The sequence below is a fragment of the Lynx canadensis genome, chromosome B2, assembly GCF_007474595.2.
Source record: "Lynx canadensis isolate LIC74 chromosome B2, mLynCan4.pri.v2, whole genome shotgun sequence".
Taxonomy (NCBI): Eukaryota; Metazoa; Chordata; class Mammalia; order Carnivora; family Felidae; genus Lynx; species Lynx canadensis.
Window position 1 is genome coordinate 3332180 of NC_044307.1, and position 61086 is coordinate 3393265.

At 48.8% G+C, this 61086-nt stretch overlaps 8 non-coding genes across 8 annotated transcripts; 5 read left to right on the forward strand and 3 right to left on the reverse strand.

The window, feature by feature from the left end:
• Positions 1-3270: 3270 nt before the first annotated feature.
• Positions 3271-3364, reverse strand: TRNAI-UAU. The gene is made up of 2 exons: positions 3327-3364; positions 3271-3306 (listed from the first exon to the last, which is right to left on the reverse strand). It is a non-coding gene; the product is annotated as a tRNA-Ile (tRNA).
• A 9016-nt stretch (positions 3365-12380) lies between these two features.
• On the forward strand, positions 12381-12453 carry TRNAR-ACG. The gene has a single exon. It is a non-coding gene; the product is annotated as a tRNA-Arg (tRNA).
• A 4657-nt stretch (positions 12454-17110) lies between these two features.
• TRNAV-CAC lies at positions 17111-17183 on the forward strand. Its single transcript has one exon. It is a non-coding gene; the product is annotated as a tRNA-Val (tRNA).
• Positions 17184-17571: 388 nt separating this feature from the next.
• Positions 17572-17644, forward strand: TRNAA-AGC. Its single transcript has one exon. It is a non-coding gene; the product is annotated as a tRNA-Ala (tRNA).
• Positions 17645-20522: 2878 nt separating this feature from the next.
• TRNAM-CAU lies at positions 20523-20595 on the forward strand. Its single transcript has one exon. It is a non-coding gene; the product is annotated as a tRNA-Met (tRNA).
• A 3498-nt stretch (positions 20596-24093) lies between these two features.
• On the forward strand, positions 24094-24166 carry TRNAV-AAC. The gene has a single exon. It is a non-coding gene; the product is annotated as a tRNA-Val (tRNA).
• Positions 24167-28950: 4784 nt separating this feature from the next.
• On the reverse strand, positions 28951-29024 carry TRNAI-AAU. The gene has a single exon. It is a non-coding gene; the product is annotated as a tRNA-Ile (tRNA).
• A 23953-nt stretch (positions 29025-52977) lies between these two features.
• On the reverse strand, positions 52978-53050 carry TRNAM-CAU. Its single transcript has one exon. It is a non-coding gene; the product is annotated as a tRNA-Met (tRNA).
• Between the last annotated feature and the right edge of the window lie 8036 nt (positions 53051-61086).

Below are 61086 nucleotides of genomic sequence, written 5' to 3' on the forward strand. Positions count from 1 at the left end.
CATGGTTTGTGGGATCGAGCTCCTGGATGGGCTCTGCACCGAGAGCTCGAAGCCTGCTTGGGATTCCCTCTCCCGCTCTCTCTCACTGCCCCTCCCCTTCCTACGATCCTGCTCTCTCTCTCTCTCTCTCTCTCTCTCTCAAAACAAATAAATAAGCTAAAGAAAAAAATGTTTTTAATGATTTTAAATGATTCTAGGGTCAGGCCACTGCCCAGATATCACACTCCGGAGGATGGCGAGCTGGCATCATAAACAGAAACCTACGGTACAGAAGTGGCCGCTAAAAATACTTGTCTTATCTGTGACAAACGCCAGAGGCTCTGCTGATTAACATACTAAAAATTGGTTTTCTTTAGTGAAATTTGCCCTTGTTAATTAATTAGGATATCAAATGTGGTCTTAGTAGGTAAATTAGTTGTGCCCAAGAACTGTGAATTAGATATTTAAGAGATAGCATCCAAAGATAATAAGAGTTAAAGGAGCCCTGTAGTCTGCTCTGGTTTTCCTGACTCTGATAGAAGTTTGGCTGAATTCTGCCTCTGAAAAATTATTGCATATGCCTCAGGCTAACCTTTCATGAAAAGTAGTTTTGGGGGGGCGGGCTGGGGATCAGGTTGGTGGTTGACAGAGGTGGAAGGTGGGGGTGGGCAAAATGGGTTAAGGAAGTTCAAAGGTACAAATTTCCAGCTATAAAATAAATGAGTCATGGGGATGTAATGTACAGAATAGCGACTATAGTTAATTCTTCATTGCATATATGGAAGTTGCTAAGAGAGGGAATCATCAAAGTACTTATCAAAGGAAAAACACTGCACCTATGTATGGTAATGGATGTTCACTAGACTTATTGGGGTGGTCATTTTGCAACGTACACAACTATTGAATCATTATGTTGCACATCTGAAATGAACTCACTGTTGTATGTCAATTATACCTCAGTTTTTTAAAGGTAGTTTTGGAGCTACACAAACAAGGAAACAACAACAAAAACACAGGAACTTCGCTGAACTTACAGAACAGATCTGATGACTCTTTCCTGCTTGCTTCCCAATAAATGATCATACACGTGCAGAATTTCGTCGCAGGTCTGCTATCATGACAGCTTAGCGCGTTGGGGAGAGTAGCTAACCACTCTCTCCTTTCTTCTGTAGCTGCCTACCAACATCTAGCAAAACATTCCAGGTTGAGTATCACCAGAGTGGTTTCGATAGCATCACAACAGTTCTTTATGGAAATAACCGCTTACCATGGAGGACACAACTCACTTTTCAAAACATACTTATTGGGCAGATGTTCAATAAGATCTGATGAGGAAAGCAAAGGCCGGCAGAAAGTAACCAAAAATGAATTATCTGACAACACGTGGCCCACTGATGCGCATTAGAGACAACCAGAGCATGACATGCCTACAGCTTCTCATGACTCATGCTTTACTAGACAATAAAGGGTAACCCTATCTTGACAACGGCCACCCCTCCAAGATCCTGTAAATCTCACTGTCAACACACACCAAGTCCTTGGAGACTTACTTATCCCTCACCCCCACTAACTAAAAAGTATATAATCAGTCACTCCTCACAACCCCTGCGCAGCTCTTTCTGCCCACGGGTCCTGTCCCTGTGCTTTAATAAAAAGCAACTTTTTGCACCATGAGACGTCTTGACCATCATGCGGCCGACTGAATGGAGGCAGAGACCAAAGAATTGAATTAGGATGCTAGACCTGGGAAGAAAAATGATCCAAATCTTGAAAATAAGGCGAAAAGATTACAGAATATCCTTTCAAAATTATATTAGAGCATGTTCAACATGCCCACCTAAGGGGCAACCGATTTTCTCGGATATTGCTACTCTAGGGCTTAGACTCGGTAAAGTTAAATGTTATCCTGCAGAAGACTGATTAATTTCAAATGATTCTTGTCCAGCAGAAATGCAGCCAGTTTCTGTCTTTTGGAAAATAACCCCAAAGATTATACTTTTTGCTGTTCTGTGGGACATTCGCTAGTTTTTCACTCAATTTTGCAATATTATTTGAGCATTCTTTTTTTTCCCCCACTGATAATGCATTTACCAGTCTCTTCTCCTGTCACTTGAACTAGTTTACTATACTGTCCATTTCCTCATCAACAACCTAAATAAATCTCTGCCATTTAATCTCCATTGATACTTGAAGATTAGACTTTGACAGTCTCCAAGGTACTCCGGTGGCTGAGCAAAAGCTATGAAGTGTGAAAGTGTCCATTTTTATTATTATCTGGTGCTTTCCTGGATGGGACTTCCCTACGCTTCCCCAGGAAGACCACTCTGTGACTGCACAATGTCCAGACGCATGCAGGACACGTTTAGGAATCCAGATCTCAAGGGAGAGTTCTCTGGGCTCCGTTTCATTCCATGTACTACTTTCTGCAACCTGTTGTGGGTGGGACATACATGCGCTCAGGTTGGGGATAATCTTTACAGCCGGGAAAAGTACTCCAAATTACCTAGTTCAATTTACCCTTTGGGGCAGAGTGAGGAGGTGTGATGAGATCCATGACCAGGTGGGCTTCTTGTTTCATGGGGGCGGGGGGCGGGGGGGGGGGAGCCGCATATTTCTAAGTCAAAATCACTACCTACTTCCTACCAACCTCGTGCACAGCCATCTGCTTATTCCTGCAATGTTGGTCTGCAGATTTCTGGTTTCTGGATGTCATCGTCGCTCGTCCCGTTCCAGGCCCAGACAGCTGGATAATATGGGGATGCCAGGTTCTGTTTCTCAGGTGACCAGAGCTGCTCAACCTGCCATGGTTGTTGGTTCATCAGGGTAAAGTGGGCGCGGGGGGATACTAGAGGTGATGCTGTCTTCAGAAATCAGAAATCAGCGTCTCATTGTTCCCCGAAGCTGGAATTTTCATCCGGCAGGAAATGTCTCACTTCTGAGTTCCCTCTAATGGAGTTCAGGGCTCGTCACAGCAGGCAAGTTGCTCAGCACTTTCTAAGTATGTGCCGGGGGCTCCCCAGGAAGCCATCGTCTTTAGAGCAAAGTGGGAAGGGGGGTGCAGGAAGGTCAGGGTGGGGCTAAAGAGAGAAGCTAAGTCACCGCAGCACAACAGACTCGGTCTGTAAACCCTTCTTCACATTGTTCTGTCTCAAAAGCGCGAAGGAGAACCGGGAGGATACTTGCTATCGAACAAATTCAAACACATCGAAGATGGTGGGATGTGGTCCCCAAGGGCCTAGGGAGGCAGGAAAGGGTCTCTCCGGAGGGAGGCCGCCTCTGGGCGGAAAACGATGCTCCAGGTGAGGATCGAACTCACAACCTCGGCATCACCCGCACACATACTGCTGTATAAGTACCGCGCGCTAACCGATTGCGCCACTGGAGCACCTGCTCCCCACTTCCGGTCGCTAGCTACACGGCCTACGCAGGGGCGTCCGCCGGCGGGAAGAGAGCCCAGCCCGCGCGTCCCCCGCTGTCCCCGCGCGCCCAGGCGGAGCGGGTTCCTCTGCCACCCCGCCCGGGGCCCGAAGGCGCGGAGGGCGCTCTGCTCGCGGAAACGGCGGCGGCTGCTTCCAGGGACACACAGGTGCACGCGCTCGGGCGACCCCGACGGGCCCCCCCAGGACCGCGCTCCACGCGCAGGGCTGGCCGGTGGCGGGGGGGGGTGCGCACGGAGGCCGCTCCCCGCCTCTCCTCCCCCCCCCCGCCCCGCGGTGTCCCAGCACCTGGTGGACACCCGAGGATGTTCGCGGCCGCCAGAGGGCGCGTGCGGGGCTGCCCGCTGCAGCCGAGTGACCCGCGCCCGCGGCTCCTCCCACCCCCGGCATCCCTCCCCGGGACAGGACATGGGAACTGCCCGGGACAAACAGCCGGAACAGGTCCGAGACTGGCTCCCCCAAGTTCCCGGTGTCCCAATGCCACGTTCAACTAGGTTTTCAAAGTATCTAACTGCGTTAAAGACCTGAGAGCTAGGAGAGTTGTGAGAAGGTGTGTGTGTGTGTGTGTGTGTGTGTGTGTGTCTTTACGTTTACCCGGAGTGCGGGGACTTTCTTGGGGGTGGGTGACGTGGGAGACAGATTATGTAGAGTTAGCTGGCCGTTTCTATCCCCGACACTTTCTTCTTCTTCTTTTTTTTTAAATTACCACTTGTCATGTACATGCGTATATGATATGTCAAAACAAACAAAAACTGTACTGTAAGATAGAAAAATGTTGAGTCATATGTGAAAGGTACTATGTGTTTAAAGTGTAAAGGAGGCAAAAGAGCCCCTGAAGTCTTCTGGAAGCTTATAAATACCATTTGCCCCTAAAGGTGTCTTCCAACTCAGATAAAAGATTACCACGGAACTTAAGAGCACTAAGTAATGTCCCACTGTCTTCCGCAAGACGGATAAAGGGGATCTGGACACCCGAGGAAAAGTCTAGTGTACTGAAGCTACTAACTCAAAGAATTGTTTTTTAGAGCTACATAGACCCTGAGAAAATCCTAAGCTTTTCTCACATGGGCAATGTGTAGGAGGCTCTCAGCCTTGGTCCGTCTTTTCTCAGACTAACCTAAGTCAGCCTCGTGCACTAAGGTGTCCACTGGAGGTCATGAATTAACCTCTCCTAAGGCATCTAGAATGGAACTATTCGGGTGCCACCCTTTGAGAAAATGGTGACTGGTGGTCATCTGTTTTCTATAGATTAGATCAGCTCAGGTATAGATCTCTGGTTGGGAAAGGTTTGGAATCTGTGTGTGGACCCCACCCCATCGTACTGAACTGCACTCAAGAATCACACTCCCTGGGGCCACTGAGCCAAGAAAATATGTTGCCCTTTCCAATGGAGCTCCCGCCAACCTTGAAACTTAAAGACCTTGCCATGTCTACTCTCCCTAAGTCTCAGGATTGGGTCTCCAAGTGCACGTGGTTGTCAAAAGCGATCTTTACCTTGTCAAATTACATCTGATTTCCCGCCACAAATATCCCTTCTTTCCCCGGCCACTGGCATGAGCAGACTATCCTCTTAATTGTACAACAGACTCATACAAAAACCTATAGTTCTGAGCTAGAAATGTATTCCACACTCGACAAAATTCCTACTGAATTTTTAAACATTTTGGTATAGTGTATACCTAACAGGAAAGGTCAGCTGAGTGAACGTGACGAATCCCTCCACCCCGAGGAGGAGTCTTGTGTTCCTGGATCGTTCATTTGTTCCAAAAATATTTATGTAGCACCTGCCTCTGACAGACAGTACATCAGGGCTCAGAACACTGAAATGAATAGAATGGACAAGATAGTCCTGGCCTTTCCAGAATTTGCATTTTAAAAGCTTCCAGAGAGGTTCTTAGCAGCCCTCTGCGTCGTCCTCTCCTTATTCTTTATATTTACTTACTCATTAATTCCTTCATCAACAAACTTGCCGAGTGTCCACCATTGGCCAAGCAGCGTGCTAGTCAGTAGGGGCAGGGGCCAAAGGTGTCACGTGGGCTAACAGTATTCTGATGAAGGATGGAAGTGGGCAGCCTGACCAGTGCACCCTTAACACAAAACTGTTTTCCACTTTTATCTCCCCAGGTATCTCCCTGATTGTCCTGTAATCTCTCTCACGTCCCCTTCAGTCTTGTACAGGAACCTTCAGTCTTGTACAGGAATGCAGTGTTCCTGCCTCGTCAGTATTAGAAGCTAGAACGAAGGACACAAGCCGTAACTTTTGAGGTACACGAGTGCCAAGGAAAACAAAGACATGGCTGGGTGGAGAGGTGTGGGAAATGGGTTTTTTTTAAATAACCTCTATACTCAAGATGGGGCTCAAACTCACAACCGCAAGATCAAGAGCCACATGCTCTACAACGGAGCCAACCAGGCGCCCTGGGAAATGATATAGGTTTGTGGGTTTTTTAATGTTTTATTGATTTGGGGGAGAGAAAGCATGGGCAGGGGAGGGGCAGAGAGAGGGGGACAGAGGATCTGAAGCGAGCTCTGTGGATGCGGGGCTCAAATTCACAAACTGTGAGATCGTGACCAGAGTCAGAGTCGGATGCTTAACCGACTGAGCCAACCGGGGGCCCCTGCTATGTTTTTTGTTTTTTGTTTTTTTAAACAGAGACAGCAGGGAGGAAGGTAGAGTTCACATACTTAGGATGTCACCGAGTGTCCCTACCAAGGGGGACACAGGCGAGGACCGCAAGCTTCTACTCTTGAAGAGGTTAGGCTGTCACAGGATTAAAGCTGAAACAGAACGATTAAAAGAAGAAATAAGAGAAAAGGTAAGCCGGGACCGTCAGCAGGAAGACAGGGGACAAGAGGCGACGACCGCGCCAGGGAAAGCTGAGCATCAGAAAAAAACTTGACTTCTCTCGACATCACCGAGGAACGGATTTGGCGTTTGCTATTTTTTTCCCCCCTTTCTGTCAACAGGTATTGGCTGAGATATTCTTGCACGTAAAGCACTGGGCCGAGTGTGATGGGAGGTTAAGTCGGGGCTCTTGTCCTCCAGGGACTTCCAGCCCAGGGACACCCAGAAAAAGAGTAGTAACAACGCAAGGCTGCGAGGGCCCGTGCAGGGTTCCAGCGAGGGGAAGGCTCTCGGCCCTGACGGCCAGGGCACAGAGCCAGGAGGGGACAGGGCCGGGAGGGAGGAGGCAGAACTCTGCAAGCCGAGAGGAGATGGGACTTGGATGGCGGTTTAAGGATGGGGAGAAACCCCAAAGGAAGTGAGAAAATCGAACTCGTGTGCCTTCCCCTCACGTTTTTCCAGTCAGCACCCTTTTGTGTGAAGTGTGGGATAGGCCGTACCCGCGTCCTCATCCTGGTGGGCACCTTCGCGGGCTCGGCCCTGCTGTGGTGGGCCTTCAACCTCTCCACCTGGGTGAGGGTAGAGGTCCCGGGCACTGCCCCCGCCCGCTCAGTGCCCTCTTGGCCATCTGCAGCGGTGACGTCACGGGCTGGATTCCTTCATCAAGATCCAGTAAGTTCTGTGCGCGAAAGGGAGGGGCCCACACCGATCCCATCCTTCCCAGGAATTGTCGGCCCCTCTTTCCACCCCATGGGGGCCCGGTGGGGCGTCAGGCCTCTGGGGGGGACACCAGCCCAGCTGGAATCACCATTCTGGAATCACCATTCTAGAATCGCTATTCTAGATCTTTTTGCGGCTCCCTCCGCTTCCCACCAGTTGGCCTTGGCTCCCACCTTGAAGTCTGTGCCCTGCTTCTTTAGCATTCTAGGGACTCAGACCCAGGAAGGAAGGGGACCCTAGAGGGAGCTGCTGGCCTTTCTCCCCTCTCCCTTCCTAATTCAGACCACTTCACATTTGGTCGGATTTTCGTGATCGTCGCCCTTCTTCTGTCCTTCTTCCTGAGCTTTATCCTCCTGGCCTTCCCTCAGCCCCTTCCTGGCACCAGAAACACTGCTTTCTCTTCACAGTCACCTTCTTCCTCCTATGTAGGGGATAGGAGGGCGAGGACCCCCTGATGCACCTGGTACCGGGCCAGGGTGGTGGTCCTCTGGGCAGAGCCCCTCGGAAGCGGGTCGGGGACGACTGAGGAGAAAGCGAATCCAATGCAAATGAACCGGAGGAAACAGGGTCGGGGAGGTAGGGTGACGTAGCCCCTAAGGGACTGAGCCCTCAGGCCATAAACTAAGCTGACCGCACAGGTCGTCGTTGCCTTTCTTTCCTCGCAGGGACCCGTGTGTTCCTTGGGTTATTGCTGCACAGTCTATACATCCGGAAACCAAGGAGCTCACACGAGGAAGCGAACATCACCTTTCTCTACCTCTCCTTGATCCTTTCGCTCAGGGCCACACTGTTTTTCTTATCTGGTGAACATTCTCGGGGCTCTGCATGTCCTGGGGGTAGATCCTGAATGCAGGGCAATCACCTGTGGGACTCAGCCCTTCCCCTCAAGTGCTGCTGCTTCTGGGCGGGGATTGGAGCAGTGGTTCTGGGCCCGGATTGGGTGCCGCGAGTGGTTGTGGGCCTGGATTGGGCACAGTGGCATGTCGCCCGCCCACCGCGGCTGCTCCTACTCTATAAAGTCAGAGTTTTGCCTTCACCGAAGCCACAGAATCCACTCTCCTGAATCTTCGGTGAGAACCGTGTCTTGGAGATCAGAGAAGATCTGGAAGACGGATTCTAGCAGGACGAGGGGCAGGTGGGGGGGAGACGGGATGGACAGAGTAGTCCGCTCCCTGCACCACGCTCCCATTGGTCAAACCTGCTTTGAAAAATGGTTCATCGTTAAACTTCCTGACATGTATCAAGTAGCGTAGCGTTCCAGCTTCAAAACCGTCGTTCTTTCCTCGGGAATTCCCTGTTTCTGCAGCTTCCGCCACTTGTTGGCTCCGGTGTGTTTTACGGAAGCCAATCCAAATGGAACCCAAGCAAACACCAGTGGCCGATGAGGCCCGGCAACAGTCGTAGAGGAAACTGGGTAAACTGGGCTGGCCTGACCTCGGTGGCGGCAAGAAGGCTAACTGTAAGAGACACATCGCGTCCAACCTGTAACTCAAGGCTTCCCGGCGACACACACTCGTGTTCCATTACCGCGTGAGACCAGAAGGAGTTGGCCTGTGACCAACCCGTGTTCAGATACGGGCTAGGATTCCAGGAGTTTAAGTTTTCACAAGAGGGAAGACCCAGGTGGGGTCCCGGGAGGGATGAGTGTGCTTTGGCTCTTAGGGATTTGAAATGAAAACCTTGTCCTCACCCTGAAGATTCCTGAGGCCCAGCCACCCGCACACGCCGTTCCCGGTCTCCCGGAAGCCGTCTCCTAAAGGTAACAAAGCTCGTTCCCCATCTGTGAGGCCCAAGTGTTGGCAAAAACTTCTCTGCCCTCTGGAGATTTCACGAGTGGAATCTCTTCACCGTTGTATTATTCAGGACTCTTTCTGGTGCCGGGAACGAAACCAGATCTAAACTACCTTAAACAATGAAAATCATTGGAAACACGCATGAGTAGCTCCTAGACTCAAAGAAAGCTTTGGTAGAATCCAGGCTACACAAGAGATTTGGGCGGGGGTGGGGGGAGGACAGCTAGAATCCGAAGCAGGCTCCAGGCTCCCAGCTGTCAGCACAGAGCCCGACGCCGGGCTTGAACCCATGAACAGCAGGGTCATGACCTGAGCTGAAGTCAGACACTTAACCAACGGAGCCACCCAGGTGCCCTTAATTTTTTATTTTTATTTTTTTGATGTTTATTTATTTATTTTGAGAGAGAGAGTGCACGCACGCACTTGTGCCGGGGAGGGGCAGAGAGAGGGAGAGAGAGAGAATCCCAAGCAGGCTCCGCACTTTCAGCCCAGAGCCCGATGCGGGGCTCGATCCCGCAAACCGTGAGACCCCGACCTGAGCCCCTGAGCCGGAAACCAAGAGTCTGACATTGGACGTTTAACCGGCTGAGCCTCCCGGGCGCCCCTTAATTTTTTTTTTTTTATCGTGTGCATGTCATACATGCAAACAACAACAAAAAGAATATTAAAACGTGTAAGAAATGAACCAGCAAATCTGGAAAAAAACATCATCAGTGTATCTGCAGCCTCCGGCGCCCTGCCAGCGGCCTTTCTAGCTCTTTTCCTGCTGCTTGCCTCCCGTTCTCCAGCCGACTCAAACCACAGTTCCACCTGGTGAAACTTCCCTCAGCTGTGCCAGGCACCTTCTGGAACGCCCAGGCGTGCGCGCCCGGAACCCCCTGGCCCCTTCCTTCCTTCTTCACAAGGTCAGATGTGTTTCTCCTTCAAGACAAAGTCGGCTGTGACCCGGTCAGGCAGAGCTCCCGCCGACTTCCCCTCCGGAGTTCGGTGCCTCGTTTCCATGCTGGTAACAACACATTTTCTTCTTTGTTTCTGGGATGACCGGTCTCCTGTCTTACTGTGCTGATGAGTTTCGATTTGTCTCTCTCTGGCTGAATCCAGCCAGAGAGAGACAAATGGGGATTCAGAGAAGATTGGAGAACCAGAGAAAATGGGGATTCAGCTTCATCTGCGAATCCTTAGTGTTTCACACGTTGCTTGGTAAATACCTATGCAGTTATTGAGTTTTGAGTTATTGAGTTATTTTGGGTTTTTGACATGAAGTTGGGGGCCGGCGGGGGGAGGGGACCGGACGTGGCTGTCAATGGAGACGACGTCTTACAGCCGAGATCCGCCAGGACCTTCCCTGCCCCGCGTTATTTAATCTCCCAACAAACCTGCAAAGTGACGGTCGCCCTCACACCGCAGATAGGACATGCGGAGGCTGAAAAATTACGTGATTTGGCCATCGCATAGCTGATAAAAGGCAGGGTCCGGGTGTGAAGCTGGGTCTCTGTCCCAGCCCGCTCTCCCTTTCCCTAGCAGCGCCTTCTCCTGGACGGCGACGAGAAGAGAGGGTCCGCCTCACGTCGGAAAACGTTAAACTGCGGCGATGCCCGAAAGGAGACGCTCACGAGGACGAAATCAATTAATGCCGACAGCCGTTGAAGATGCCGCAAAACTACGTGTGGGAACCAGTGAGGGTTGTGTGTTTTGCAAACTTGGTGGCATAAATTACTGAGAGAGTTAAGAGTTGAAGGCCCCCGCTCCGTCCCGGGGGAGCAGACGGCTGAGTCCCAGCGCCGTGCTCTGTGTGGCACACGTTGGCCGCGGACACTCCAGACCTAGACACTGCGGTATCGTCTCACTCTGGGGTCGTGAAGATCCGTGACACGCGGCATCATTAACAGCCCAAATTACATGCTTCCGATACCTAGGTCAACACGTTGTCAGGTGCAATGAACGTCCGGCTACTGTACCTGCATCGAATACAAACTGCAGGTCACGTTACTTCCCTGAGGGTTAGATCCGGAAATGGGGTCGTGATCTGATGTAGGTGAACGTAAGGAATAGAGCTCTCAGCTCTCAAAAATGCCTTAAAGGCTATTGATTTCATTTTATGTCAAACCCAGGGACAGAGCGGACTCCCGCGTGGGTACCCCGCCGCCAATCCCACGGCCCCCACGCTTCCTTTCCAACAGAAACATGTTTTCCTTCACATGACAAAATCCCCTCCACCTCCTCGGCTTTGGAGGAGATAGACCCCCACTCCCGGCTCCAGAAGAAGAATTAGGATTGACCTAATCAACCACAGTGGGCCTGCTCCGGGGAATAATTCCTGCCAGTTATGCACATCTAGCCGGAAATCTACGGGGAGCAGACAGGAGACGTCGTCCTCCACAAGAGACAGAGGAAAGAGGCCTGTCTGGGTTTTTGTCTTGTTTTGTTTTGTTTTCCTTCTGGACTTTAAAGCTCGTGAGAGTTTGAGGAACTGCAGGGAAACCGGCTGGAGCGTGAGATCCATCTGTTGAGACGGGACGGGGCACAACGATCTTTTAAAAGTCTGGGTCCCGAGGACATCGTGGAGCCGCTGAATTAACCACGCACTGGGCTTCCTCACCCTCTGGGCTTGTTGCGTGTGGCAAAGAATCCACTTCGCTTGGGCCGTTGAATGTTGTGGTTTCACCGGCTGTGGATCCATTGCCGAAGGTTTCCTGTTACTGGGGCGGCATCTTTAGAGGTCGGTGTCATGGACGCTGTGTGTCAGCATTCAGTTCTAAGCCCTCCTGGTCGCCGGCATCGGGACAAACGCCAAAGCAACCACACAGGTGCCACGAAAACTGCCAGGCCCACGTGCCTTTGGTTCGCTCAGCTTTCTCTTCCGTCCCATCAGGCTAGACACTCTCTTCGCTTAGGAAGCTTCTGGGCCACTGGCTCCAGCCCAGCCCTACTGTGCGTCACGAGCTTTAGACCTGCTGGGCCTGCCCAGCCCCGGCAGCCTCACAGCCGAACTCAGGAAACCAGACCCGCAGCTCTGTGCCCAGAACTCCTCGGGGCTTCCACCGAAACCTCCGGGTTAGGAGAGCGTGGATTCACACGCCTGCACGCAGGCCTTGCTCTCCCTCAATCCTTCAGGCACAGACGTTCGCTGGGGAGCTCAGTTATTGCTGACCCTGAGGGTGCTGCCCTCAAGGGACACGCAATTCAGTGAGCGACACCCCCGGGGCAAATGGCCCGTGGGCAACACAGCGCCATCTAGGGGAGGCCCGGGCGCTCTGCGCCGACGACAGCGGGAAGGCACAAAGCCCAAACTGGGTAAGAAGGAGTCTGACCCGGTTGGCGGTGTTTCTCACCGCCTGCGGTCACGCTGGTCCCCGACCCCCGGCTTCCGGCAGCTCTCCAACAGCTAGGCCGCAACACCTCCATCATTTGGGGTTGGTAGGGGCTCGGCCACGAGGTCAGTGCCCTGAGCCGGCCGGACACCGAACTAATGAGTCCTCGAGGTAGACCGCGAATCCGGAAAGGGGCCGAGTGCACGCGAGCGACACCCAGAAACCGGGGGACGGAGGAATGCGAGTACCTGGGGAAGACTAATTACTGATGCTTGAACGGCCGCCTCCACCGGCGGGGCCAGTGGCGCAATGGATAACGCGTCTGACTACGGATCAGAAGATTCCAGGTTCGACTCCTGGCTGGCTCGGCGGCCCCCGTTCTTTTGGGGGCAGAGGGGGCGGTGGGGCTTACCACCTGCAGGGGCTGTTTTATTTTGAGGAGTTGCATTAGAACTCTGGTTCCGTCCCCACACCCCTGAGGACGGAGGCAAGACGTACGAAGCAGGCCAGAGTCTGGCACAAATGCACTAATGACATCTTCGACACCAGCCCATTTTGCATGAAACCGTCTCCGGTTTGGGGACGCTCGCCCCTTTGTTACCGCTCCGAATCCTCTGACAATCCTGCTCCGTTTCCTCCGGTGCGGGGCCGTCGGAATCCACACCGCAACAATCCACAGCGACTTCATCCCGGACGGAGGAGAGAAGCTGGAGGGCGAGGACAGAACGCACGGGAATCATCCCCCCCCCCCCTCCACCCCGAGAGAGAAGCAGCTGGGAGACGATGAGCCCTTCTCATGGTGACAGGGACGACCTGGACCTTGTGGCTACCCAGTGGCAGGGTGCGGGGCTGGGCTCAGCTGGGCGGCATGGGGGCCCAGACGCAGCGGGGCTCCCCCCGCCCCCGCAGGTGCAGAGCAGCCGCCCCACGTGGCGCAGTGCGCGCCCTGCGCATCGCGCCCCTCCAGCCCCGGGCCTCCAAAGTGACAGGTCCCTGTGGCCGCTGCTGCTGCAGGGCTCGTCCCCACTGCGGGGGCGGGGGGGGGGTCACCGACGCACACGCGAGCGGGCCAGCCGACAGAATGGCAGAGAGAGGATCCCGGCCAGGAAAGGGACGGACTTTCTATCCTACTTTGAGACCAACGCTGGACGAGCGCAGGGGGCAGCGGAGAGAATTCAGGAGACAGAAAAGAGAACAGAAGGGCCTGGGCTGAGCGGCTCCTTCCATCCTGGAGGCCCAAACTTTGTCTTTAAACTTTTGGGAGTGGAGATACGTTCCTGGAGTCCAAACTCAGGTGCCACCAGCACTGGTTGCCGCTCCAGTGACAACCACTATTAACAGCGCCGATGTGTCTCCCACGGGCAAGTGTGTAGGGATTTGCACCCGCATTGGCTTCCTACTCGCAAACCCCGCGGTCCCAGACCTCCCTCTGTACGTCCGCTTCGCTCTGCGCTGGAAATCCGTCACGAGGTCATCGCTCTCCAGATGACCCAGATCACCAGCGAGGAACCGACGTGAGCGGCTCGTGTGACTCGAAGAAAATAGGACTTGAAGGACTTGAAGAAAACGAACCTGAATCAGACCTCTCCAGGTAGGGGACCCTGCAGTGGGAAAGTTCCCATGTCCTCTGCCTCCCGCGATGACCCCACTTACAACTCAACCCACCCTGTCCCCCCCCCCCAGCCTGGCCTGTGTCTAGACCCACTTCCTGCTGTGACGCGGTACCCGGGTGACCCTCCCAGACCCGCCGAAAACAAAACTTCTTCCTCTCCCAGACTGTCAGGTTGACCAATGGCAAACAGGTACCTCCGGCCCCTTTGCTGCTGGATTCCTGCCCTGTTCCCGGGGTGCACCCCACCTTTGTGTCCAAAATGGAAGCATTTTCATTCTCCTGAAATTGGCTTCAGCCTCTGATTGCAGTCCCAAACCTGCTCTTTGTGAAGGGGACCGTGGGGGTAACACGTCTTCCTAACGTCTCTGTTGACTGGATTCATTTTGTTCTTAAAACAGCGATGTCGATTGACATCTTGCACACGGGAAAATAAAGTCACGTTGAACCCCCACGTTGGGGTCTTCCGATGGGGAGAGGAAAGTCCCACCGATCACCCTGCTGGACCAATTCCTTGCCTCGGACCTCAAAACTGAGACCCAATTCCTCCTCCGATGTCTGCATTACGGAATGCCTTTTCTCCACGCACAGGGCAGTGGTTCCTTGGGACCTCTCCATAGAATTCCATATGAGATCAGATTCGAAAGAGTTTCACACCCAAGGGCCTTGGGGTCAATGCCATCTAGCATCTAGGGACGCACTCTGAACCCCCCCCCCCGCCCCGCCCCGCCCGACAGCATGCAGTAGGCCCTTAAATGAAGATTTGTCGGATGAGTAAAGGTGTCCAACTCCAACAGTTACTGGAGAGTACCTCTGGCTGGACCCTCACAACAATGCCCTGACCGACCTCCTGGCCTTGACGGACCTCCCAGCCTTCGCGCTCAGCTTAGTGCTGCCCCCTGTTGGAATGTTACTGAAATGCAAATTCAGATACAGCCCAGACTAAATTCATTTACCAGCAAACTTAGCTACAGAGACTGTCCAAATGCTTTATCCTGACATCCAAAGCCATTCGTGAGGAGGGCTGGCCCGTCGAACACCTTCACTCCTGGAATTTTTTCCCGTGCATGCTCGAGCAAAAGTAAGTCCTTCCTAATTTGCCTTCAAACCCTGTTGTTTCATTCTTCAGGGACTTGGCAGATTCTCTTGGGTTAAAGCAGATGAACGGCTTCTCATCCTCAAAACAGTTGTGAGCACCGCCCTGAGTGGAGGTGCACAGAGAAAGAGAACAACGAATTGAGAAAGCTCAGATTTTTCTTCCCCTTCTGGCCTGATTTGACAGGCAGTGCCCGGAAAGAAGCACAGATTTTCTTCCGAAGGGAAGAAAACCCAGCTTCCGATCAAAGCCTTAGATCCAGTTTCGGGGGTGGAGGCAATTGAAAGCGGTAGATCCCAGACCGCCACACTCAGATTCCCACTGAGGGCGCCACAGTCACAACCTGAGTAGTAACCGCTACATGATCACGGCCGGCCACTAGCAAAAGCCGATCACTTCCGTTTCTTACAAATTAATCGTGGCAACTGCCTCTTCCTTAAGCCACTAAGAGCTCCAAAAGGGGTGCTGTGTGACTGCCCAGCAGAAACGAGTATTCAAAAACGCCACGGGTGACGCGTTCTTGCCTCCTTTCGGCTGTGCGCAATTATCTCGTCCGTTCCAGGAAACCAGAGGGCCCCCCAGCGAGCATGTGGCCTCAATTTAAGAATGGTTCCTCCTTGAATTGACCCTAGGAAAGAGTACAAGACAGAGGGAAACTGTCCCCTCCATGTCACTAATGTCTGAACAGGCGATAGCTGGGACCAGCATCGTCCTAGACAGGATCTAGACCGTCAACCTTTCAAGAAGCCTTTATTCTAGAGGAAGTATGGAAAATGTAACAGCAATTTCACATACTTTCCGGTACAGAATTAAAAAAAAAAAGATGAAGAGAGAGACAGGTGGGGCACTGATGTAGCTGGAGAGGTCGGGGAAGGGCTCTCTAAGGCTGTGACATTTGAGTAATGGTCTCCGTGATGCAAAAGAGTCAAGTCTGGACACAGAAGAATTGAGAGGCTGACAGCTGGGGTGGGGACCTCTCTGGCCCTTGTTGCCAGAACCTCATACTGGGCTCTTGGTGTGTCTAAGGCTTCGGTTCAAGGTGAAGAAGAGGAAAGGCCGTCAGCGTGGGATGAGATGCAGGGACGTCCCACGGGCCAGCCCCCTAGGAGTCATGACCTTCCCGAACTCGCCCTTGCTGGAACTCTCACTAGATCTGACACCTGCTGGGGAAGCAATTACCCTACAGCATTTTCTGCTGGGCATTTACTGTGTGACTGGGTCAACCTGCCGCTGACTGGGTCCCCTGACAGCTGTCTTGGGGCACAGAGGTGGCCTTGGAAAAGGTTCTCATTGGTTCTGTTTGTGACCTAGCAGGCGATCCCCAGGAATTCGCCCTGGGTGTCATTAAAACGTGGGAGCACGACGGTAGGGGTGAGGCCCAGGCACCTTTAACCGCCTGCCGCCACGCACCGCCTGTTCCCGACGTGCCTGCGGGCGTTTTCTCTGACAACTCTGGGTCACAGCCTTGGTTTCCCTCACTCTGATCTCAGGGCCGCCCCGTGCAGAGGCCTCCGATCCACACTTGCCTCCATCTGACATCGGGCGTCATCCTTCTCCCTTTCCTTCCCGGGCTAAATAAACCTTCACGCAAATCTCAATCGCGGGGAGCAGGGGGCCCTTCCCGCCACCCCCAAAATCCGCTTATTCGGGCCCGGAGAACCGGGAGTGGCCGTCGGCGCATCCCCGGGCTCGGACGCCCCTCGCGGCCTGCCTGCGACCGCCTTCCGTCCCGCGGATCGCGGCCTGTAGGGCTTCTTCCCCTCCCCGTCCCGTCTGCGCCGAGAAAGAAGAAACAAAAAATCCAAAGTCCGTTATTACCTTCGTTTGAACTTGCCGTGCAGGTCAGAAGACCCGCGGTTGCCCCGGGGCGTGGAGGTCGCCGCCGCCGGCAGGGGGAGGACGGCGCGGGAGGGGGGAGAGGGCGGGCTCGCGTCCCCCCAACCCCGTCTCGGGCGCAGTGCGACTGCGGGGACCCCGCTGTCCCCGCCCGGCCGCCCCGAGGCACTTCGTCGTTCACTCCAGTAATTAAACAGGCCTCGCCCTCCCCCCAGGGCGTTCCTACGGTCGCGCCTGCGCTCCCCTCCCCCATTCCCTCCACCTCCCCCACCTCCCCCACCTCCCCCCGGTACCCTCCGCTCCCGCATCCCCCCAGGAGCAGTGTGGTGCCTACGCTCCGCGGCGGTCGTGCTTCTCCGCCCTTCCGTGGGGCACATTCGGGGTCTGGCTGTTCGTCTGCAGTACCGACCGGGACCGCCAGGCGGCGCACGTTTACCCGGGCGAAGGCGCATCCCGGAACAGAGGAGAGGCGCCCCCACGCGGGGTTTCCGTGGTGTAGCGGTCATCACGCTCGCCTCACACGCGAGAGGTCCCCGGTTCGAGACCGGGCGGGAACAGCCTGCGTCTTTTTGCCTCCGCGACCCGGGGCCGTCCCGCCGCCCCCTCCGGAGGCCGCCCCGGCGCGGGGGTGTGGGGGTCCCGTCCCGGGGGACTCCCTCCCGACCCGAAAGGGCGCGCTTCTGTCCCGGAGAGCGCGCGCGACGGGAGGCTCTGGCGGCACCAGATCTTTTGGCGACTCTGTCCCCCTCCGCCCCCCGCGGAGGGACCGGTGACCGCCGCGCCCCGGGCCTGGCGGGTCTCGAGAAGATGCGCGCTCAGCTGAATCCACGTTCCGCGTCCATGAACTTGACCCGCCCGGTACTCTGGGTCCCCAAGGACGGGGGATAATGGAGACCACGCATCTCCTTATTAAAGAAAATTTGGAGGGATCCATAGCACATGTCCGGGGAATTAGCTCAGGTGGTAGAGCGCTCGCTTAGCATGCGAGAGGTGGTGGGATCGATGCCCACATTCTCCACTTTTGGCCTCGGCCCCACAAACCCCTAGCACCTAGACTGTTAGGTTGTAAAATCTGTGACCCCGAAGGACGAGGCACAGTCAGCTGCTGTTTTTCTCCGTTGTCCCTTGCAGCCCGACCCTAAGTGCAACACGGCTCAGGGACGTGCAACGCGCGTAAACCAGATTCAGAGAGTCCAGTAAACCCAAGAGGGATAAATCCAAAGAAAATCACACCCGAGCACATCACAGTCAAACCGCTGAAGATGAAAGAAAAGCACGTGAAAGCTGCCAGGGGAAAACGAAACCACAATCTGCATGTTTGTGGAATTCTTATCAGAGACCATAGAAGCTAGAAAGACAGGGATGTTTTTCTAAATGCTAAAAGAAAATAATTGTTAAGCTGAAATTTTATCTGTAACAAAAATATCCTTCAGACATGAAGGTGAGATAAATACATTTCTCACTTGAAAGAGGACCGAGAAAATCCACTGGTATCAGAACAGCTTAAAAAAAAAAAAAACTGGACTGAAGAGAATTGACAGGGATTTTGGAGCATCGGCGGCAAAGGAAGGGGTGCCGGAGTGGCCCAGTCGGTAGAGCATCTGGCCCTTGATCTCAGGATCGTGAGTTCAAGCTCCATATTAGACACAGGACCCACCTAAAAAATAGGTGAAGGGATAATTTCTCAGCAGAAAAGCGAGTATGATGGACTGATATTCTCTGGAGCTCTTCAAAGTCCTTTTTATAATTTTTTAAGTAAGCTCCTGATAACTGAAAGCAAAAATTATAACACTGATTAATTTTCATTTCATCTAAATATACTATATTCACGACACAAATGGGTTAGAGTTAAGGGATCTAAAAGGTGATAAGGTTTCTAGGTTCGACTTGAATGGTATGACATTGATTCTAAAATAGACTGCAAAATGTTAAGTATGTATAGCGTAATACATGTGCGAATTGCTATTATTAATAACCTAGATAACGGCTACATACCTATACAAATAGGTAGTAAAAAAAACACACACACACAAACACAAAAGACAAATTAATAGTGTGTTTCTAAAAGTCAAAAGGAAGTAAGAAGACAGAAAAAGAATGAAACACAGAATGAACAAAGTAAAAATCATAGACCTATACACAAACATATCCTTAATAACATCAAACGTAACTGGTCTAAACACAGCAGTTACATACTAGAGATGGTCAGAATGTATGAAAAATAAACCATGGCCCAAACATGTGCTGATTATAAGAAACTCACCTCAAATATAATGGCTTCGGTAGAGTAAAAGAATGGGGAAAATTAAGCCACTAAGGAAAAAAAAGTGAATTGGATATGTTTATATCCGACAAAGTAGATTTCAAAGCAAAGAAACTTTCCACATATAAAGAGAGAGGTGGTGTAATTATTTGGTGTCTGTTCACCCAAGAGATGGAACTTCTAAAGGTGCATGCATCTGGCCACAGATCTCCCAAACTCAAACAAAAGTTAATAAACCTGAAAAGAAAATCAAAACAAAAACTCCACACTTCTGGCCGCAGGTGTTAACACTTGTCTCTATCAGTTGATACATCTAGTAGGTAACAAATCAGCAAATACGTTGAAGAACTGAACACCAGCATCCACCGATTGACCTTATAGAGCAAAGTTACAACGTAGGTAAGGAAGAAGCAGCAAAGATTGGGAGAAGAGGAAGATCGTACCAAAACTAGAAAACCAAGAACGGTCAGTGTGCAGAAGAGTGATGTTACTAAAATTGATACTTTAGGAGTTTACAGAGTTATCTATCTGTAAACGCCCGGGGGGTTGGGGGGAGTGGTGAAACTGGGAATTGGATAATTTCCTTCCCATCTCTTGTGGGCTGGGGTCGCCAGGTTCCTTCTGGAGCTCCTGAGCTGAGTACCATGCCCAGCCAAGAGCATCTCCCCAGCAAATAAGTCCTGAATTAATGGAAGAGAAGTGATAGATGCAAAAGAATTGCACAAGAACAAAGTTCAGTAATTATCAAGTCCCCGGATGTGGGAGTTGAAGGAGGAGAATGAGTGAAAACTGACTTGGAAGTCTAAGCCCAAAGGACGGCACGCAGAGGGCTAGACGGGCTACTTCGGACAACAGAGGCGTCTTGAGTTGGAGCAGAGAAAGAGCTCCCACGGTGCAGTCTAACAAATCTGCTTCTCAATTTGGGTTTTGCCACTGAGCAGCTCTGGGAAATTAGGAGCAATACTGAATTTATCTGAACCTCCATTATATCTGGGAAGTGCAGATTTTGATAAATAGTTGTGTTGCCCGAATCCTACTGGACTCTGTGAGATAAGCTCCACAAATCTCTCTATAATTACTGGTGGGTCACAAAGCAAAGCAAAGGGCAAGGCTTTTACTACGTTTGGTTTGTGCTTTTCGCAGGGAGGATGCCTCCAGTCAGGTAGATGTCAGGGGAGGTAAAACAGAGGAAGACAGAGAAGTACGGGCTGTAGACAAATGTGAGGATTATTTACTCACTTATATTCATTTAGTCCTCCAGGCTGTGAACTCCTCTTAAATAAGCACCTCGTATGTTGGTTTCCAACAAAGGAGACCTTGGAAGGCGTAAGATCGCCTGAGATCTCCGAGGGCAGGAACAACCAACCACATCACTGGAACCCCGGAGCAGCAAAAGCCAGGCATTACTGTCCCCAGTCCTGCAGCCCCGATGGACCTAGCCTTGGGCAGATTCCCGGAAAAGCCTGGACTTCACGGATCTTGGGCGTAAATTCCTTCGGGTGCGGCATTGGCTTATACGGAGTGATTTTCAAGTAGCACCGATTGTATTTCTTGAAAGCTGGAAACCAATAAAGCAGCGGTGCTTGGAAAATGTTTGATATTTTACTTTAAATGTGAGCAGCCCCTGCAAGTTGCCCTCTTAGCGCAGCCGGCAGCGCGTCAGTCTCATAATCTGAAGGTCCTGAGTTCGAGCCTCAGAGAGGGCAAGCTGAGTATTTTCTTTCTTCACGGTTGGCCAGAACCTAAAATTACTTTGATTTAAAAAAAAAGAAGAAAGAAAGAACACAAAGTAAAATTATCAAGTGGCTCCTGATAAGGATTTTTTTTTCAAGACTGACTCAGTACTTGCTGAGGACAGTGAAATCAGTTTTGTAGTTCGTTGGGCTTCCCAGTGGTTTCAGGAAAATGAACGCTGGAGAAACTCAGATTGTGCCAGAAACTACAAGCTATACTGTGTTGTTGGTCTTCTTGTCTGTCCTATGCAAGAAGCAGGAGAAATTTCTCTTCCAACTCCCCGCTCTGAAGGTCCCCCAAGCGCAATTAAGGGGTGAGAGAAGTGTAAAATCCCTTTTGACTCTTTATCCTTCAATAAATATTTCTAGAGCACATCTAGCTGATCAATGGGCAGTTCTGGGGGCAGTAATTAAAGAGTGTAACAATGCAAAAACTCCCTCCCTCCCGGAGCTGCATCCCTGTGCAGGGGGGGGGGGGGTGTGTGAGAGGAACAGACAAGAAGGAAATAGGAAAAATGAAGGATGACCCAGTGACAACGTTTACTGTGGGGGGATCGGTCGACAGTAAAGGGGGGCGGGAGCGTGGGTTCGTTCAGCTTTCCGGGAAAGAGTCAGAAGAGTTAGCACCTTGAAGATACTTTTCAGTCTCTCCTTCCTTCTTGCTTGTTGAGATCCTTGTGCCTTAGTTCTTCTAACACTGTCACTAGCGTAATTTTTAGCCATGAAGGCGACTGGGTGGGGTGGGGGGGAGTAGGAGAGCTATTTGCAGGTTGAGGTTAGAATTCACCACCAGGGTTCTCGTCTTGGACAGAACAGCCTTTCTTCTACGTGGCAAACGTAGCTCCCGGGGAAGGGAAGAGCCCATGAGGGCTTGAGAAATGGATTGTTCTCTGGGCAAAGCAGGAAGCCGGGCTGCGGGACGTAACGTGCGCAGGTAGCAGGGTCCCGGTCTCCGGATGAGTCCGGGACGTCGGGATGGTGAAGCAGCGGACCTGACTCAAATGTCCGTGGTGGAGAGAAACATTCTCGATTTCATTCCGCGCTTTGCCGGGCACGTGCATCGGAACCTACTGAGTTCGGGCGAGGAAGGGAGAAAAGAAACACGTGGTTTCTTTCACGATGGAGAAAAGCCTTTTCCCATGATTTCTGACTCCACGTCTCGAACATCCCTGACAGATAATTAGGATGGAAAGAGATTCTGACGCCTGGAGCATCGGTGTTGATCTTTCCTGACCATTTCTTGACTTCTCTAAAATTAAATGCTGAGTAAAAGCCAGTTTCGATGTCCTCTTACAAATTCTTCCTCCTCCCCTTCGCCCTCCCTTATCCTTGTCCCGGGATCCTAGTGTCTCCTTATGCCAATCCTATCTTTCTCTGGGAGTTAGGGAGAGGGATCAAGCCCGACCCAGTGACCGGGGCCACGCTGGGAGGGGCTGGAGGTGCAGATGTGAGGCCCAGGGGTCCCCCACGTTCTCCTCCTGAGTGGCCATATCTCCAAATCGGGTGCCAATCGCAGCCCTGCTTTTACAGGGAGATACACAACTTCTGGGACAGCCCTGTCATTTCAACGGGGCACCCCACCAGCTGGGACCTTTCATTTGCCTTCTGGCTGCCGTTCAAGATAGTGAAAGCGTTTCGGAGCTAGATCACTGTCATGGCGACCAACGGTAGGTCTCCCTTTCCCCCACACTCCCCGACAGAAACAGCAGTTTCGGTGCTTTTGCTGAAGTCATATTTGAGACGCTCTGCCCTCGGTCGGGTCGTCTTCAATGGGTAGTGACGTAACCCCACGTACCCGGTGAGATCCACACAATGGGCTGGGGCACGTGCCCAGAAGGACCACAGGTCAAAAAGAGGCTTCGAGCATGAGAATTGGGTCAGATGTTAGAATGCCCTTCTTTGCAGTGAGAGTCGCGGGAAAGACCCCTGTTTTCTCCAGCAACGATTCTTCCTTCTTTCTTAATAGGCTCCTGCGGTCCCTAGGGTTTCTCTCCTGAACTCAATCCCAGGAAACGTCGGGCCTTTTGTAAAAAAAAAAAAAAATGGCAATGTATGCATTTCTGGTGCTTTTCTGATTTCATGCCCAAGGCAGCTCAGGCTTAGCCTTTGACCCACACTCTCTGTCACCGGGCTGTAGACAAAGAAGACAATCCTGAGAAAGAGCTGGGGGGAGGGCGACCGTCATCTGCACCGGGCTGTGCTGGGCGTTTCCGACTCAAGATTCCCAGCTTTAGGCTAGTGAGAAGGTGGGCCTCCTGCCCTATTTTCTGGACAGAGAGGCCCTGGTGAGAAGAAGGCCTCCCCGCTTAGCCTCGGGAAGCAAAGAAGGCCGGCGAGGGGCACCTAGAGACACAGGGTGAAAAGGGAACCTGTGGGTCTGCGGTGTCTGTGCCCCATGTGTCTGGAGGGGAACACAAAGGCCCAGACTGTCAGGGGCAAGAAGATGGGGAAACTAGGGGGATTCTCAGAGAAAGGCCATGAAAGGAGAGTAGAAGTACGATCTTCCTTAGGGAGATTCATGACCCATCTGCCAGGACCCATTCATGCTCTTATTCACATGACAGATGAGTGGATCTGTCCACTGTGGACATGAGTGGATCTGGGCTTCCATTCACGAGACATTAATTAAAAATCTCTTCCGTATCCGCCGCTTGGGCTCAAGCCTTCTCCGTGCCCGTGATTCCTTCTTCTCCCTCCGATGTCTACACCCGGTGTCTCGACGACTGCTGTACATCCGTCCTCCCCAACCTCTGCAGAATCCTTCTCTCTCTTCCCACTCGTGTATCCCTTCACCCATTCTATGATGTTTACAGAGGATGTGTTTATTCTATGCGGGCAGCGCCCTGGGCCCTGAGGATACAGACTCATGGTACTTGGAGGCGCGAGAGTTAACAGGACAAACCCCGACCCTTGGACATCTCCCCAGTGTCTTTCCGTTCTCGTCAGTTTCGGTGTCCCCATTGCCAACCTCCCTGGCATTCCACATTAAAAACCGTTCCTACAATGTTACTTTGGTTACGTAAACCATCTGCCTGGAGTTTTCTGAAAGGTTCTGGAGCTCCACACTATCTCCCCAACATAGAGCCTCCCTATGCAGGTTTCCTAACCACTGCCTCCCTCCGTGTCTATTTCACACACACACACACACACGCACACACGCACACACGCACACACCCCACCCTAACTGAACAGGTATATTTCTTAACAGGAATTCCTACATACGTGCCTGTTCTTTCTCCCTGTTGACGCCTCCTCGGGACTCCTCAACGTCCATTTTTTATCTCTTCATGCTGATACGATCTCTCCTCTTAGTTCCTATAGCTCTGCCTGTTTGGGATTTTCTGTTTTGTATTACTTTGTATTTTTTTTTTTTTTCCGGCTCTTCTCCTGGTCGTGGATCTGTAACTGCCACACGACTTGCTTTACGTAGTAAGACTCGAACACCCATCTCGGAACACTCTCAGGGCGTGGGTTTCCGTAGTGTAGTGGTTATCACGCTCGCCTAACACGCGAGAGGTCCCCGGTTCGAAACCGGGCGGAAACAGTCAGTTTCTTTTGCCTTCCCGGAGAAATCACCGCTTCCTATTCTAGGCAGCCCCACCTGAGAGGAACGAGTGATCATCTCCCTTTTCTTGTTGGGTTTTTGTTTTTGTCTTTAGGACACAGAGAACCATCCTGAGATAGCTGGGCCATTTTAGCCGATGTATTCTGGATGAGCCGTTTCCCTGAGATGTGTCTTCTTCTAGTCCCGGAGAATCTGAAACGTGCAAGTTTGGGGACTCCGGAGTTTTCCCGTGGCTGCTTTCTCCTCCTTCCCCTGGCAGAGGAAAAGGTACCCGTCGCTCTCTGGCCCTGGGTCATCTCGGAGAAGACACGCCCTTAGTGGCTCCTGATTTCATACTAAAGGCTCTGACATTTTCTGTGCTGGGGGCCGCCCAGGACAGTGAGCACTGACTGAGGGGAGGACCAGTAAGGTCAAAGACTGGAGAAGAAGGTGGGTGAGGTGGGGAATTAGCTCAGGCGGTAGAGCGCTCGCTTAGCATGTGAGAGGTAGTGGGATCGACGCCCACATTCTCCAGACTCTGCTGTTTTGACCCAATGCTTGAGCTCACAACTCCACACCTTCCAACCCATTGAATTCACTGAGAAAATATTAGCCACTTTGAACCCACTAATTTGGATGCTTTTTCGTACCTTGCCTCTGAGCAAGTTCAAGACCAGCCTTCTTTGGCTCTACCTGTGCCGGGTAAGGAGATCTACAATCAATTAATGACTTGTTTTGTTTCTACAGAGGAGCTGTGATCCCAAGGGACACATTCAGTTGCTCTTTTTCTCCATTTCTCCTGCAGCTTGGCCCTCCTGACAAGCACAGGGCAGAGCAGAGTGAGGAAAGATCCAACTTCCTTCTCAGTGGATTGAGATGGTGAACCCCAAGTGACCAGAAAATACTGGGGAAGACACGTGGAAAGCAAACACATCAAGTTGTTTATGAACTCTTGAATACACCAGGTGAGCTGTGGACAAGGGGCTCTGACCCTAAACAACACGGCATAGACTTGAGAACCGCACTGAGCGGTAGCCCGCTGCCCCGGTCCACACTGGCCACTGGGGTGCACACACTCCAGAGATCTCCAAAGAGTATTATAAAGGCTTTGAAAACGGAAGGGACCTTGAAACCATAGCACGTCGAGGGCTGGTTGGTACTTGGAACTTGAACACAAGGCAAAATACCCACAAAAACAAAGCTTCTCTGTAAGATTTGAGTGAGACACAAAGCCTTATAACATAGTATTTAAGTGGCCAGGTTCTCATCCAAAATGATTCAGCATATAAAGAACCAAGAAAGTCTTCAATCACTTGGAGGAGAGAATCAACAGATACCAATATTGAGGTGATACACGTTTTGGAATCATCTGACAAGTACTTTACAGCAGTAATGATTAAATGCTCCAAGAACCAGGGCAAAGAGTTCTTTGAAATGAACGGAATGTTGGAAAATCTTAGCAAATAATCTGAAGATGTAAATCCAAGTTGAAACTTCAGAACTGAAAAGGGTATGAACCAAAATTATGAATGAAAACACTGGATTGTCTCAATAGCAGAAGGAGATGGATGAGAAACTTTCGGTCAGTATGAAGGCAGAACAATATTAAGTACCCAATCTAAATGGCAGAGAGAAAAGTGCATTTTAAAAGCTGGACAGAGCCTCAGGGGCAAATAGGAAAATCACAAAGAAATTATATTTCCATCATTGCAGAAGAAGAGGAGAAAGAGGTGATTGAATAAAGAAAAATAATTGAATTATTAATGGCTGAAGATTCCCCCAAACTTGGCAAAAGACATAAATCAGATTCAAGAAGTTCAGCAAACCTCAAGCAGGATAATGTGGGTAAATCCACACACAGACATGTCACAATTAGCCTGCTGGAAACAAAAGGGGAAAAAATCCTGACAGCATCAAGACAAAAACCAAAAGGAAACTACAATCTGGATGATGAGATGTATTTCTCATCAGAAACCACAAGGACCGGAAGGAAACGACATAACATCTATTAAATGCTGAGAGAAAGACCTGTTAACCCCAGAAGGCTCAGGAGAGCAAAAATTATCCTCTGGACATAAAGGTGAAAGAAATACATGCTCACTTAAAGGTAAAACTAAGAGAACCCACTGCTAGCAGAAGTGCTAGAGAAGAATTCATAAAATTGGGAGACAAGAAAAGGGATACCGGAAGGAAACTTAGATACAAAGAATGAACGATAGCAGAGAGAGGCAATATCCAAGTAAATGTGACACCCTGTTATTCCCTCTTGAGTTCTTTAAAGTAGGGTTGATGATCGAAAGTAAAAATGACAACATTGTCTGATGGGGTTTTCACTGTATCTCTGCGTACCATACACGTAACATAAGGAGGTTACGGTAAAGAAATTACAGGGTCGTGAGGTTTCTTTATTTAACTCGAATGGTAAGTTAATGATTCGAAGTATCCCGTGAAAAGTTCTGCATGCGTCTGGTAATTGCTGGACCGCTTACTGACAACATTTAAATAAGCCCAAAGTATCTAGCAAGAGAAACAAAAAGAAGAATGAAAAACAAAGGGAATAGGCCATTAATCAATTAAGTAGTAAACTGATAGGCAAACCCATCAAAATATCAGAAAACTAAACGTAAATAATCTAAACATATCAATTAAGAGTCAGATGGTCAGGATGTATTAAAATAGATTTCTCGCGGTAGGAAACTCACTTCAAATATCCTTATAGCTGAGATTAAAAGGTGTGTGCAACAACTAGGATTTAAACAAAATTTTGAAAAAGAAAAAAAAGAAGTTACGTGCAAGATTAAGAGTCATACACAAGACTGAAAGTAAGGAAAGGGGAAAGGTACACCGTACAAGCATCAATCCAAAAAAAGCTGAAGCGGGTATCTCAGTATCGATAGACAACACTTCCAGGTATAAAGAGAAGTGTTACATACTTATAAGGTGTCAGCTCACCAAAGGAATAACCGTGTATTCCCTAAATGTGTATGCCCCTAGCCACAGAGCTTCAAAACTCATAAACAAAAGCCAATAAATCTGAAAAGAGAAATAGAAAACCCCACAATTATAGTGGCAAACATCAACACTCCTCTCTCATGCATCGATGGGCTGAGTAGGTAACAAATCGACAGACATAGCGAAGGGATGAACGCCATCCACGATCTAATTGGCCTTATAGAGCAAAATCACGATACAGACATGTTCCCCGGCGAACTGGGAGACCCTGGGCCCTGGGGCCTTGACCCATAGGAGTCAGACCCATAGGAGTGGCCGAAGGTTTCTGGTCTCGTCTTGAGAAGGAATTCGAGGACAGACACGTAGCACGTGGGTCAAGCCACACAAGCAAGAAAGTTTCTTAAAGTGAAAAGCACACTCCGGAGATAGGAGCGGGGGTGAGGGACAGACAGAGAGAGAGCTGCGCGCCCTGGGGTCGGGCTTCCATCTTTTACTGACGGTCGTGAACCAAGGGACGGAATGTTCATTACTTAGGGCTGGGTTCCCACTTTTCCTCTTTTCTTGCTCAGGGGCTTGCTGTCTTGGCCCAGCCCTCTTGGGCCCATCTGGTGTGCTGGGGCTTCTCGGGGAGTGAGGCCCCGACAGGCCTCTGACCCTCCCTGAGGCCGGGCACGGCCTCCTCCGTGCTGGCCTCCAGGCTTCCTCTTACAGCTAACTAACTGCCTGCTCTGACAGAAGGGCAAAGAGTTGAGAGGAAAGCAAGATCCTATCAAAACTAAGAAATCAAGAGTGGAAGCGTGATATTAACGAGACTGATATTTTAGAGTCAGTTATTGTAAATGTCAGGAAGACTGCTCTGGTGAGACTGGAAGGGGTCACTTCTTGTCCATATTTCTCCTTCCCTCTCTTGGGGTCTGAGGCGGTCAGAGTCCTCTCCCCCATCTCCCGGCCTCAGCCCGGTCCAACCTTCTAGACTTTCCCTGACTTTGGATCTACTGGACACGCTCTATCCTGATCCTGGTACCTCCACCTTGATCCGGGGACACATAGAACCATTCTGAATGAGCCTCAGAGATACACTCAGAGAAATGGGACCAGTTGCCATGTGCTGTGGCCGCCCCCTCACTCGCCCCCCAGGCACTGTGTTGAGACAGCACAGATGTCACAGGCCTGTAAGGTCCATTTGAAGCCCCGGTCACACTCTTTCCTGCTGCCTGCACACATTTCTTTCGTTCTTCAATCATTAACGCAGACTTTTAAAAGTACTTAGCACAAGGCAATAAGCACCCTGCCCCCGATGCATCCTTCCCCTTATAGTCTAATGATGGCTGGACAACAGAGATTCCCAACGTGGTAAACGTCACAAAACAGAGGTTTTCCTGGATCTCTGCGAGAGGCAACAGGGGCCAGGTGCCCCCCAGAAGATGGCTTTGGGTCTGACAAGTAGCTGGACGAGCAAAGAGCAGTGAACGTTTGGGCGGTCTGTCGGAGGCACGTCCTCAAGTCCAGTACCCCTGGAGTCAAGTACCAGAAAAAGAGGAAATAGGAATAAAGAAGGGGGCAGAGGCCAGGGCCTGAGTTGCTCTGAAAGGCTTTACTCACCTGCTCAGGCCGAGGACAGCCCGGCCCAAGTAAGCAGAGCATAAGGAGAGAAATTCACCTGAAGAACCCGGTCACCGTTGGGGAATCTTTGGACATCCGTCCGCCCTACACCCTGTTCAACATTGATGAGCGGAGGAGGCTGAGCTTCACCTTCTGATGAGCGGAGGAGGCTGAACTTCACCTTCTTATCCGTTCACGGATTTTTAGGGAGTGGGGACAAAAACCACATGTGGCCCGTACGGGGATCGAACCCGCGACCTTGGCGTTATTAGCACCACGCTCTAACCAACTGAGCTAACCGGCCAGCTGCCCGGATGGGTTGGTTTCCTACACTCAACTAGATGGTAAAGATGAAGATCCAATCGCTTTCAAAGGAAGTTTCTTTTCAGATTCGCCTTGGAGCTTGGAAGCCGTTGCGATCCTCGGTTTATTCAAGGCCCGAAATTTCAATTACAATACAGGGCTGCACGAGGCAAGTTCAAAAGTCACCTGCTCGGGTGTCTCGCCACCACCTTATGTGAAAGGCAACCTCAGCCCCCTTCCTGCGTCCTCGGGGAGTGAAGGGTCTCGTGTTTGCTCGCGGAGCTCCCGCGAGGTGGCAATCACCCCCGCTCTCCGCCTGCGCCTCGTGGCTTCGAACGCAGGGCCCACTGAGCTCTCCACCCATTTCCTTCTAGAGGCAGAACTTGAGCTCGTCCCCCCTTTTTACCTAATTCGGGAAAGCACTCCCACGTTTCTCTTTGCAAAGGTCACTTTGGATAAACACGTCCCATGGCATGCTTCGTGACCGCATTTCTCGAAACACGTGACGCTCATTGACACCTGTGCCCAGAAAGACTCAGCTTTGAGGTTCCTTCCGACCGAGGGAGCTCCGCGGACCTCAGCGTGGGACGCGGTTGACCCGAAGACGATCCTGACGTGCCCCCCGCCCGGCTGGCCGCTCCTGGCGCAGGAATTCACTGGGATTCCGTTCCGGAAGCTTCTGGGAGGCCGGGTAACGGGGTGGGTCGAGCAGCCCAGGGCCCGGACCGCGGCGCAGGACGCGCGGACGGGCACGGTGGCCCTGCCGCGAATCACCGAATAAATAACGGCGTCTCCACCGGCCGCCTCGCTTTCACGGCAGGTGCGAGGCTTCGGGCCTGGACCTTTCTGCCAGGGGCCCGAGTCTTCGTCAGGCTGTTGGACTTGGCCCTCACGCCTCCCCAGTTCACTTCCCACAGGCTGGCCTGTCTTTCCGCGACGCTTCCTGAAGCCCGTCCACCAGCCCCGCGTTCGCGCCCGCGCCCCGCGTTCGCGCCCTGCGCACCTGTTGCTGCCCGCGTCCGCGCTCTGCACGGCCGAATGTTCCCCGTTGGACAGTGGGGCCCGCCCTTCCTCACCCTCTCCCTGCCCTCCCCCCTCCTCCCCCTTCCTCCTCTCCCTCCTCTTACCCCTCTCCCTCCTCTCCCTCTTACCCCTCTCCCTCCTCTCCCTCCTCTCGCTCCTCTCCCTCCTCTCCCTCCTCTCGCTCCTCTCCCTCCTCTCGCTCCTCTCCCCCCCCCACTTCCTCCACTTCCTGGATAGACTGTGGGCCTAGCCTCGGGTAGAGGAAAGAAAACAGGGAGGAGAGCTTGGAGGAAATGGGTTGAGGACACGCGTACCCTGTTTGTTGCTTTTGTCCGGTCCAAAGGCCCAATCCCAAACCGGGGAAGGGAAAGAGGGCAAAGGTAAACGCTGCGGAAACGGGCGAGGGCGATGCCGGGTAAGTGTGTTCTCCCGTGCGACGGAATCCCACGACTGTTCCAGAATCTCCAGAGAACCCAGCATTTTGCTGCATGTCCTTATCACCACGTTTCCCTGAGAATTTGGCCCGTGAAAGAACAGGACGCAGAGAAGAGCCCTTCCTTCTCCGGGCCTCCAAGCTTTGAACTTGGTCACCAGCCCCACGGGTCACCCCGCCCCTCCCCCACCCCCCCTCGCGCGCTCGCGGGCCAAACCCCTTGGACCCTGAAAAAAAACAAAATTGAAACAAATATTTTTGAGTTGTCAGAAAAGCAAACCCAAGACACGCTGGCCTGGCCGGGATGTGAGGAAAGGGAACCTTGGTGCGCTGTGGACGAGAGTGCCGACTGGTGCAGTCACTGTGGAAAGCGATATGGAGCTTCTTTTAAAAAGTAAAAGTAGAAATGCCATCTGCTCCAGGAATTCCACTACTGGGTTATTACCCACAGAAAACGGGGACACCAATTTAAAAAGTTATGCGCACCCCTATGTTTTCTGCAGCATTATCTACAATAGCCCGGTTGTGGAAGCCCCCCCCCCCCCGTGTCTAGCCATAGCTGAGTGGATAGAGAAGGCGTGGTGTATATGTACCCAAGGGAATACTCCTCAGCCATAAAATAAAAGAATGAGACCTTGCCATTTGTGTCCACGTGTACGGACGTTGAGGGCGTTACGTCAAGAGAGGGAGTCATACCATATGACTTCACTTCTACGAGGAATCTAAAAAAACCAAAAGAACAAACAAACAATAGAAGCAGACTCATAAAGCCAGAGAATAAACAAGCGGTTGGCAGAGGGATGGGGTGGGTGGTGACAAAATTCATAAAGGGGGATGACGAGGTACGAACTTCCAGCTATAAAATAAATAGGTCAGGGAGATGAAAAGTACAGCGCGGGGAATATAGTGATTGATCTTGTGACGACGTCGCATGGTGACCACACCCATCGTGCGGAGCACTGAGTGATGCAGAGTTGTTGAATCACCGTGTTGTGCACCTGAAACTAATAGGAACTTGTGAGTCAGCCACGCTTCAGTCGTAACAGTAATGAGAGTTCTGAGAAAGAAGGGAGGGAGGGAGAAGGAAGGAAGGAAGGAAGGAAGGAAGGAAGGAAGGAAGGAAGGAGAAGGAAGGGGAGGGAGGGAAAGAAGGAGGGGAAGGGGGGAAGGGAAGAAGGACAGGAAGGAATGAAGGGAGGCAGGGAGGGAAGGAGGGTAGGAGAGAGTTAAAGAGGGAAGAAAGGAGGGAGGGAAGGAGGAAGGAAAGAAAGAAGGAAAGAGAAAAAGACACCTCCAGCCTAGGGCGCCCGCGGAAACTCCTGGACAGAGGACGCCCCACTCTCAGGTCGGTAGGGAGGCGGTGAGAGAGACTCTGTACCCCCCACCCCCCCAGCCCCAGCCCTAGGCCCGCGGAGGGAGACGGGAGAGAGTCTGGGGCGCCGGGCAAGGCCAGGGGGCAGCGACAGCAGTTTTGGGCTCCACCAGAGCGAGGCCCGCGGCTCCGCGCCCCGACGCCCCGCTCTCCCCGCCTCCCTGTTTGTACCGGAGACCCTTTGGGAGATTCAATGCGGATTTTCACCGTGACCGCGCGTCCCTCCTCCTGAGGGGGGAGGACAAACACTCAGAATCCGCACAAGCCGAGGACTCACTGCACAGGAAAAGTCTCCACCCCAAGCCCAGGGACACAGACTAGGCTCCAACGGTCTTCACTCTGACTTGTTCAGGCCCACCACTCAAGGACCAGACCAAAGGTGAACCTGGGTAAGTACGCGAGCGCCTGGTGGTCCTCCCACGACCCAGTCCTGCTGATTGCACCAGTGATTCACCTGCTTTACAAAGTCGCACTCTTAAATACAGAGAACAATCTGAGAGTTGATGGGGGGCGGGGGAGGGGAGGGGGGGAGTGGGGGGATGGGCATTGAGGAGGGCACTTGTTGGGATGAGCGCTCGGTGTTGTATGGAAGCGATGAACCACAGCAATCTACCCCCAAAACCGAGAGCGCACTTTACGCACTGTATGTTAGCCAATTTGGCAATAAATTATATTTTTTAAAAAATCCACCCCATCCCGGCCTAGAAGGATCTTATCAACTTTCGCCCTAAAACTGTCAGGATTAATAACTCCATCCCCCAAACCCTTCACATCTCTTCTGACCCTGGGTTGAGGCACTCCTACGACTGCCTGGGGTTCTTTGTTGTTGAGCTGATCCCACAATCTGGGTTTCCTGGGATCAACTTGGTTTTTTTGGGGGGGGAGGGAGGGGTTTCCAGACAATGTTGATTCTGATCGCTGCCTCGCACATTTATAAATGAACAGGCATTCTCGCTCCACCATTATGTGATTAATTAACATAAATGAATACCCCTGTCTGATTACCTCTAAACGATTATGACATTCAACTCGCTAAATATCTCTAAAACAGCTCCTACATTCAAGCCCCTCTCCTCTTGGTCTCGGTCTGATGTCCTCAGAGTGTACATCACAAGCCTCAGAGAGAAAAGAAACAAAAATGAGGAAAAGCTGGACTCCATCAAAGTCAAAACCTCTGTGCCTCACAGGGCACAAGAGAGTCAAAAGGGCACAGAATGGGAGGCAGCACTTGCAAAGCACACGTCTAGTAAGGGTCTCGTAGCCAGCGTAGATCAAAATCAACAGCGAATGATGCCACGCATGCAGATCAGAACGAGGGTATGAATTCCTGCCCTCTACGAACGTGGCAACCTAATAAGGAAGAAACTGAGGCAAACCACAATTATGAGACAGTGGAGCTACTGACGGAGCACACGGACTTCTGAGAAAAACCTCCCCCCCTCCTCCCCCGGCACTGAATGCATCGAGGGGTGAAGGAGAGTGTGTAGGGACTGGTGGGGATGGTGGGACTGGTTCAGGCACGTAGAAATAATGCCAAGTCCTGGAGTCGATTCAGCAACTGGTTTTCCCTTGTTTTGAAGAGGTAGAAGTAGTTACGTGTGAATTCTAGTAGGAAAATGATGCTGGAGACATATTCAATGCTGAGATAATAAAGGCAAAAGAATACTAACTTTATGGTGGTAACCGTAGGCAGTCATTCAACACTTCTAAGGAGTGAGTTTTAAAACTAGCTTTGCAGTTGAAAGAGCACCTTGGAGTTGGGTCCTATGAAGAAAACATTGAAGGGGGAAATCTTGCAGAGACTTAGGTGGGTTAAGAAGCTGTTACTTCTTAATAATGTAGTCAGGTGATCTCAACTAAGATGGGGAAGGGAAACAAGAAAATTAGATAGATAGATAGATAGATAGATAGATAGATAATAGATAACATGCTGTCTTTATGGTGTAAAATGAATGATATTCTAGAGAGCACAGTCTCAACAAAAGTAAATTAGAATAACAAATAGGTATCTGGAAAGTCCCCATATGTCTGAAATTAAACAACGTACATCTAAATAATATTGGTCAAAGAAGCAATGTCAAGGCAAGTTAAAAAAAACATTTGAAATTGAATGTTAGTAAAAATGCAACTTTAGGAAAAAATTTGGAGTGCAGTAAAAGTAATGACAAAAGAAAATTTAGAGTTGGAAGTTCTTATATTAAAAAAGAAAAAAGGTTTGAAACCAATAATGAAAGATTTCACCTTGAGAAGCTAGACAAAGAAGAGTACATTAAATCCAAAGAAGGAAAGCACAAGAAGCAGAAATTGATAAAATATAAAATAAGCAATAAAGAAAACTTTTTAAATTCTATTTATCTGTTTGTTTTAATTTAAATTTCAGTTAATTAACATACAGTGCAATATTGGCTTCAGGAGCAGGATTCAGTTTTTCATCACTTACATACAACACCCAGTGCTCATCCCAACAGGTGCCCTCCTTAGTACCCATCACCCATCCAGCCCATCCCCCACCCCATCTCCCTCCGTGAACCCTCAGATGGTTCTCTCTATTCCTAAGAGTCCCTTGTGGTTTGTTTCCCTCTCTTCTCCCCCGCCCCCAATGTGTTCATCTGTTTTGTTTCTTAAATTCCACATACGAGTGCGATCATATGATGTTTTTCTCTGATTGACTTATTTCACTTAGCATAATACATTCTAGCTCCAACCACGTCATTGCAAATGGCAAGATTTCATTCTTTTTGATGGCTGAGATATATTCCATTGTGTGTGTGTGTGTATACATATAAATGCATATGCATATATATATATACATATATATATATATATATATATATCACATTTTCTTTATCTGTTTGTCAGTCGATGGATATTTGGGCTCTCTCCATAGTTTGGCTATCATTGAAAATAATGATAAAGAAAATTAATGAAACAAAATCTGGTTCTCTGAAAATGTCAATAAACAAAGAGGCCAATAAAAAAAGAGAGGATGAAATTTTTCGTTAACAGAAGAGGACATCACTTGGAGCAACTGGGTGGCTCAGTTGGTTAAGCATCCCACTTTGGCTCAGGTCATGATCTCACAGTTTGTGAGTTTGAGCCCCACATTGAACTCTGTGCTGACAGCTCAGAGCCTGGAGCCTGCTTCAGATTCTGTGTCTCCCTGTCTCTCTCTGCCCCTCCCCGACTCACACACACACTCTCTCTCTCAAAAATAAATAAATATTTTTAAAAAATTTTTTAAAAAAATAATAAATAAATAAATAAATATTTTTTAAAAGGAGGACATCACTGGAGACACTACTGAGATTAGAAAGAATGATGAAAGGATCTATGCATAATATTAAGGTAACTGGGAATATTATGAAAAACTTTTTGCCAGAAACTATAGGGTTAGGCAAAATGGGAAAATCCCCTTAAAACACAATTTATGCATGCTAACTAGACTTATTGTGCTGATCATTTCACAACATATACAAATGTCAAACCACTATGTTGAACGTCTGAAACTAATACAATATGTCAGCTAAACCTCAACAAGAACAAGCAAACAAAAAAAAAATAAAAATACAGTTTACTTAAAACACAGTTCACTTAAACATACACAAGAGGAAACAGAAATATCGAAAAGCCCTGTAACTATTAAAGCTATTCAACTCATACATTTAAAACTTTCCACAAAGCCACTGAGTATTTTTAAAAATATTAAGCTATTTAATATTTTTGGTATGTTTTCGTTCACTGGTATATTTAATTAAGTAATTTTAGAAAAAAAAAGAATATCAGTCAATCCAATCTGAACATATTCCAGAGAGAAAATCAGGGAATGCTTTCTGTTTTGTTTTATAAGCACAGCATAACCTGGGCACCAAAAGCAGAGAAAATCCTTACGAGAAACCTATAGGCCAATATCCCTCATTAACATAGAGGCAAAAATTGTTTTTAAAATATTAATGAATTAAATCCAGCAATCTATAAAAAGGATAATACACCATGAATTAGGAAACATTGTCTCACGAATGAAAGTTTTCTTCAGTATTGAAAAGTCAATCAAATGTAACATATTAACAGGGCAAAAATATATAGATAATAATCTCATTTGATACAGAAAAAATATTTGACCAAATATACCATCCATATGACTTTTTAACTCAGTAAACAAGAAATAGGTGCAAAAATGTCTGTTCGCACCACGTCCATTCTACATTTTACTGGAAGCCCCAACCAGTGCAAACCAAACAAAACCAAACAAAACAAAACTGGAATGAATGAGTGAATGAATGAATGAATGAATGAATAACACATATTTTAAAAGAAGACATAAAACCATATTGATTTGCACACAACATAATCAGCTACACAGAAAATCCTCATAAATCTACAAAAGTTAGCATTATATCTATAAGTAAATTTAGGTCACAGATTACAACAATAATATAGAAACATTAATTGTATTTATATATATATACTGGCAACAAAGAATTGAAACATTAAGTGAGCATTTTCAATTACAATCAGTAAAATACTTAGGGATACATTTAACAAGATGCACAAGACCTGACCATAGAAATTTACAAAAATTGGAAAATTCAGTATTACTAAGATGTCAGTTTTTTCTGAGTTGATCTAGAAATTCAACAAAATACTAACCAGTAGGGGCACCTGGGTGGCTCAGTTGGCTGAGCGTCTGACTTCAGCTCAGGTCATGATCTCTCAGTTCGTGAGATCGAGCCCTGCGTCGGGCTCTGGTGCTGACCGCTCAGAGCCTGAAGCCTGCTTCAGATTCTGTGTCCCCCTTTCTCTCCACCCCCACCCCTGCTTGTGCTCTGTCTCTCTCTGTCTTTCAAAAATGAATAAACATTAAAAAAAATTAAATACTAATCAGTAACTCAGTAGCAAGAGTTTTTGTAGAAACTGACAAGCTGATTCTGAAGACCATAGAATAGCCAAAATAATTAGGAAAAGAAAAACAAATGTAGAGGAATTATACCACATGATTTCAAGATTTTATATTATAAAGCTATAGTAAGCAAAATACTGGAGTACTGCCATACTTACATAGATTAATGGGAAAGGAGAGAATGTCCAGAAACAGACCTACGCATCTTGATTTATGACAGACGTAAAATGTCATTTAATGGGAGAAAGGAAAGGTTTTTCCAACATGGTCCTTAGCAACTGGATAAACGTATGGAAAATATGAATCTCCATTCTTATCTTGCACTTAATACAAAAAACAAAATCAAAATCATTCATGTACAGTACATGAAATTTAACACTAAAACTATCAAATGTGTAGAAGTAAACAAGAAAAAAACTCTGCATGTAATTAATGTAGAAAGAGCATTCTAATCAGGGACCCAAAGAGCATGAGCCGTTAAAAAAAATAAATTGGATTTCATAAAATTGTTAAATGTTTGCTTTCTTTTTTTTAAGTTTTTTTTTTTTTTTTTTTTAAGAAATCTCTATGCCCAACTTGGGGCTCAAACCCACAACCCTGAGAACAAGAGTCACATACTTCCCTGACTGAGCCAGCCAGGCACCTCTTAGATGTTTTCTTTCTAAAACACAATATTAAGAAAATGCAAAGTCAAGACAAAGACCTGAGAAAAATATTTAAGGTACTTTTATATGTGAACTTATTATATACACAAACTATAACATAGGACTTGTATTGAAAATATAAAACATACTCTTCCCACTCAGTGATATAAGGACAGACACCCAAAAAGCATAAGGGCACAAAAATTCAAGCACAAATTTCATAAAATGAGACGCATGCATGAGCAACAGTCACACTGAACGGTGTTCAGCAACATTGATCTTCGGGGAAATGAAAAGTGAATCCAAATGAAAATTAAAACCCGTACATATAAAGACGACTGACAACATCAAACATTGCCCGGATGTGGGGAAATTGAAACTCTCACACACTGGTGGTTGCAGTGTAAATTTGAGCTCCCAATTTGGAAAAATATTTGACAGTTGACGATGAAGTGAAACATACGCTTAAGATATAACCAGGCAATTCTCCTCCTACATATTTAAGTGAAATAAAACCGTATGCCTGCCAAAACATTCTATATGAATTTTCATTCATACTAGTCCATCAAATGTCTGTCACGGGTAAGTGAATAATAATGTTTCAGGCATATTCACACAACGGAAGAGTAGTCGGCGGTAAAGAATGTACATCCGATACGTGCAATAATACGGGTGAACCCTCCAAAACACGCGGGGTGAAAAAAATGTATGAAATTCAAGAACAAAATTCATCCACATTGACAGAAATCAGTCCAGTGGTCTCACGCAGCTATAGTGGAGGCGTGTGTGGGAGGTTCATGGCAAAGGGTCCTGAGGGAACTCTGAGATGATGGATATTTGGAGCTGAATTGTAGTTCCCCCAAAAGACATGGGTTGAAGTCCTACCCCTCGGTGTGTGGAAATGTGGCCTGACTCGGAAATAGGGTTGTTCCAGAAGTAATCGAGTTAAAATGAGGTCTTGAGGTGAGCCCTAATCTGATCTGACTCGTGTCCCTACCAAAGGGGGAGATTTGGACATGGAGAGACACATGCCAGGAGGGAGGCCATGTGAAGGCACATCAGCAGAAGACGGTCCGGTGGCTGGAGTGGGGCGTCTACTGGGGAGACAACTCCTAGGATTGCTGGCAAATACCAGAAGCTTGGAGAGGCAAGGAAGGATTCTGCCGAGAGCCATGAGAGAGAGCACCTCCTGACGGAGACCTTGACTTCAGACTTCTAGACTCTAGAGCTAAGACCATAAATGTTTGTTTTAAGCCATCCAGTTTTTGGCATTTTGTTATGAGAGAGCCCTAGAAAACCCATACAGTGAAACTGCTCTATATCTTTTTGTTTTCCTCCTTTCTTTTTATTTTTTATTTTTAATTTTCCTTCCTTCCTTCCTTCCTTCCTTCCTTCCTTCCTTCCTTCCTTCCTTCCTTCTTTCTCTTTCATTCTTTTGTTCTTTCCCAGTTAGTTAACATACAGTGTCATAATAATTTCAGGAATAGAATTTAGTGATTCATCACTTACATATAACACCCAGTGCTCATCCCACAGGTGCCTTCCTTAATGCCCCTCACCCATTTAGCCCATCCCTCCACCCAACAGCCCACCAGCAACCCTCAGTTTGTTCTCTGTATTTAAGTCTCTCACGGTTTGTCTCCCTCTCTGTTTTTATATCATTTTTGCTTTCCTTCCCTTAGGTTCATCTGTTTTGTTTCTGAAATTCCACATATGAGTGAAATAATATGATATTTGTCTTTCTCTGACTAATTTCACTTAGCATAATACCCTCCAGTTCCATCCACGTAGTTGCAAATGGCAAGATTTTATTCTTTTTGATTTCCAAGTAATACTCCATTGTATACATATACTACATCTTTATCCATTCATCCATCGATGGACATTTGGGCTCTTTCCATGCTTTGGCTATTGTCAGTAGCACTGCTACAAACATTGGGGTGCATGTGCCCCTTTGAAACAGCACACCTGTATCCCTTGGGTAAATACCTAGTAATGCAATTCCGGGGCCGTAGGGTAGTTCTATTTTTATTTTTTTTGTTTTTTGAGGAACCTCCATACTGTTTTCCAGAGTGGCTGCACCAGCTTGCATTCCCACCAACAATACAAAAGGGTTCCCCTTCCTCTGCATCCTTGCCAACATCTGTTGATGCCTGAGTTGTTAACGTTAGCCATTCTGACAGGTGTGAGGTGGTATTTTATTGTGGTTTTGATTTGTATTTCCCTGATGATAAGTGATGTGGAGCATTTGTCCATGTGTTGGTTGGCCACCCGGATGTCTTCTTTGGAAAAGTGTCTATTCATGTCTTCTGCTCATTTCTTCACTGGGTTATTTGGGTTTGGGGTATTGAGTTGGTAAGTTCTTTATAGATTTTGGATACTAACCCTTTACCAGATATGTCATATGCAAATATCTTCTTCTATTCCGTTGGTTGCCTTTTAGTTTTGCTGATTGTTTCCTTCGCTGTGCAGAAGCTTTTTATTTTGATGAGGTCCCAGTAGTTCATTTTTGCTTTTGTTTCCCTTGCCTCCGGAGACGTGTTGAGAAAGAAGTTGCTGCGGCCAAGGTCAAGGAGGTTTTTGCCTGCTTCCTCCCTGAGGATTTTGATGGCTTCCTGTCTTACATTGAGGTCTTTCATCCATTTTGAGGTTATTTTTGTGTCTGGTGTAAGAAAGTGGTCCAGGTTCATTCTTCTGCATGTCGCTGTCCAGTTTTCCCAGCACCACTTGCTGAGGAGACTGTCTTTATGCCATTGGATATTCTGTCCTGCTTTGTCAAAGATTAGTTGGCCATATGTTTGTGGGTCCATTTCTGGGTTCTCTGTTCTGTTCCGTTGATCTCAGTGTCTGTTTTTGTGCCAGTACCATACTGTCTTAATGATTACAGCTTTGTAATACAGCTTAAAGTCCGGGATTGTGATGTCTCTAGTTGTTTTTTTTTTTTTTTTTTCAGCATTTCCTTGGCTATTTGGGGTCTTTTCTGGATCCGTACAAATTTATAATTGTTTGTTCTAGCTCTGTGAAGAATGCTGGTGTTATTTTGATAGGGATTGCGAAACTGTTCTATATTTTAATTGTGGTGATGGTTACATGCACGTATACCTTGTCAAAATTCATTGAACTACACACTTAAGATGTCTGCATTTTACTGCATATAAATTATGCTTCAATCGTGTTGATATTTTGTAAACCGGCACCACGATATGGACCACCGTAAAATAAATCACCATAAATGAGTCCCCCAGGCCAGCTACTTCTTTAAAAAACAGAGTTCTAGACTCAGTGGTCTAAAAGTCAGTAGAAAAGCAAGCGCTCCAGACTCCAGGAGAAACAGGTAACAGCAGGTCTCACCTCCTAATGGAGAAGCCATGAATAGCTCAGGTAACAGATGAAAGATGAATTATTTGAAGGAACAATAAGTGGAAAGATGCTAGGGTTTGTCGCCTGGGTGTGGGGTGGGGTGCAGGAGCGCTTCCAAGGGCTCGGAGCAGGCATGCTAGAGAGGGACCCCCGTGCTCCCCGCTCCGACCGCAGGGCGCAGGGGAAGGAGGGGTGGGGGTTGGGGGGTGCTTCCCGCGGGCCTTTGCTCCTGTCCCTCCCCCCCCCCCCCCCCGCCCCGCCCCGCCCCGCGCAGGGCAGGTCGGCGCCTCCCGGGCCCCAGGCTGTGTTCTAGAAGCCCCCTTCCGGCTCCGCCCCTGCGGTGCAGCTTCCCGAGGGTCCGAACCGCCTGGAAACTAGAAAGTGGGACTGGAATGGAATTCGCCTCAAGGTCATAAAACAGGCTGAACGACGCAAGCGCCAGGGGGAATTAGCTCAAGTGGTAGAGCGCTCGCTTAGCATGCGAGAGGTAGCGGGATCGACGCCTGCATTCTCCACTTTTGCTCGCGGGACGCCCCCCCCCCCCCCCACCTCCCGGGCCGCCCTCGGCTCCCTGCACCTGCAGTCCGAGGGACCCGCCCTGCGTGTCCCTCCCTTAGCTCCTCGCCCCCCTCTGCCTGCCTCTGTGCTAGCCCAGAAAGAAAACAAACACCCCTAAATGTTACAAAAAAGCACCCTTACACGTGACACACAAGAACAAACAAGAAACAGATGAGGGGCCCAAGCGGCTTTTACAAATGTCTTTGGGGCCTCAATTCAAAGTTAATAAAACACTGTGTGTCTGGGAAAAGCAAACTTTCTCCTTTGCAGGTACCAAGTGTGAGGAACAGCCTGAGAAATGTGTCGGGAGCACACGCAGGCGAGTCTGGGTTTTCTTATTGTTTAGTGTGTATTATTCTTTCTAAAAATACATTTCCTGTTTTATGAATATTATACTTTATTTTTATTATAACAGCGTTTCATTATTTTATTCACAGTGACACCGCATGGTCAGGTGGCAGGTGTAAATTTGTCTCCTCTCGGATTCTCTGAGGGTTGGCTCAGGATCAAGAGAAGAAAGACAGGGAAGGAAAGAGAGGTTTGGAAGGACCATGGGGAAAGGTGTGGGCCGGCGTATTAACCCTGCTGTGAGATGCGCCCTCACTAAGCACTGCGGGAGATGCTTTATCGTCTCCCTCGATTTGCTGATGTGCTCAAAATACACTGGGAACCAGATTTTCTCAGCCAAGAGGAACCACATTGTAAAAATGCATTTTTGAAATTGCAACGTTATCCTGTTTTACTAAGAAACTGCGTGAGGTTCCACATTAACCCCAAGTCCCAGCCTTAGCAGAGTCCTGCGGCCGGGGCATAAGGTCTTGGCGCAGGGCTGGGGGAGACCCTGTGGGGCCTCAGGGCTGTGCCGGGATCTGTCCCTGTCTTCATCCGTGTTTCCTCTTTCCCGTGTCCCAGATCTCTCTCTTTGACGCCACTCGATTCCTCTCAGCGTTGCCCTATATTGATCGTAGTAGGAAAACATTTTTATTGGTTAAGTGTGCTTTTCTATTTCCTTATTTGTAAATGAACTCCGTGAGTGTTGTAAATAATGCTGCATGTTGTTGAATGTGTACCTCACTCGACAATACCATCCTTAGGATGCGCCCTCCTCGTCATCTGGGCCCATGAAGGAGGACCCCGAGGCAGCCCCCAACCACCTACAGTCCCAGGAAGCCCAGTGGCTGATGCCTGCACCCCCCTCCCCCCCTCCCCTGCATCTCAAGCCCTCCGACTCTCCCCCAACCACACTTCCTTCCCACACACAGGGATTCCGGTGGGTTTGTCCAGCCCAGGCTCAAGCTTCTCCTTCACTGTCCAGTCTTTACTCGTCTCAAATTACTCTCCCCTTTGGGGCTTCTAACTACCCGTATGGCATTTCTCCCTTCACCAAATACCAATTAGATAAAATCCCTACTTGATGCGTGTTATACTTGGAGGAAATAATGATGTTCCTGTCTTAACCAAGAGCCCTACTTGGGTGGGAAGCAAACTTGGAATCCTCCAGAACTCAGGGGCGATTGAGCTCACTAAGCCTTCAGGGAGATGGCAAGGGAAAGAGCCCTCGGCTGCCGGCCTGCGGGACCCAAGGTCCAGGCAGCCACGGGAAAGGTGGTTGCCGAGGGGGCCAAGAGGAAGTGGGCCGGGGATGGGGGAAGAAGGGTCCAAAGAGCCATGTATAGCCTCCATCTGGTTTCCCTTTTGACCACGAGGGCCTTGAGGTCAGTGGCAAGGGACTTCCGTAAGCTTTCTCACATGGAAAATGGAGACCGTAGGCTACCTCTACGTAGGTTGCCTGCATGAACACACGGACAGCCTCAAGAACAGGGCCTAGACCAGTAAATGTTAATTACTGTTGCTGTAGTTTCTGTACAGGTCACGGGCTCCGTCCTCTGGGCCTGGGTGCTAAATCAGTGCTTCGGGCATGAACCTACAGATTAAGGTTACAATTCTGAAGCCACAATACTGGCTCCGCCCCAAGGTTCTTGATCACCGGCTGAGCCCTATGGGAGAAAAGTGCAGGACGCAGCCTGGGGAACCTCCGAGAAGTGTAAGAAGTCTCCATGACAGATGGGCATCGCGGGGGACCACACCGAGGCTCAGATCAGAGAGCAGTGATGACCACAACTCTGCAGCGGGCTGGAGACGTGGTAATTCCACATCTGGAGCGTGTCCTCTTGACTCGAGATCAAGAACGTGACTTTGAGAAGCGGGGACAAGGCTTTCCCAGGAAGTCTCCCTGAGACTCGGGCTTCACAGAGATTTGGCCGTGGCAGTGTCTCAGCATCTGGCTGGTCCTGGCTGGGACCTGCACCCTGTTACTGCTTCTCAGGGAGACCCTTGGTCCACCTTCCAGGACCCCTCCCTTCCCGCTCCTGCCCCAGGCTTGGCATTTTTCTAAGTGCTTAGGTCTCAACTCAAATTTCCCTTCTTCAGACCAGCATAGCTAGGATGTCGCCCACACTGTCTCCTACTCCCTGTTCTAGCTTCTTCGCAAACGCCTCCAGGAAATCTGCTTTTAAGTTACTGGTCTAAGGGCGCCTGGGTGGCTCGGTCGGGTAAGCACCTGACTCTTGATTTTGGCTCAGGTTGTGATCTCACGGTTGGTGGGATTGAGCCCCGCTCGGTTACTGACGGCGCTGAGCCCACTTGGGATTCTCTCTCTCTCTCTCTCTCTCTCTCTCTCTCTCTCCCTCTCTCTAAAATAACTAGCTAAATAAACTTTCATTTAAAAAATAAAGTTCTTGGTTTGTTTTTCTCTTTCCTAGAATGGGAGCTTCCTTTTCGGCACAGCACGCCGAATCGTCCTGCATCCCAGGGGTCCAGGGTGAAGGTTCTGTAACATATGGTTCCTGAAGGTTCTGTAACATATGGCTCCTGCCTTCAACGGATGGGGCGGGCAGCGCGGGAAAATCCGACGCAAATTAACCCTTCAAAAAATTAGCCCGCCACATCTCCAAAATCTTGACAGTAACATCCACTGATCCATTTGCCTTCTTTGTGTTTTCTTCTCTTCCGTTGTTTGTTTTTTTTTTATGTTGGCAATTAGGTTTTTTTTTTTCAAATGCCAAACTAGATTTCCTACATTCCAGCTAATCCCTGTCTCCTTTTACCATCCTTTTCTCTTGTTTGCTTTAGAGCTTCCCTTGCTTTGTCTTACTCCTTATGTTAAATGCACAGATTATTTATTTTAACGCTGTGTAACTAAAGAGTTGTTAAGGGTAGACTTTTCAAACTAAAGAGCAGTTTCTGCAGAACCCAAGGAATGAGCCGTTCAAAATTCTCATTTTTGTTAGCTTCCAAGGAGTCTGAAAGTATGCTTTCTATTTTTCTCTAAGATGCACATTTGAGAATTAATACTGTGTGTGTGCTTATGTTTACTCGTTTAATGATATTGTCTAAAATTATTTTGTGTATCAGTTTTATGTGTCAACATATGATTATATATATCAGGTGTGTATATGACAGTATAGACATTTGAGCTCATATATCAGCGTTAATATTGATGGCTAAACATGGGAAATGTGGACATTATGTACCTCAAGGTGAGGCACACAATACCTACCAAATTTTACTGTTAAGGTATTTGAACCTGAAGCTAAGGGAACCTCTGCCTCTAACTACCAGTTGGCAGGAAATAGAGCAAGTCAAGAAACATGTCAAGGGACACCACAAAGAGGCAATTGCATAAATCCACAAGGTGGGAAATTACGTCGGATAAAAGACCCAGCTCCTTGACCAAGTCCATTGGCACGAACCACTACTCTGTATGACTCTGGCGTAGTGGATACATGTTGTTATACATTTGTCAAGACCCATAGAACATATAACCCGAATGTTAACTATGGACCTCAGTCACTAATCGTAATATTGATTCACCCATTGTAACGCATGTGCCAGACTAATGGCAAATGTTGCTAACAGGGGATGGGGCGCCTGGGTGGCTGGGTCAGGTAAGCATCAGACTTTGGCTCAGGTCATGATCCCACAGTTCTTGGGTTCAAGCCTCGCATGGGGCTCTATGATGACAGCTCGGAGCCTGGAGCCTGCTTTGGATTCAGTGTGTGTCTCTCTCTCAGACACTGAATAAACATTGTAAAAAATTAAAATATACATATATATATAGGGGAAACTATGGAGGAGCAAGGGTAACGTTGTCTATCGGAAACAATATACTTTCCACTCAAAAATTGTTTTTTAATCTAAAAGTGCTCTAAATAATAAAGTATATTAGCTAATTAATAATCATTTAAAAAGAAAAGCAAAGGACCTTCTATAGCTGAAAAGAGACTTAAAACATTAAAGAAAGTGTGGATTTTACTTGGTTTCTTAGTGACCTGTGAAGGGAGATGGTATTTGCGACGGAGGTCTGAAAAAAATGTACACGCAGGCGTAAAGTTCTCTTTGGCGTAAAATTCCCCGATTCCACTCTCAAGAAATTGGCACATTTTCGTCCTGATCTCTACTGCCAAATTCTGGAAGGAGAAATGTGCGTGGATCCCAACCTTCCTTCAGCCCACAGCCCACGACAGGCTACTCGCGTGTGGCATCTCACGTACACTGCTTTTATTCAGGCCGCTGTGATCTCCTTAAAGTTGTAAAATCCAATAGGAATTTCTACATTTTTTCTTCCTGAGGGCTACAGTTTTTGAAATTCTCTCCACCCCGCCCCATCTCTTCCTGGGATTTGGATAGCGCCAGCTAGTTCTCCTGGAACTCTCCAGTGGTCTTCGTGTCCTCACCTTTTCTCTCTCTTTCTCTGTGAATATTCTTTGAGGTTCTGTCCTTGGGCCGCTTCTTATCTCGAGCTAATTTGCCTGGGTGGGGGACGGTTGGATCTGTGACCGTTCTTACCTTATATGTAAATATTTCTACAAATGTGATCCCCTTCTCACCAGGAGGTTCAGAACTATTATTACCTTATACCTGTGCTATCCGACATAAATAGGCATCGTACATATAATTTTAAATGTTCTAGTAGTCACATTCAAAAGCAAACAGAAACAGGGGCGCCTGGGTAGCTCAGTGGGTTAAACGTCCAACTCTTAATTTGGCTCAGGTCGTGATCTCATGGTGAGTTCGAGCCCGGTGCAGAGCCTGCTTGAGAATCTCTCTCTCTCTCTCTCTGCTTCTCCCCTGCTCACTCGCTCTCTCTCAAAAAATAAACTTAAATTAAAAAAACACACACAAACAGAAACAAGTAAAAATCCCAAATATTATCAGTTCAACAACTAATCAATATAAAATTATTTTTTTTAATTTTTTTTCAATGTTTTATATTTATTTGTGAGACAGAGACAGAGCATGAGCAGGGGAGGGGCAGAGAGAGAGGGAGACACAGAATCGGAAACAGGTTCCAGGCTCTGAGCTGTCAGCCCAGAGCCCGACGCGGGGCTCGAACCTGTCAACCCCAAGATCATGACCTGAGCGGAAGTCGGCGATCAACCGACTGAGCCACCCAGGCACCCTAGTATAAAAATTATTAATGAGACATTTTGCACTCTTTGCCTCATACTAAGTTTTTGAAACCTGATGTAGATGTTACACTTCTGGCACATCTCATTTCATAGCACATTTCAAATACTTGATAACCACACGTCACTGGTGGCTCCAGTATTGAGTTGTACAACCCCATGTGGTTTATTTCTCTTTGCTTCAATTACAAGCACTTTCTCTATTCTGGAGGGCCATCTCTCCTGAGTTCCAATTTTCGTCCATAATCCCTTACTGGTATCTCTACTCGCACATCCCATGAGTATTTCAGAACTCACAGGACCTGGCAAGAACCTAATCATTTCTCTCCCCAAATCTGCTTTAGTGAAGAATATCCAGTCTTGGGAGAAAGCACAACCATCCGCACAATTGCCCAAGCCAGAGAGCTAAGGACCTCTCCTTCCTTATCATCATCTGCGTTCAGTTTTCCACCAAATTCTGTCAATTCTACCTCTCTGTCTAAATTAGAAACACTAGCTCCTCTTAATCTTCCCTTTGAGTAACCCAGGGAATGTTGCCTTGGGGTCATTGGCATTACTCTTCCTTCTGCTTGAAGACTTGGGACTCTTGGCCTTCTTGACTCTTCACATTATTTAGGCTCACCTCAAGATCATCCCTCAGAGCACTTTCCCCTGAACCATCAGTGCTTACTTCCATCATCTCTGAAACTACCTAGTTTATGATTTTGTGTTTTTGTCTCCCCATACAAGGATGTATGACTTAGGTCTGTCTTGGCTGTGACTGAATCCCCAAGACGCATAGCTAATGTGGAGCCCCAGAGGCTAACAGCTGAGGTAAGCCCTCATGAAACGTCTGCTCAAGGGAGAAATGAGTCTCATTGGCTGCCAGTGCCCTGCCGGGTCCACCAAGGTGATACCCTAATGCGCCTTCTGACCTTCGAGCTTAACTTTCACTTCTTTCCAAGCCATCTTTTGCAGGAGCACCACAACTGTCTTTTGAAAAACGCAGATTTGGTCATGTCACAGTTACTTCCGCCTATAAGAAGGTGTCCAGAGCCCCTCATCCTCTGAATGGTTAGCCCACTCTCCCCTCTATGCAAGTTAACTGCTTGGTAGTCCCCCTTCATTCCAGGTGATTTCGTTCCCCCGGGACCTTGCCTGTGCCTAAAACGCCCATTTCTTTTTTTTTTTTTTTAATTTTTTTTTTTCAACGTTTATTTATTTTTGGGACAGAGAGAGACAGAGCATGAACGGGGGAGGGGCAGAGAGAGAGGGAGACACAGAATCGGAAACAGGCTCCAGGCTCTGAGCCGTCAGCCCAGAGCCCGACGCGGGGCTCGAACTCACGGACCGCGAGATCGTGACCTGGCTGAAGTCGGACGCTTAACCGACTGCGCCACCCAGGCGCCCCTAAAACGCCCATTTCTAAGTTAGCCGTTTGGCTCCTTATCCAATACAATGTAATTACAGGAGCCATCTTGAGAAGAAGAGGAAAGGAAGGGGAAGAACAGGAACAGATGATTTCTTTTTTACATTTTCTGATTAGGACAAAGTGCAAGTTCAAGTTATGACTGCCCAAAGTTCAGCTTCTAAGGGGAAAGGGACAGAAAAGGAAGCCAGAGGCCTCTGATCACACAGTGCCGGCTCAGAGGACTTGATGTCAAGGCCACGGGGCAGAGTGTGTTGGTGGCCACGAAGAACACAGCAAGTCAGTTTTACTTTATTCTTTATTCATGTGTATTCAATTCTATTTTTACTTCCCTTTCATTTTGAGGTGCAAGTGTTTGGAACTATTTCGCTCTGTCAGTAGCCAGGGCTCTGTCTACTCTTGGCTGAGAGCCAAGAGGACCTCTCCCCCACGCAGCCCCGGCCCCATGGCCCCCACCCTCTGCAGGCAGATCTGGGCTCACCTCAGACAGAGCTGTGCAGGGCCCCCGGGGCCACTCTTCCCCCAGGACTAGACCGTGGGTCGGGCCTGAGATGCTGTCTGGGACTGGCTGGCCCACGGGTTGGAGGAGGCGTGCTGAGTTCCTGGCCTTACCGGGCTTCTGTGGGTGGGAAGGCTCAGGGAAGGCTGTGGAAGGGAAAGGGGGATGTTTCCTGGAAAGAAGACAGAGAGGTCAGGGCTCTTCCAGGCACAGGAGCAGTGGGAGTGGAGGGTCTCCAGGGGCGGGGGGAGCAGGAGTGGGGGCAGAATATCTTTTACCTTTCTTGCCGTAACCCAGACATGTTTCTGAAATTTGGCTTTCTTCTACCCACCAGCAAGGAGCTCTACCTTCTCCCTGCTCCAAAATGTGCCTGTAAACATGGTGGGCCATTTGAACAGGTGGCACCTTCCCGGAGAATGGTCTTTCCTGTAAGTGAACGTCAGTGTCTAGGAAACCTGGTATATTTTTCCTCACTGGCCGCGAAGGGTCAGTTCGCTTCCCTCCCGATCTCGTACCGCACTCATGGAAGGCAATGTGGCCAAATCTATCAAAATTAACTCAGCGGCTGCATTTCTAGGATTTCATGCTACAGACACTCTTACCTGTGCCAGGAAATGCGCGTAGGAAAATAACTGCAGCTTTGTTTGTAACGTCTTGGGACTGGAAACACCCTAAAGACTCATCAACAGGAGAACAATTAAATAAAATACAGTAACTGCTTACAACCGAATCTCTGGTGGACTTGAAAAGGGGGGGAAAGAGCACAAGAGGAAAAATAAAGAGATCCAAGGTCCACTGATAAAAGCAGCTTTTCACAGCATGAACAGCAAGAACCAGATACGTAAAAATACACTTAGGTTCACAGATACTTTCTTGTACATTCCTTAGGTATCTTAGGAAATACACATGAGCATTTGCTAACTTTAACTGCTTTTGGGGCAGGGACTTGAACACTGGGAACGCCAGCGCCCTTTGGAAAACCTCTTGAATATTGAACTGTGTTCATTTGTTACCGATTCAAAAACTATATAAAATTTAAGAGTAAGGGGCGCCTGGGGGGCTCAGTCGGCTAAGTGTCAGACTCTTTGTTTTTTATTTTTTTAATATTTATTTGTTTTTGAGAGAGAGACAGAGTGCGAGCGGGGGAGGAGCAGAGAGAGAGGGAGACACAGAATCCTAAGCGTTGGACTCTTGATCTCGGCCCAGGGCATGATCTCGCGGTTCGTGGGACTGGGCTCCGCATCAGGCTCGGTGCTAGCACTGAGATTCTCTCTCTCCCTCTCTCTTTGCCCCTCCCCTGCTTCCTTGCTCTCTCTCAAACAAATAAATTTAAAATTCTTAAAAATAAAAGAATAAAAGTAAGGTAACTGCCCCAACCGTCTCTACGCTTTTCTGTTTTTCAAGAGGAAAAACCAAAGGCAGACGTGAATTCGTTGTCTTCTTTAGCCCCAGTCTCGCTGATGCCACTTCTTTGCTCTTGCTGTGCCCAAGGCTGAGAGCGGGGGTCACAGGAGGGAAACTAAAGCAGACAGCCTCACTCCTTCCCACGGGGCTCCGATGGCCTGAGGGCCGGGCGGGGATCCTCGGCCAGCCCACCAGATGCCCACGGGAGTGAACGAGTGTAGGCGGCAGAAACCTCAAAGCTAGCGTGTATCTCCCTACGGCTCAAGCCCTCTGTGTGGGACGATCAAACAGTGCCAGCTGGGGGTAGGGATTGAAGGGAGGTAACGGAATGCGGCCACTGTGACACCTGCCCCCCCCACCCCCGCAGACCCGGAACCAGATGGACCTTCAGCCCTGCGTGTACCCCCGGCTACTAATCCCACATCTGCCATTCCCTCTGGAGATAATGCCCTCGAGTCCCCCAGTCTCAACCCTTGGACGGCGGGGGGGGGGGGGGCGCCCCCGCAGATCTTCCCGGCCCTGGATCAAGTCTCTGTCAGCCTGTCCCCAAAGCTCAATGGATCACTCTTTTAATTGAGTCATCTAAATAGCATATTCAGGGGCGCCCGGGGGGCTCAGTCGGTTAAGCCACCGACTTCGGCTCAGGTCATGATCTCACAGCTCTTGGTTCAAGCCCAGCGTCGGGCTCTGTGCTGACAGCTCAGAGCCTGGAGCCTGCTTTGGATTCTGTCTCCCTCTCTCTCTGTCCTTCCCCCGCTCACACTGTCTGTCTCTGTGTCTCAAAAAAGGAATAAATATTTAAAAAATGAAAGCTGAACCTTGATTTCTTTCTACCGATTATTTTGTTCAGCAACTTAAAAAAAACCAACCGGCGACAGCAACAACACCCACCACGTTCCTTTTTATGTCTAAAGGACAGCATGTTTAATTGGCGTTTTAAACTTAAAAAAAAAAGTGCTTATCCTGAATTACATATAAATGACCATTTTTCCTATGCACAGGGTTTTCCCACTTACCCCTGGACTAGGCACCCCCGGGGCCAGAGGTGCCAACACAGCGCCGGCAGTGGCTTCCCCCAGGCCACCTCCCAGTCAGCCACAGAAGTTGATGATCCTAACTTTTGGCAAAACAGAGGGCCATTCTGGAATACCCGGATGAACCAACAGGGTGGTGCCTGAGGCGGTCTTCCCCACTCGGGACAGGTTCAGGTCCCCATGAACCTGGCAGCTGCGCCCTGTGATGGAGACAAGAGAGCCACTGGTTGTCCTCACGCCCTTGCCCCGGGCACTCTCCGGGATGTTAGGCAGTTATTCGGTCCTCACTTCACCTTGGTGGCCTGAAAAGTCAAGGGGTCCGGGAGACGTGATAATTTCTTACGCTCCAGGGGCGAAGCCTTTCCCAGGACCTCCTCATGGCCTCAGCATCACCCTCAGCAATCTCGGGGTTTGGGCTCCTATTGGAAACGAGAAAATGTCGTGAGAAAGCGCCCAAAGGCAGGGACCGTCCCACTGCTGTGTACCTCTGAGTGAGTCCCCTCCCCCCGCAGGCTAGGCCCCAGTAAGTTCTGAGAACGGGTGGGGTGGAATTGCTTTCTCGCTGGCAAGTTTTTGCACGTTTGTTTCCATCTCCAGGAGCCTCTAGGGCAAAAGGAAGAACAACTAGGTGGGTTCTGTGTGTGGCACAGAGAATGGCCTCTTTCCTGAAGCTAGGGCCCCGGACTGGCATTGCACTTGAAACAGGGAGAATGGGCGGGTGGTGATGGGATCCCAGGCAGGTGGGTAAACGCTTCATTAAGGACACACTTCCTAACACTGTGTTTCCTCCTTTCTTCCTGCGTGAATTCAGTTTGTATAAAGTCCACTGGGCGTCGTAACCTCCCGTGGCCTTGACCCTCCGGCACCCTGCAGCCCGCGGCGGGAGCCAGGGCCTTTCTGAGACTTGCTGGCCCCTCTTCCTTCCTCCCTTCCTTCCTCCCTCCCTCTCTTCCTTCCTTCCTTCCTTCCTTCCTTCCTCCCTCCCTCCCTCCCTCCCTTCCTTCCTCCCTCCCTCCCTCCCTCCCTCCCTTCTTTCCTTCTTTCATTCCTTCCTTCCTCCCTTCCTTCCTTCCTCCCTCCCTCCCTCCCTCCCTCCCTCCCTTCCTTCCTTCTTTCCTCCCTTCCTTCTTTCCTTCCTTCCTTCCCAGGTCAGCCCCACGTAAAGCCGGGTCCGGTTGGCCGAGGGGTGCTGGCCGCCCTACCGTCAGGTGCTCCCGCCGCGGAAACCGGAGCCGCCTGGCGCGCGCCCGGCCGACACCCAGCGCCCCCGCGCGGCCGGACCTCCGCGCTCCCCGCGCACGCCCCTTGCCGCGCGCTCCCTCGCGGTCCACGCGCAGTCCGTGGGAGTGCCCGGCAAGCCCTCGCCAGCTCCGCCGCGGGGGGAGCCAAACGCGGAAAAAAGGCAGAAAGACGCAACTGACTACGCTTCAAAGACGTCCGGGATCGCCCGGTCTTCTGCGCCCGTGACCCTGAGGACGGGAAAAACAGCCGAGCGCCGTGCCCCTGTGCGCCGGGACGCAGCCCTGCGGGCGGCCGATCGCGAGGCCGCGGGTCCCCACCGCGAGGGCGCCACAGGCCCCGCGCGGTTTCTCGGGACACGCGGGCGCCCGAGCCCCACCCGTCCCCGGGCCCGCACCTCCGGGACGCAGCCGCGGGGTGCGGGCCGGATGGGGACCGGGGCGCTCGCTGTGCGAAAGCGCCGCGTCTCAAGTGGCGCCACCCTCTGGATTCAGGACGGGAGACGCTACGTCCCAGCTCTCCCAGGATGCTCCAACACCTCACCCCTAAAAGGGGGTTAAGGTTACCACCTGCGGTGAAAACGAGGAGGGGCGCACGCTTCCGCGCAAAAGCACTTGCCCTCTCTGAGGCTCGAACTCAGGACCTTCAGATTATGAGACTGACGCGCTGCCCACTGCGCTAAGAAGGCGACGGGAAGCGGGCTCCGGTTAGACCTTAAAAGAATCATCTGATTCCTGGAAACCATGATGTGTCCACCGAACACTTGTGTTTGACCTTTGGCGGGTGTTTTCCGTCTCCCTTTCTGTTGATCTGGATTGCCTTTCCCTCGGAGACATGAATGAATTTTTGACCGTCCACAGTCTCCTCTGTTGGGAGTAGTAGACTCACTAAATAGTTGAATGAATACCTCCCGAATATGTCCGTAGTCTACACTTTTCTGTCCATTGAAATCTGCATTTCCACGTATGTCACCCGAGATACTCCCCTCGAAGTATCACAAACTGATTTTATGAGTCTCCGTGTTTTCTCCAGGCAACCAAAAATTCCATTAAAGATCCTACTCACAGGAGGATGCCTGGTTGGCACAGTGGGTAGAGCAGGGGACCCTTAATCTTGAGGGTCGTCCATTCAACCAACCTTAATTCACAGCCTGCCATGGTCTTGGCACCTGGGTTCAAAATTTCCAAGGCAACCTTGGCCCTTTGTCCCTCCAATCCCCGCAGATAACTTCAGATCATCCGTTCTCAAAGAGTGGTGGGGAATCCAGGGGGTTCCTGAGACACTTTCAAGGTATGTGAGGCCAATAATGTTTTCATAACATCAAGGCTTTATTTGTTATGCAAAAAGCTGATGGTCCGAAAACAGTCGGTAAAACTCCTGGTTCCGTCTATGGATTAAGCATCTAATATCAAGAGGTACCACTGACCCCTCGCTGTGTCCACAGCTGCCACATTCTCTGGGGACAAGCGTTTTCCTTAAGAATGTCCTTGATGAAGCAGTAAAAAAAGTATATACTTTGATGGAGCGGCATTTTCATTTGAGAGAATAAATAAGAAACCAAACTGTGACACAGTCAGACATTTTCGCAAAAATCAAAGAAAGCAGCCCGTACCAAAAAGTAATAGACTCAAAGGCAATAACCGAGAGGCTTTGTGTGCAATGACGAGTTGTTAGCTTTCAGGTGAAAATCAGCTTTTAGGAGACATCATGAACTTGCAGCTTCCCAACACCTACAGGCATTTCTGATGAGATTGGTGACAGTGTTAACGAATGTTCTTTTCTGTTGGATACTCTACACTGAAATGTTCCAACATTTGGAAAAGCGAGATATCTCAGTGGACCAATACGACCAAATTGTTACCAAATCACGCATCCAAAGATAGCGAGAAGGCTTCAGATTCCACATCACAGCCAACCCTACGGAAAGTACAACCTGTCGCGTTTTGGTATAAGGTCATCAGAGAAGAATGTCCATGATTACCTGAAAAGGCTATTAAAATACTCTTTCCCTTTCTAACAACATATCTGTATGATGCCAAACTTTCTTCATATGCTTACAGCATTTTGAATGTAGAAGCAGATATGAAAATCTGTCTTCCACTAAGCCAGTCATTAAGGAGAGTTAAAGAAAAAAATATATAGTTATTTTTTTCATGAAGTGTGACTCATGATAACACCTAGTAGGTTGATCGCGCTCATTTTAGAAAAAACCTAACAGATAAATACTTTTAAATTTGCCGTCTGAACTCTTAACATAGTAAATACTGATGGATACAATCCACAAAGAACGTTGGGTTTCACAATAATTTTTAAGAGCGTAAAGAGTCCTGGGGAACCTGGCTGGCTTAGTCCACACAGCACGCGACCTTGATCTCTGGGTTGTAAGTTCGAGCCCCACACTGGGTGTAGATATTACTTAAACAAAATTCTTTAAAAAAAAAAAAAAAGAGTAAAGAGTCCGGACACCAGAAAGCTTGAGGACCACTATGGTGGATTATTTCTATAAGACCTCCCTTAAACCTCCCTTCCTTTTCATCGCATCATTCATTCTACTCATTGAGAACCTGTTGTGTGCTGAGCACTGTCCTGGGTTGGGGGTTTAGAGGGAACTGAGCAATCCTTGACCTCAGGAGCTGACAAGACACAGGCCCCAAAGTCATCATTCCAACGATTAAACATATCTTCCCAAGGACTCCATTTTGATAACATAACCCTTCCGCTCTGTATTAGTCAGCTAGGGCTGCTGTAACAAAACACCACAGACCGCGGGGCTTAAACTGTGAGAAATTTTTCTCCCAGTCCTGGAGGCTAGATCGAGATCCAAGATCAAATCAGGGCGTCGGTGGGTTTGCCTTCTCCTCGGGTCTCCCTCCTTGACTTGTTGATGGCCGCCTTCTGTCTCCCGGGGTCTTTGAGCGTGGACGCGTCTGGTTTCTCTCCGTGTCCTAACCTCCTCTACTTAGAAGGACACCAGGCAGATTGGATTAGGGTCTACTCTAATGACCTCTCTAAAGGCCCCATCTCCAAACACGGCCACCTTCTGAGGTGCCAAGGACTAGGGTATGGACTCACTCTCGGCGTGGCCTAGAGAAATGACTGGCTCTGAGTCCTGGTTCTGAAGGTGGGTGTAAACCTCGGCCACTTGTTATCTACTTCTTCACGCGGGTCCATGCCAAGTTTACGGGATCCAGTGCCGATCCCGGGAAAAGGAGGGAGGGAGGTAACTCTACACGTGTTCTTATTTCTACCCGCCTGGTTCCTTCCGCGGGAACCTCTATAGCATCCATGCCGCGTGGGTTCTGAGATTTTCTCTCTCCATATTTGGGTGAATCTCTCTCTCTCTCTCTCTTTTTTTTTTTTTTTTTTTTACTTAATTTAGGGAAGGCCCTTAATTCCTTTTTCAAAGTCTAGTCCAATATGCCTCTCTTACAAAACATCTCCTCCTCTACCCTACATCCTCTTCAGACTCTTTTCAGTTCTTGGCTTAGATGCTCGGGGGTGAGGGGGGCAAGGTGAAAGGAAGCAGGGAAACCTGGCCACAGCCACTTTCTACATTTCTGCACACAGCTCGATCGAAACCTGTATGGAAACCTAAAACGAGAAAAGCAGCCCCACATGTTGGGATCTCAAAATACACAGCGCAAGCACAAACAGGGAACTGCGGGTAACAGGCCAGGAATTACCTGCTCTCTGCTCTGGTTTAAAACAGTTTTTACACGGTGGCACGTGAGAGACAGGTAAGCGGCAGCGACCGGCCAGAACAACGTATGGTTCCAAAGCCACAAGAGCCGCGCAATTCACGGCTCGTACACAGAATGCTTTTGTTGTCGCGGGGGAAGGAGGCAGGCTTCGTCCATGTGCAGCAGAGGTCGTCCTAACAGGTGGCAGGCCACTTTCCTGAGCTCTGAATGTCTGCAAAGACCCACAGAAAGTGGCCGTTGGCCTTGCTTTCCGATGGTGACCCCTGGCAGCCTCCCAGGAGGGCCCGTTTTCTGCTGACGGTACGGCGGCCAGCCCGCAACCTGGTCCTTTGGCCCTTCCAACTACTGCGTCCGTGCGCTTGTCCGCATGTTTAAACCATTTCTTAAAACTGCTTTCACTGACGGACAGCGGAACCCTGCCTGCGGCGATCCCCGGATCCAGGGGAAGCCTCGGCGTCAGGAAAAGGCTGGGCTGCCTGGCCACTTGCCTCTTCTTGGGACTACGCACCTTCCCGGCACACCCTTCCAGGTTCCATATCAATAACACCTCCAGACCTACCCTTGCCTTAAATACGCAATTCCAGGGGTCCTTTCTCGTGAACACATCTCCCCACACATTGTTTAACACCAAAAAACATATTTACGAGAGGCTAGGACCTTACATCGCCGCAACTGGTACTTAGACATAGAACTTAAATAAGTTTATCCATTTTGGGGCGCCTGGGAGGCTCAGTTGGTCAGGCATCTGCCTTTTGATTTCGACTCAGGTCACGATCTCATGGGTCATAAAAATAAATAAATAAAGTTCATCCATCTTGAAAGAGAGAGACAGAGGAAGCATGCGGGCAGGGGAGGGGCAGAGAGAGAGAGAGAGAGAGAGAGACAGAATCCCAAGTAGGCTCCTTACTGTCAGTGCAAAGCCCAACGTGGGGCTCCGTCTCACAAACTGTAAGATCTGACCTGAGCCGAAATCAAGAGTCAGACACTTAACTGACTGAGCCACCAGGCGCCCCACACAATAAATATAATTAATATCTATTTCCATACAGGGTTACATTTTTTTCTTGTGATGAGGACGTTTAAGATCTACTCTCAGCAATTTTCAAACGTAAAATACAGTATTATTAACTATAGTCACCATGGTGAACCTTACATCCCCATGACTTACTTGTTTTATAACTGGCAGTTAGTACCTTTTGACCCCCTCCACCCATTTTGCCCACCCCCACCCCCATCCTCGCTCCCATTAAAGAATGCTTTTGGGGGCGCCTGGGTGGCTCAGTGGGTTAAGCGGCTGACTTCGGCTCAGGTCATGATGCCACAGTTCATGGGTTCGAGCCCCACGTCGGGCTCTGTGCTGACAGCTCGGAGCCTGGAGCCTGCTTTGGATTCTGTGTCTTCCTCTCTGTCCCTCCTCCACCCCTGCTCTGTCTCTCTCTCTCTCTCTCTCTCTCTCAAAATCAAATACACATTTTAAGAATTTTTAAAAAGGAATGCTTTTTATTTTATTTGCCAGTTCTAAATGAAAATGATACAATGTTTACACCCATGCTCAGAAATTGAAAACGTCAAGTGGCTTCTTTATGTTCCGAGCATTGCTGGACCTACCGCGTGCGTTTGCGTTACCCCCATGGGGAGCTGCCTCTCAGATCCGCGAGGTGTCCTTGGATAGTGTGATAAAGTCCTAATAATACCAAAACTAATTAAGGGACAGTCATATAACTTTACCAATTGGCCCTCTCCAAACTCTGTGATAAGGATGTGACCTCCCCTGGGATATAACAACATAGAACATACCGTTAGGTCTTCCATTATCATTTTATTTCCACTCACTGGGACGCATTTTCTTCCTCCCTCCATAGGAATACCTAAGTCGTTTCGTGCCTTCTCCCAAGTAATACAGTCTCAGTCCCAAAGTTAAACGCTGAGCTCCATGTAACACCCTAAAATTCATACTTGACATAAAGGTCATACTTCTCCCTGCCCCCACTGGAGCTGTTGAGTGCTAGCCCCTTGGATAGTTGCTAGGGAAAATGTTTCCTCTCTCTTTCCTCCTGCTTCTCTCCCCCTGAGTTGCTTTCATTTCTCCACTAGGGCCCATTTAAACTAGCGTTAAGTTGATCCCACGCCAACGCTCTCTCTCTCTCTCTCCCACCTCCCGCATGTGTTCTGTGGGAAATGTCCATGCCTCGTTGGCCTTGAAGCTCTAAAACTACAGGCCAATCTCACCGAAGAATCAATTTCAGGCAGACAAGCCGCCCATCTGTTGCCTTAATATTCCCCTGGCCTCCTCCACCGTGTCCCCCGTATTTTGGTGCCATTGACTGGCCTTGTTGACGCCGCTCTTGTGAAGATTTAGGAAGAGGGAAGGAGCGCCTCAGTTTAAACTCTTGTGTGGGGGGAGTGTGCAGAAATAATGGCACACCCACAGCTCACTCCCAAACCCTTTTCGTGAATTCTGTGTCAACTGCCTTTGCTTTGTGCTACAGAGTTGCCCTCCTGACCCGGCTCAGGATGTGACGCCACTGGTTGGGCTTCTGCCCCCCTAGATGCCCTCCTCGTGCCGATCAGACTTTAACACCGTGTGCTGAGCTGCCCTCATCTCACTGGGGCTCCAACACCATGTTTTGGGCCCCGTTCCTAAGGGGATGCCTCCTGCATCATGCTTGGGGTAAACAATCCGCAGCAAGGGGTATCCGCATCCCGCCTGGGATCCAACACTCCGTGTCACCTCCCAACATGGATACTTTCTTCACCTGGGAAAGTCCGGGACACCACAGCTCCCCAGTCTGAACTTGGTCTGACATACCTAATGACTGTACAATTAAATTCTTCAGGAAGGAAAAGTAAAGGGAAATGGAATGGAAGAAAAGAAGAAGGCAAAAGAGGGAGAGCAGGATGAGGACTTTTTTTTTTTTAATTGAAGCATAGCTGACATACAATATTATATTCGTTTCATGTATACATCATAGTGATTTGACATTAACAAAATGAAAATTCAACCTGCTGAATGGGAGAAGGTATTTGCAAATGATATATCCAATAAGGGGCTAGTATCCAAAAATATATAAAGAATTTATAGAGCTCACCACCAAAAAATATTAATAATAATACGATTAAAAATGGGCAGAGGACCTGAATAGACACTTTTCCACAGAAGTCATACAGATGGTCAACAGACACATGAAAAGATGCTCAACATCACTCATCATCAGGGAAATATAAATCAAAACCACAATGAAATATCATTTCACACCTGTCACAATGGCTAGAATCAAAAAGACAAGCAATAACGAATGTAAGGGAAGACTGGGGATAAAGGACCCCTCGGGCACTGTTGGTGGGAATGCAAACTGGTACAGCCACTGTGGAAAACAGTATGGAGGTTCCTCAAAAAATTAAAAATAGAACTACCATATGATCCAGTAATTCCGTCACTGTGTATTCACCCAAAGAAAACAAAAATACTAATTTGAGAAGATACATGCACCCCTACATTTACTGCAGTAATAGCTGTAATAGCCAAGATATGGAAGCAGCCCACGTGTCCATTGATGGACGAATGGATAAAGAAGATGTGGTGTATAGATATAGATCTAGGAACATTACTCAGTCGTGAAAAAGAACAAGACCTTGCCACTTATGACAACATGGATGGACCTGGATGGTATTACGTTATGTGAAATACGTCAGATATAAAAAGACAAATACCATATCATTTCACTCATATGTGGAATCTAAAGAATAAGACGAAAGAACAAACAAACAAACAAGAAGAAACAGATTTATAAATATACAAATCAAACAAACTTATGGTTGACAGAAAGAGGGGGCTGGGGGGGGGTGAGCGAAAAGGGTGAAAGAGAGTGGGAGATGCAGGCTTCCAGTCATAGAATGAATAAGTCACAGGGATCAAAGGTACAGACAGCATAGGGAATATAGTCCATGGTATTACGATAGTGTTGGGTGGTGACAGATGCAGCTACACTTGGGTGAGCACAGCCCAACAGAGAGAGATGTTGAGTCACTATACTGAGCACCTGAAACTAATGTAATGTTGTGTGTCAAATACGTTTCAATTCAAAAAATTTGAATTGATTAATTAAAATTAAAATGGACAAAGGATTCAAATAAAAACTTCTCTAAAGAAGATGTACAGGGGCGCCTGGGTGGCTCAGTTGGTTAAGCATCCAACTTCAGCTCGGGTCGTGATCTCATCGTTCGTGGGCGTGTGCCCACATTGGGCTCTGTGTTGACAGCTCAGAGCCTGGACAGCTAAAGAGACTGTGTCCCTCCCTCTCTCTCTGCCCCTCCCCTGCTCATGCTCTGTCTCTCTCTCTCTCTCTCTCTCTCTCTCTCCCAAAAAAAACATTTAAAAAAAAGATGGCCAGTAAGCGCATGAAAAAATGTTCATCATTACTCATCAGAGAAATGCAAAACAAAACTACAATGAGATATCACCTGCTAGGATGGCTAGAATTAAAACAAAAAGGGAAATAAATGTTGGCAAAGATGTGGAGAAATTGGGACCCTCGTATAATGCCAGTGGGAATGTAAAACGTAAATTGCTATGTAAAACAGATGACTTCCTCAAAAAGCTAAACATAGAATCACCATATCAGCTAGCAATTCTACTCCTAGGTATATACCCAAAATAATTGAGAATAGAGACCCATTCAGATACTGGTATTTCAATGTGCATTGCAGCACTGTTCACAATAACCAAAAGGTAGAAATGACACAAATGGGCATCAACAGATGAATGGGTAAACCAAATGTGGTGTGTATCATATATATATATATACATATATATATATGAGATACATATACATGTACATTTATGTATGTGTATATATATATGATAGTATCCAGTCATAAAATGGAAGTTTTCATACATGCTAAAACATGGATGAACCTTAAAAAGTGAAATAAGTGAAATAAGCCAGATACCAAAGTATAAATATTATACGCATCCACTTAAATGAAATGCCTAGAATAGGCAAATTCATAGTAACAGAAAATG